General features: G+C 36.5%; 1 protein-coding gene across 1 annotated transcript; it reads right to left on the minus strand.

Moving 5' to 3' along the window:
• Nucleotides 1-11,893: 11,893 nt before the first annotated feature.
• CUNH4orf17 (chromosome unknown C4orf17 homolog) lies at nucleotides 11,894-40,382 on the minus strand. The gene is made up of 8 exons (XM_054591540.1): nucleotides 40,256-40,382; nucleotides 30,412-30,624; nucleotides 27,587-27,651; nucleotides 21,977-22,120; nucleotides 16,094-16,175; nucleotides 14,693-14,891; nucleotides 13,646-13,689; nucleotides 11,894-12,093 (listed from the first exon to the last, which is right to left on the minus strand). Exons 1-8 carry the CDS (start codon nucleotides 40,380-40,382, stop codon nucleotides 11,894-11,896), a joined length of 1,074 nt encoding a protein of 357 aa, XP_054447515.1.
• Between the last annotated feature and the right edge of the window lie 31,707 nt (nucleotides 40,383-72,089).

Below are 72,089 nucleotides of genomic sequence, written 5' to 3' on the forward strand. Positions count from 1 at the left end.
GATTGAGTTGTTGTTTATGTGTATTATTTGTGTGAATGGTCGTCTTCAACACTACTAAGGAATTTGAATTTCAAAAAGTATAAAATCTATAAATATTTGTATAAGGACATTGGTAAGGTAATATGGGGCTAAATGAGATGTTTCAGTTTCTTACCCATAACTGTAGAGCAGTTATGTTTAAAGTATATACTTGTCTTTTGTCACAACAATAGTAAGATTTCAGAAACATTCACTGAGTGGATAAAATGAAGTTTCTTGTTACTCATTGGCATCTTATACACATTTACAAATTACACAAATTATATATTTATACAAACTACATACACATTTAGTAGAAAACTTACTCGCTTTAGTATTGATGTTCTTTATCTCTTTTGCTTTATTCTTGGTAACCTATTATAGTTATCTATTTGTAGTAAGGTTTGTGAGCAAGCTACATAAACAAAAAGCCCCTACAATTCTAGAAGAACAAAGCTTATGTCTTAAGTTGGATTTTTCAAAGGTTCAGATTTTTCTAAGTAAATAAGGTTTAATTATACCTTTCATTTAAATTATTTCATAGGGAATAGGCACAGTTTAATTTTGAAAGGTGGGAGAAAATCATTACAGGCACTATGTAGTTTAATTTTCAATAACTATAAAAGTCTTATATTAGTTTCTTAGAACTACCATAACAAATAACCACAAATTGGGTGGCTTAAAAGCAACAGAAATTTGAAATTTATTCTCTTACAACTCTGGGGGCTAAGAGTCCAAAGTCAAGCTGTAAGGGTCACTGAGATTATATATAAAAATTATAGAATATATGTGTATATATATATATATATATATATATATATATAATGTCAAGAGAATTGTCCATAGAGTGAGAACATGTACAGACAGCAATTGTAGAAAAGAAAAAAGAATGCCAGGGATTACAATTAATGACAGCAGTGGCCTATAGTGCTCATTAAAATGATCTCGGTTAGCATAGAGATGTTTATCTGTTTTCCTGCCATCTTGCCAGACACACAGAGTAGGCACTTAAGAAAGGTGAAGAAAGGAATCAATGATAGAATCAAAAGATAATGCTGTTGGTGGAAAGAGTCGCCCTAAATCTCAGGACTGCCACTTGTTAGTCATGTAACTTTGGGCAACTTATTTAACCTTTGTGTGTCTCGGTGTCCTCATTAGTAAAATGGAAATATTACCCCATTTGTCCTCTCTTTGGATTGAGTAATCGATTAGTTTGAAACCTAGCAGCTAACTTGATAATACTGTCTTATATTGGCATTCCTTCAGTCCTAGCCTGATTTCCCTTGCTACTCTCTCTTCCTTTTTTACAGTGCCAACTGAAAAGTTGTAATATGCTTTGTTTCAGGCTCTGCTTTTTGAGGAACCCAGGCTTAGATAAGGTTTTTAAAATGCAAACTTTCTTAATTACCAGAGTGAATACTCATTAAATAAAATATGGAAATCACAGATCATTTAGTGAAGCATTTTTTAAAGCAATAAAAACAATGCTAATACAAAGCAATAAAATTACTCAGCAATGTTAAAAATACAGAAAGGCATATTGGGATAAAAAAAAGTCACAGTTTTCATGTTGGATAAGGTTCAACACATTACAAACAGAAAAGAAGGGAATTTTGTAATGTTCAAGAAGGCATATAAAAAACTACTAAACAATTTATGGGTTACAAAAAAATGAAAATTAGAAAACTAGTAAATTTAACAAAACTTAAAACTTGTGGAATATAGCTGAAACATTTAGAGGAAATTTTATAGCCTATATTGCTTAAGGTAGGAAAAAAAAGACTAGCATTATTGAGTTGTGCGTTTAACAAGAGCAATATATTCAAAGTTGAAGGAGGGAAATACAATAGCAAAAATTAAAATACAAACATGCAATAAGAGGATGAAGGCAAAAATGGACTCTTTGGAAAAACTAAGATTAACCTCTGGCAAAATTCAACAAGTAAAGAAGGGAGAGAGAGGGGGCACATAATACAGAAATGAATAATGACTATTGAATTGGAAACAAATGGATATTATAAAACACTATATCAATACATTTGAAAGTTACTTGAAATGGCTATTAAAATAAAAATTACCAAAAATAACTCCAAAAAATTTACAACCACAGAGTTTTATAACTCTAAGTAAATTGATTTAGTATTTTAAAATCTAGGACCAAATGTCTTATGGGCATATCTGTAAGACATACCAAAAGCAAAAAAAAAAACAAACAAAAAACAAAAATTTAACACAGACTCTTTCGTGGAGAATTAAAAATGAGGGAATCATTATAGTATGAATCTTGTTAATTGTGCTGTTCAAGTCATGCATATTTCCATTTGTGTTTTTTAAAATTATGGTAAAAACATAACATTAAATTTCTCACCTTAATCGTACTAAGTGTACAGTGCAGTAGTATTAAGTATGTTCACGTTGTACAACGTATCTGAAGAACTTACTCATCACGCAGCACTGAAACTCAATACCCACCAAACGCTAATTCCCCCTTCCCCTTCCATCTTCCACTAGCCTTTGGTAAATACCTTTCTACTTCTGTCTCTCCGTGATTTTGACTACTTTAGGTATTTCATATGGTGGAAGCATGCAGTATTTGTCCTTTTCTGACTAGCTTACTTAGCATATTATCCTCAAGGTTCATCCATGTTATAGCATGTGATGGGATTTCCTTCTATTTTAAGGCTGCACGATATTTCATTGTATGTATGATGCACCACATTTTCCTTATTCATTCATCTGTCTCTGGGCATTTGGAATGCTTCAACATCTTGTCTATATTGCACAATGCTGCAGTGGACACTGGTGTGTAGCTGTCTCTTTGAGATCCTACTTTCAGTTCCTTTGGATATATACTCAGAAGTGGACTGCTGGATCATATAGTAATTCTGTTTTTAAATTTTTTTGAGAAAACACTATACTGTTTTTCTTAATGGCTGAACTATTTTACCTTCCCACCAAAAATGCAGAATTCCAACTGCACATCCTTGCCAACAATTCCTTTCTGTTCTTTTCATAGTGGCCATCCTGATGGGTGTGAAATGATATATCATTGTAGTTTTAATTGCATTTCCCTAGTGACTAGTATGTTGAGCATCTTTTCATGTGCTCCTTGGCTATTTGTATATCTCCTTTGGAGAAGTGTGTGTGTTCAAGTTGTGTGCCTATTTTTTAATTGAGTTTTCTGTCATTGAGTTGTGGAAGTTCCTTAGTTATTTCAGATATTAACCCTTTATAAAATGTATGATTTGCAAACTTTCTACCATTCCATAGTCTGCCCTTTCACTATATTGATTGATTTTGTGTGTGTGTGTGTGTGTGTGTGTCTGTGTGTGTGTGTATGACAGGAACTTTTAAAGTTTAATAGAGTCTCATTTATGTTTTATTTTGTTGCCTTTGTTTTGGTGTCAAAGCTAATCACTGCACAATCCAAAGTCCTAAAGTTTTCTTCCTGTGTTTTCCTCTAGGAATTTAATAGTTTTAGGTTTTACATTTAGGTCTCTAATCAAGTTTGAGTGCATTTTGTGTATAGTGTAAGATAACTTTATTCTTTTGCAAATGGAATCCAGTTTTCCCAATACCATTTGTTGAAAAAGAGGGTTCTTTCCCCATTGTATAGTCATGGTACCCAATGTTGAAAATCATTTGCCCCTTTTTGCAATGGTTTATTTCTGGCATCTCTATTCTGTTCCATTGATTTATAGGTCTATATGCCAGTACCACACTATGTTAATTGCTGTTGCTTTGTAGTATGTTTTGAAATCAGGAAATCTGAAGCTTCCAACATTTTTTTCCTCAAAGGTTTCCTTTTAATTGAAGTTATTGGGGTGACTGGTTAATAAAATTATGTAGGTTTCAGGTGTGCAATTCTACAATACTATATATTGTATTGTGTGTTTACCACTTTAAGTTTTCATCCATCACCATTAATCCCCCCTTTATCTCCCCCTCCCCTTCCTCCTCCTCCCTTCTTTTCTTCCTCCTCCCTCTTCCCTCCTCCTTTCTCCCCTCCCCTCCCCCTCCTTTTCCTTCTTTTTTCTTCTTCCTTCGTCATCCCTAGAGATTCTATATGCATTTTAGTATGGCTTTTCTAGTTCTGCAAGAAATGTCATTGGGATTTTGATAGGGATTGCACTAATCTGTAGATCTCTTTGGGTCGTATGTACACTTTAATATTTTCTTCCCTTTCTTCTCTAAATTGTTTTTGTTCTGTTTTGTTTTTGTGCAATTGCTCTAGCTAGAACCTCTAGAACCTCCAGTACCATGTTGAATAGAAGTGGTGAGAGTGTCTTTGCCTTCTTCCAGATCTTAGAGGACAAGCTTTCAGCCTTTCCCTTGTTGAATACAGTGTAAGCTGTGGGTTTTTCATGTATGGATTTTATTATATTGGTGGTGTTTTATTCCTATTTTATTGAATATTTTTTATCATGAGAGGATGTTGAATTTTGTCACATGCTTTTTCTGCAGTGATTGAGATGATAGTGTGATTTTTATCTTTCATTTTGTTGATATGGTGTGTTACATTGATTTTTATATTTTGACCCATCTTTGCATCCAGGGACAAATAACACCTTAAAAACTTAAGCTATGCCCTGGCCAGGTGGCTCAGCTGATTGGAGCATTGTCCAGTACATCAAAAGTTTGTGGGTTTCATTCCCAGTCAGGGCACATAACTAGGTTGCAAGCTCAATCCCCAGTTGGGGAACATACAGGAGGCAACAGATTGAGAGAGTTTCTCTCTCTCTCTCTCTCTCCCCCTCCCCCCCCCACCCCAGTCCCTCCCCATCTCTCTCTCTGAAATCAATGAACATATATCCTTGGTTGAGGATTTTAAAAAGTTACGTTAATAAATGAGAGTGACTGACTGTAACTATATTAATAATATTCAACTGAAGACATAATCACAATAGTTAATCTAAAGAAATGAAAATAGAATAAAGGAAATAGTGAAATAAAAAATAAGAATATAGAACATAGCACTAAATCTCAGGTCTGTTTTACATGGTGGTAGTAAAATGTAAAAAGCCATTACCCAAATGAATGAAAAAGTTACAAATACATAAAAATGAGGTTACAGTATAAACATAGCAAGGAATATAAGAATTATGGGACAGATCTGTCTCATTTCTGTGAAAATTTGTAAATCTAGATGAAATAACGTTCTAAGAAAATAAATATCTCTGAAATTGATCCTTCAAAATACATAAAATTTAAACAGAAAAAAGCTCCCAGAAAGAACAAGAAATGGAAAAAAGACTCAAAAAGAATGAAGAGGCATTTAGGGAAATGCAGGACAACCTGAAACACAATAATACCCACATAATAGGGATACCAGAAGGAGAAGAGGAGGAGCAAGGGATAGAGAACCTCTTTAAAAAGTAATGATGGAAAATTTCCCCAATTAGAGAAGAGAAAAGGTCTCATGGATCCAGGAAGCACAGAGGGCTCCACTCAAGACGGACCAAAGGAGGTCCACTCCAAGACATATCATTAAAATGGCAACTATCAAAGACAAAGAATACTCAAGGCAGCAAAGGAGAAGGAGAAAGTAACATACAAGGGGGCACCCGATATGCCTAGCAGCTGACTTCTCAACAGAAACACTACAAGACAGAAGGGAATGGCAACAAATATTCCAAGTCATGAAAAGCAAGGGCCTACATCCTAGGCTGCTCTACCCAGCAAGGTTCTCAATTAAAATAGAAGGGGAAATAAGAACTTTCCCAGACAAAAGAAGGCTAAAAGAATACATCTTTACCAAACCAGCACTCCAAGATACGCTAAAGGGACTGGTTTAAGAAGATGAAGGAAAAGAGTGAGAAAGAGAAAAATGCAGGTACAAAGAGAAAAAATGAATAAGTTTCTATCAGTAATAACTCTCAATGTAAATGGACTAAATGCCCTAATCAAAAGACACAAGATAGCTGAATGGATAAGAAAACATGACCCACACAATACTGCCTACAAGAGACCCACCTCAGAACAAAAGACCTACACAGATTGAAAGTAAACGGATGGAATAAAATATTCCAAGCAAATGGGCCAGAGAAGAAAGCAGAAGTTGCAATACTTACATCAGACAAAATAGATTTCAAAACAAAGGCCATAAACAGAGACCCAGAGGGGCACTTTATAATACTTAACGGAAGAATCCTCCAAAAGGCATAAACATTGTAAAGATATATGCACCTAAGATAGGAGGACCCAAGTAAATAAGGAAAATTTTGGATGACTTCAAAAAAGATATAAACAGCAACACACTGATAGTAGGGGATTTCAACACCCCACTGTCAAAAATGGACAGATCTTCCAAACAAAATATCAATAAGGATATTGCAGAGCTGAATGATGCACTGAATCAAATAGACTTAACTGACATATATAAAACCTTACATCCCAAAGAAGAAAAATACACATTCTTTTCAAATGTGCATGGAAGTTTTTTAAAGACAGACCACATGATAGGACACAAAGCAAGCATCAGCAAATTCAGGAAAATTGAAATAATACCAAACTTTTCCTCGGACCACAAGGGCTTGAAACTGGAAATCAACCTCAAAGAGAAACTTCAAAAACTTGCAAACTCATGGAGACTGAACAGTACACTATTAAACAATGAATGGGTCAATAATGAGATAAGAGAAGAAATCAAAAAATTTCTGGAAACAAATGAAAATGAACAGACAACAGTCCAAAACCTATGGGACACAGCAAAGGCAGTCCTGAGAGGGAAGTTCATAGCAATACAGCCTTACCTAAAAGTGATAGAAACATTTCAAATAAAAGACCTAACACTACAACTTCAAGCACTAGAGAAACAACAACAAATAAATCCCAGAGCAAGTAGAAGGAAGGAAATAGTCGAGATTAGAGCAGAACTGAATGACATTGAGACGAAATGAACAAGTCAAAGGATCAACCAATCCAGAAGCTGGTTCTTTGAAAAGATAAACAAAATCGACAAACCTTTAAGCAGACTCATCAAGACAGAAAAGGAGAGGACCCAAATAATATCAGAAATTAAAGAGTAGAAATAACAACTGATATCACAGAAATACAAAGGATTGTCAGAAACTACTATGAACAATTATATGCCAAGAAATTTGAAAATCTTCATGAAATGGACAAAGTTTTAGAAAAGTATAATCTTCCAACACTGAAGGAGGAAAAAACAAAGCTTGAACAGACCGATAACAGCTGGGGAAATTGAAGCAGTAATCAAGAAACTCCCGACACACAAAAGCCCAGAGCCCGGCGGTTTTACAGGAGAATTTTACAAAACATTTAAGGAAGAGCTAACCCCTGTCCTTCTCAGACTATTCCAAAAAATCCAAGAGGAGGGAAGACTCTCAGACTCTTTCTATGAGGCCAGCATCACCCTGATCCGAAAATCAGATAAAGACCCTAAAAAGAAAGAGAACTACAGACCAATTACGCTGAAGAACATAGATGCTAAAATCCTCAACAAAATATTGGCAAGCCTCATCCAGCAATACATTAAAAAGATTATCCACTACGACCAAGTGGGATTCATCCCAGAGATGCAGGGATGGTTCAATATACGCAAGTCAACAAACATAATACATCACATAAATAAAAGAAAAGACAAAAACCACATGATCATCTCGATAGATGCAGAAAAAGCATTCAATAAAGTACAGCACCCATTTATAATCAAAACACTCAGCAAAATGGGAAGAAATGGGGCATTCCTCAACATAATAAAGGCCATACATTAAAAACCTACAGCCAACATCATACTCAACGGGCAAAAACTAAAAGCTTACCCACTAAGATCGGGAAGACGACAAGGATGTCCACTTTCACCACTTCCTTTCAACATGGTATTGGAAGTCCTAGCCATAGCAGTCAGACAAGAAAAAGAAATAAAAGGCACCCAAATAGGAAAGGAGGAAGTAAAACTATCATTGTTTGCAGATGACATGATAGTGTACATAGAGAACCCTGTAGACTCTACCAAAAAACTCAACCTAATAAGTGAATTTGGCAAAACAGAAGACTAGAAAGTCAATATTCAGAAGTCAAAGGTATTTTTGTACACCTGCAATTAAATAGAAGAAGAAGAAATCAGAAAAAAAAAAAATCATTCGATATAGCAACAAGAAAAATAAAGTACCAAGGAATAAATTTAACCAAGGAGGGAAAAGACCTGTATGCAGAAAACTATACAACATTGAAACAAGAAATTAAGGAAGACACAAATAAATGGGAGCATATACCATGCTCATGGATTGGAAGAATTAATATCATCAAAATGTCCATACTACCCAAAGCAATTTATAGATTCAACACAATCCCTATTAAGATACCAATGATGTATTTCACAGAAATAGAACAGATATTTCAAAAATTTATATGGAACCATAAACGACCCCGAATCACCGCAGCAATTTTGAGAAAGAAAAACAAAGTAGGAGGGATCACAATACCAGACCTCAAACTCTACTACAAAGCCACTATACTCAAAACAATCTGGTACTGGCACAAGAACAGACCCATAGACCAGTGGAACAGAATAGAAAGCCCAGAAATAAGCCCAGGTCTCTATGGGCATCTAATATTTGACAAAGGGGGCAGAAGCATAAAATGGAGCAATAATAGCTTCTTCAACAAATGGTGTTGGGAGAGCTGGACGGCTACATGCAAAAAACAAATTGGATCATCAGCTGACACCATACACAAAAATAAACTCAAGATGGATAAAAGACTTAACTATAAGTCGCAACACCATCAAAGTCCTAGAGGAGAACATTGGCAGGAAACTCTCAGATATCCCACGCAGCAATTTTGCCACCGATATGTCTCCTAAAGCAAGGGACATAAAGGAAAGAATAAACAAGTGGGACCTCATCAAAATAAGAAGCTTCGGCACAGCAAAAGAAAACATTAGCATAATGAAAAGGGAGCCAACCCTATGAGAAAATATATTCGCTAATGATACATCAGATAGAGGTTTGATCTCCAAGATATATAAAGAACTCACTCGACTCCACTCCAACAAGACAAACAATCCAATCAAAAAATGGGCAAAGGACTGGGCAGACACTTTTCCAAGGAAGAGATACAGAGGGTCCAGAGACATTTGAAAGGATGCTCAGCATCACTAGCCATCAGAGAAATGCAGATCAAAACTACCATGAGGTACCACCTCACACTGGTCAGAATGGCCATCCTATACAGATCAAGAAACAACAGGTGCTGGCGAGGCTGTGGAGAAAAGGGAACCCTAGTACACTGTTGGGAATGCAGACTGGTGCAGCCACTGTGGAAAGCAGAGTGGAATTTCCTCAAAAAGTTGAAAATGGAACTGCCTTTTGATCCAGTGATTCCCCTGCTGGGACTATACCCTAAGAATCCCAAAATGCCAATTCAAAAGAACCTATGCACCCCAATGTTCATAGCAGCACAATTTACAATAGCCAAGTGTTGGAAGCAACCTAAATGCCCATCAGTAGATGATTGGATCAAAAAACTATGGTACATTTACACAATGGAATACTATGAAGCAGAAAGAAAAAAAGAACTACTAAACTTCGCAACAGCATGGATGGAACTCGAGAGCATTATGCTAAGTGGAATAAACGGGGGCAAAAGACAAATACCATATGATCTCACCTATAAGTGGAACCTAACCAACAATACAAAGATGCAAGGAAAATAAGACCAGCAACACTGAAAGGAAAAGAAACCAACAGAGACAAGATGGAAGGAGGGAGCAGAGGAATAGGAAGGGAAGGGGAAAGTCAAGGAACATATAGCAAGGACTCATGGACAAAACCAAAGGGGAAGAGTTGGGGGAGGGAGGGAAGAGGCAAGGGAAAGTGGGGGGGTAAGCAGAGACAAATATATTTGAAAAAATAAAAAAAAAATAATAAGATAAAATTTAAACATGCCAGTTGTCATAGAAATAAAATTGTCCAAGGCTACGTGATCTGACAGGTGGATATTACCAAGTTTCAAAGGAAAGGGAATCTGCAATGCTATTACAACCTCTCCATAACAGGAAAAATATAGATAGAGAGAGAAAGCTTTGATATTAATTTCATAAGTGGTCCTGATGTGCTTCAGTAGTGTCTAGTGGTTAAGCATATATATCCCAGCCACATTTTGAACCACTCATTAAACGTTTGTGTGGGAGAGAGAACTTTTGGTAAGATTTTACCAAATTCAATTTCCCTTTTCATAGAATATAGTACTGGAATATGATTGCTACTTAAGAATTTTATCAGCCCTTTCAGCTGGACTATTGCTTAATCATAGAATATGATTAGAAGTGATGTGTACCATTTCAAAGCCAAGACTTTAAGCGTATGTGCTCGTGTTGTAGGAGGCAGAATAATGACGCCCCCGCCCCAAGGTTCTAATCCCTGGGGCCTGTGATATTACATAGTAATGGGGGATTAAATTGTTAATCATTTGACTTTAAGATAGCATTATATTGGATAACCTAGATAACATCCAGGCCCAATGTAATTACAGGAAGAGGGTAGCAGAAGAGTCAGTCTCAAAGTAATGTGTTGTAAGAAAGATGCAACCAGCCAATGCTTGCACTAAAAGTAGACAGGAACCATGAGCCATGGAGTATGGGTTACCTCTGGAAGTTGGAAAAATCAAACAAAACATATTCTCCCTTAAAGCTTCCAGAAAGAATGTAGCCCTGACAACCCTTTGATTTTAGCCCATTGAGACCCATTTTGGAACTCTGTCTTCATAATTGTAAGAGATAAAATTTGTGTTTGTTTAAGCTGTTAAGTTTCTGGTAATTTATTACAGCAGCTAGAGTAAATTAATACTTTTCCTTCACTCTCTTTTTCCTCTTTTGACAGCAGGATGCAGTTGACAGTGAAACCCTAGGTGATGGTTGAGCCAAAAGATGGAAGGATCTCAGGCCTCTGAATCAGGCAATAAAGCAAAGTCATCTGCTGACTAAAAACATACACTTTGGACTCTTGGCTGAGATACAAACTTCTGTTGTATTTGAAAAATGACATTTGTTTCAACTGTATATCCCTCCACAATTAGTAGAGCTCTCTGCTTCTCAGTTTTATTTTTAAAAAAACAATAACAATAGTAGCAACCTCAAATATTTACTTTGAAAATTAAATGTTACTATATCTAAAGTGTTGAGTGATTTCTAACACAGTAAGTATGATGTGAATTATTAAAATTGCACCTGCATGTACACACAAACACATAATTTATAGTATCTCTTGAATATCAAGCAAACATTCTAAATAAAAATTGGATAATTGGGAGATAGAATACAGAAGTACACTGAATGGATAGTAACCATGGCCCAAGAATGGTTTATTTTTAAAATACAACATGTTCAATATTAGGAAATTTGTTAATACCATTCACAATAATGAGTGGAAACTAGTTCCTTTCTGGCTCATAAGTTAGGGATAATTTTTATAGCTTTCCTTTGGAGGGAAGTGAGCACTTTTTCATAATATCCCAACAATATTGTGACACCTATATAGATTGTGAAAATAGGCTCATATGTTAACATTCTCAGAGTTATGAGCAGGTGTTGAATTAGAACCTGCTTAATTCTGATATTGATGACTTTTTTCTAGTATCAGGGTCCTATACTTATGTAATAATACTAATAATGCAAGATTAAAAGTGTAGTATATAAATAAACATTTTTTACATATGGTGTTAATATTAGAAATAGAAATCATGTCTCCAATAATATTTGTTTAGTAGCATTATATGCACGTGCTTTGAGATTTACATATGTGGCCAGATAGAGGAGCCATTGATTCCTTGTTACCAAAATATTTAAAAAATATTTGATGCTGTAACAACATGAAGCTGATGTTTGTGAAAGAATTAGCCCAGCCTAGAATTTCTACTTTTGGTAAGTTAAAGGAGAAAATGTTCCTTGGGGAGAGAGATTGTATCCTTGGAGACACCTTGCTGACATTGGTTTTGTTGATGCACTCTGCTGAGTTTTAGGCCTGGGAGGAGACTTTGGTTTGCTGAAATATTCTGCAACAGGTATGGTCATCTTGTTTCTTCTTATAACCAATGGAGGCTTGTGCTCAGCCTCTGAAATAAAAATAAAAATCTAAATAAGACTATAATTTAGACATCAAACATAGCTTTTGCTATGTTTTAGTAGAAAATGATAAAAAATGATACAAAGTTTAGGTGAACCAAATACACCCAAAATTCATAAAATAATCTAATCTTTCCTATTATCTGCTCATCTTTACTGAGTAATTTGTTCTGTAACATGCAGATATGTTCTTTACTCTTAGAATCAAACATTATTTTGGTAGGAATGAATTAGGCTCTGCTCGTATTTAAGGAGTTACTTGTTCTATAACATGTAGATATGTTCTTTACTCTTAAACATTATTTTGGTAGAAATGAATTAGGGTTGGTGATGGACACAATGGGGATCAGTGGGAGAAAGGAGAAGGCTCTATGGTCCTGATAGACAAAAAGAATAAATAAACAAGCAGGTTAAAATGAGTTATTTGTACTCATGAGACCTTCCCAAGGCCTACATGGTCACATCCAAGGAGGGGTAAGGATTTGGGGAGGTGCTAAATATGAAAAACTGGAGACAAAGTGGTATGATTTGGGGATTCTTATACAAAAAGTGTTAAATATCTAGACACGGTAGATAGATTTGGGGCTAAAAGGAAGGCATAAAGTTGAGTAGTAGAAACATCACTGTCGGGATTTTATATAACTAGGGTGAAGAGTTGGGTAGAAGACGATACAATACACAGTCCTTGGAGTGTCAGAATAAGGGGGTATTTTCTAATTTCTAAATTACATTTAGTATTGCCTATTAGCAAATAGAGGCCCTTTGGGGTTAGTTACCTTCAGAGCGCCTGCCGGGGTCTAGAGTGACTTCCAGGAACTCTTAACTGATTACTCTATCATTCCTAGTATAAGGGGAACTTGTAGAAATAATAAGATAGACTTTTATTTGTGGTTGTAGATATACTTCATAGCCATTGCTCTATAGACATTGCTGCTGTGCTTGTTTTAAGGTTAGGAGCTACCAAATCCCACAGGGATATTTTGGTTGGGCTATTCTGGATCAACAGAACTTTTCTACAATTCTTGATTCTTCTTGGCCTAAGTCTTAGGCTCGGGTTCAGGCTTGGTTTCTGGTAGGGACACAAAACTTTGAATTTCAGCTGTCTCATGGGGCATCTGCTGACTGACTGCCATTTTACTGTTTTCTCTGGTTGACTTTGTATCTAGGGAAAATCATTTGGCTCAATGACAGTTAAGCTGTGAAGAACCAAAACTCTGAGATCATTGTCTCTTTGTTAAGCCAATGCAAGACTTCTCCTATCATTAGACTGGCATGACCGAACCTGTACTTCCCTGTGTCCTCTTGTCTTGCTTCTCAAAGAATGCCTGTCCCTGAATGCCTTTACTTTCAATACAAAGTTGAATTTGTATCATATATCTCTGTGAGAGATTCAGCACATGCTTCCCCTTAGACTAGCTGGAAATCTCTATTGTATTTTACTGCATTTAAAACACTGGCTCCTTAATATCTGTGCCCCTAACTAGTTAGATATTCACTGGTTTCCTTATAACAAATCAGTAATTATCACAAACTGTACTTAACCTTTTGGTACTTCCTTATTTTCCTCAGATCCTTGACTTGACACTCTAAATCAATTGAAGAAAGAGAAAATGAAATTCACAGATACAAACAAGTATTTTCTATAGACTGCATTATTATCATATAAGCTAAGTATGTATGTGTCTTAAATATGCTCTTACGATCCTTTGTTTCCCAAAGTAGACAGTATTAAATGTTTTTTCCAATGAAATATTCTTCTGATTTTAACTAAATTAAACAATATATCATACTTACTAAGGTAGAGGGCCTGACACTATCTCCCAGTTTCTAGTTTTATGTAAACTTTAAGGTGGAGACAAGGTGCAATGTTACAAAATTCTCCTCTGTATTAATGCTTATTAAAGTGATCTATTATGTTTTGAATATTATTGTTTCTGAATTTAAGCATTCCTCAACTTTTAATTTTAAAGCAACAAGATTTTCTCTCTTAGTTTAAATAACATCTTACCACATTCTTTCACTTTGATGTTATACATAAATACGCATTTTCTGTCATTGAAATTACAAGGTGGTTATTTTCCTAATGGTTATTTTTCCCTCTGACAACCCCCAGGAGTATGTCAAAGATAATTAACTGAAACAATTTATGTTAATCTTACATTGTTCTGTACAAATAAGTGATACCTCTATGATACACATTTAACAAAGTATACAATAACAATGAAATTTGAATTTCCTTTAGAGCTGTTATTTTTAGGTAAACTAAAAAAAATGCACTATATTTTCTTAGATTTCTTGGTGGCTACTCTTGCCTGGCACTTACTGGGAAGAAAAGTTTCCTCAGAAAGAAAGATTATTGGGTAAGGAAGACATAGCCCCTGCAAAAATGATCTGAAAAAATAGAATTTAGAATGATTCTCAGTACATTTATTAAAATGAAAAAAATAAAAACCAAATACATGTCTCTGTCATTTACTGAATAAAGAGGAACTAAGACTTCAGCATGTTTAGTGTTTTGAAAGATAATGAAAAGAGAATTCAAGTCTTTATGAACCATGTGCCCTCTGGGTGGCCATTGTGTCTAATTACCTGGTCGGCTGATGTCCTTCTCGAGACCTGGTCAGCACTTTTGAGCTCATGGGTGAATCTGAGGGTGCTTTAACTTTGGTTGTCTTCCCAGTCACTGCTGCTGGTCCTGTGGAGATGTTCTTTCTTCGAGGGTGAGGACGAGCCAACAAGTTTATCTCAGCCAGCTCAGCATGAATCAAAGCCGAGACCCACTCTTTTTCTGATTTAATAAAAGGGGTGGAAGGGGCATGAAGGTTGTAATTATCATGGTCTAGAAATACTGATTTAGTTTTTGGTTTTTTTATAATCCAGCACTCCAGTTTAAAAGGCTGGCAACCTGTTCTCTGGGTAGACACTTATGTGTGAGCCAAGGTTTCTGCAAAAAAGTTGCTTCATAACAACCCAGCTTCTATTGACCTGTGATATTGTGGAGTGCCCAGAGTAATTGACTCATTGAGGTACTTGTCTATGAATGGCAGTGGCATAGTTTTCAAATGCTGAGCTCGAAACTCAGCCTTAAAGCCCACTGCCAAATGAAAAAAGAAAAGAAAAAAAGTCAACTTATAAAAAATTACAGCCCTGGACAGGTAGCTCAGTTGGTTAGAGCATTGTCCTGATATGCCAGGGTTGCAGTTTGATCCTTGGTCAGGGCACTTGCAAGAATCCACCAATGAATGCACAGATAAGTGGAACAACAAATTGATCTCTCTGTCTCTCTCTTTTTCTCTCTTCCTCAAAAATCAGTAAAAAAAAAAAAAAATAAGTACAATATAATCTCATTAAATACAGACTGATAGTTAAATAATAGTTACAAGCTTACCAGAAAGGCACACTTTTCACTGAAATGATGTCTTTGTTAATTTTATTTATTATTGTTGTTCTTTTTTATTTTTTTCTGGTTCTTCACCACCCCCCACCATCACAATAAGCACTTATTTCTAGTGTAATTTTTTTGTTATATTCTTAAAAAGGAACAAAAATAAAGAATAACTAAAGACTTTTTACCCCAAAATACTTCTCAATTGCCTGCCAAGTAGTCTTGAATTCCTGGGCTAAGAAACTATTTCCAAAATGCTCTCATTTAAAACATTATTCTGTTCCTGGCACATTGCTGTGTCCTAACTTTAATTAGTGCAATGGTTTTCAAAGAGTTGTCACCAGACCAGCATGATTATCAGCATCACCTGGAAACTTGCTAGAAATGCAAATGCTCAGGCTCCACCCACCTCAGAAGTTTGGCCTCAGTCAATCTGATGACCAGCTAGGTTTGAGGAGAGGATGGCTGCTCTGTGTGTTTTCATGGAACAGGCCAAGAAGCATCTAAAGGAAGCTAGTGATGATTCTGGTGGGGAATTGGAACTTGGGAGGCTGTGCTACTGCCATTCATACCCCAGGCAGAAACACACTTCTCATTAATCTCACCTTTTGAACTTGCATGAAGCAGCCACTGCAGAACTTCTGCCAGAGAATCAGTATGTAAAATGTTACAGAGCTTTGCCAGAATCTGACAGGGAATATTAGAGTCACATAGTGAGCAAATAAATGGGACAAGGCTTATAAAGTTCCCCTTACTTTTTCCACAGTCTTATTTTACCAAATGTCACTCTGTACACAGTGCTCAATTACATCTATTGTGAGTTAAGTTTGGGAGCCAGTGGAATCTTTGAAAAATTTCTCCAGTAAAAGTAGTAATAGTTTAGGTTAGGTGACATAGTTTTCCTTGTTTTGTCCATTCAATACCAACATTATCCAGAAGAATAATTCATTTTTTCTTCTCTTGGGAAATTGATCCTTTCCCTTTTTACCATGGGGTTCTAATGGGGATCTTCCAGTCATAGAACTGTCCCCCATCAGTACTTCTCCTCATTCTAGTGGGTGAATCTAGCTGGATTCATCATTGTTCCTCAGTTCCCTGAACAGTGATTGGCCCAATGGGATAATCTAATTTCCTTTGTCAACCAGGATCCTTTGACAATTTTTATCAGAAGTTAAGGGCTAAAGTGTGAATGATGAGATAAATATATGAATAATTGATTCTAATAAAATGGGACTATAATAAGCATTAAAGTGCAAAGTAGTAAACACATGTAATGATGTTTTCAGTTTGACCCTAAACTCTGTCTGCTGTTGGAGCATAGACATATCTGAAATTCACACCTGTCTCCTGAACTTCAGTCATATGAACCATGAGCCTACCAAGTGTATCCTCTTAGATATTCTACAGTTACTTTGAAGCAAAATATCTAAAACTAAACTTCTGTCTTTCTCTTCCTAAAAACTGCACTACCAGGCTTCCCTGTCTCAATGAATAGTACCAGCATATATTGAATGTATGTTCAATCCAGAACCTGGGATTCATCCTAGGCACTCCCTTGCCCTTTTCTACAATATACTGTCAGACAACAGGTTCAGTAAATACTTCCTTCTAAATATTCCTCAAATTTCTCCATTTCTCTCTATCAGCACAGCTTTGACCCAGCTAAACCGCCATCAATTCTTCTGTGAGCTACTGCAGCATCTTTTTTTCCTCGTCTCTCTGCTTGAAATCTTTTCTTAAAATGCTTTTAATTCAACAAATATTTGTGCCCGTCATTGATCTAAATGCTGAAGATATAGAATTAGAATTAAAGGGCGGAAAAATCCACTGCCTTACATTGAGCTTTGTTATGTCCTCAGTAATGCCAAATCCCGAAGACAGCAAGTTAAATTTGTTCCTAATTTCACAATAAATCAGTGGCCATGGCAAAAATAGAAAAAACTCTTTGGTATCCTCTAGGCCACTCTGCTCTAATGGCTTTTCATCAATATTGTGATTGTACATTACTCCCAGTTTCTTTAACTCATAGATCACTCATTGATCAACTTTGAGAGAATGTAAGTATCCTTTTAGTGAGAGGAAGTAGAATATGTTCTCGTAGAAGGCCTCCTGTTTTCTTTTCTTTGAGTTTTGTTTTAGAAGGTGGTAAATATATTGGCAGGTGAGTTTGATCTGTTGAAACTTAATTTTGGGAGTTGGGAGTGTAGGTCTAGAGTAGCCCCTATTCTAGGGCTAGAGTACCCTACTCTTTTTTTTAAGGTTTGATCTTTCTGGGGTCTCAACTAAATTCCTGGTAGGTTCAACAAGGTCTCTTCGGTCCAGCAGATCAGAAGTCCAGCATCTCTAAGCAATGTGCTGCTTACCATTAGCTTCCTTCTGCCAGGTCTCAGAATCTCATCCTCTGCATGTGCAGCTTATATCAGACCAAAGACTCATGGAACCCTATGCAGATTTTTGGAGCTCATTCTCTTCACAGATCCCTCTGTGTCAGAATCTTAATTTGCCAATTCCAGCCCTGTCAGCATCCCCAAAACCTAGACTTTGTTTTCTCTACCTGGTGAAGCTATTGCTGTCTGGGCTCCACTTTTCTGTGCCATGATTAGGAGTGTGCCCCCGACAGAAATGTGGAAACCATCCTATTTGTTTTCTTTCCTCAGTGGTCAGTGGTCATATATTTTTACTGTCTTTTGCCCAATGCCTGAAATCAGCTTCTTTATATAATTTTTCCAGTTATATGATTGTTTTCAGTAGGTAGCTAAGTCTGGAACTTAATCTACCATTTTGGAAGCAGAGTACCTTGTCTGCAATTTTGCCTCCTCCTCCCAAATTAATTCTGCATATTGATTTAGAGTAATTTTCCTAAAGTACAACTCTGAACAGGTAATTCTTGTACTTACAAAATAATTCAATATCACTTACTGCTTAAAATTAGTCACTGAATTTCCACAGCCTTTGTGATGAAATCTGAACACCTCAATATAACTTATAAAGAACTTTTATTATCTGTTCTCTGCTTAGTCCACAACCCCATCTCTGGCAATGTTCTCCCTGTATTCTCTGCAACAGCCATAATAATTGCTCTTAGTTCATTGAATAAACAGTATTCTCACTTCTTAATCTTTAGGCAGAGGTTCTCTTGGCTGGGAATGACCTGTTCTATACTTCTCTTTATCTTCTAATTATAGCTTAAACATTCTTTAGGTTTCTTTCTTCCAAAGACTCTCTTAGCTCCAGAAATCTCCTCCTATCTGATTTTATAATACCTGTACAATCCCTCTCATAAGCTCTGTGAATGAAGGAACCAAGTTCATTTTTTTCCCCGTAAAATGGCTCTAGTAGTGCTTAGTTGTCTTTAACTTCATTCAAAATAATTTTATTAGATTGTATTGTGACAGCTGTCATATCAGCATGAATTTTTTTAAAACATCAAAATTGGTGACTTTATGCAGCCATGTTAATATTGTAGATGGAAGAAAATAAGCAACATTTTCAGCATATCATGCTTTATCATTTCAAGAAATGTAAAAACGCAACTGAAATGCAAAAAAAATGTGTATTGTATGGAGAAGATGCTGTGACTGATTAAATGTGTCAAAAGTGGTTTGCAAAGTTTTGTGCTGGAGATTTCTTGCTGGATGATGCTCCACAGTTGGGTATACCAGTTGAAGTTGATAACAATCAAATTGAGACATTAACTGAGAATAATCAACATTATACCATGCAGAAGATAGCCAACATATTCAAAATATCCAAATCAAGCATTGAAAAATCATTTGCACGAGCTTTGTTATTTTTTTATGTTTTGGTTCCACAGAAGTTAAGCAAAAACCTTCTTGACTGCATTTCTGCATACGATTCTCTACTTAAACGTAATGGACACATTCTGTTTTTAAAACAAATCATGAGGGGCAATAAAACGTGTATACTTTACAATAATGTGGAATGGAAGAGATCGTGGGGCAATCAAAATGAACCACCACCAACTACACAAAAGGCCAGTCTTCATTCAAAGAAGGCGATGCTGTGTATATGGCAGGGTTGGAAAGGAGTCCTGTATTATGAGCTTTTTCTGGAAAACCAAACAATTCATTCCAATAAAGTACTGCTCTCAATTAGACCAACTGAAAGCAACACTCGACAAAAATTGTCCATAATTACTCAATAGAAAACACATAATCTTCCATCAGTATAACGCAAGACCACATGTTTTTTGATGACCAGGCAAAAACTATTACAGTTTGGCTGGGAAGTTCTGATTCATCCATGATATTCACCAGACATTGCACCTTTGGATTTCCATTTATTTTGGTCTTTATAAAATTCTCTTAATGGAAAAAATTTCAATTCTCTTGAAGACTGCAAAAAGCATGGAACAATGTCTTTTGCTCAAAAAAACATAAAAAGTTTGTGGAAGATGCAATTATGAAGTTGTCTGAAAGATAGCAGGAGGCAATGGAACAAAACTGTGAATATGTGGTTCAATGAAGTTACTGGAGAAAACAGAAAACCGAATAAACTTTTTGGCCAACAAATATTTCTATAAACTAAAGATCTTTAGGAGGAATGCTAAAAACAACATCCTAATAGACACAGAAGTCTGTTTTCATTTATAGTAGTAATTGTGAAACTGCATACTTTTTCATACACACACCAGCACAAACATGTCTTGATTTTGCAACCCATTCAGAGTTATCAGACTGAAGAGGAGGAAACTGCATTATAGTTCAGATGTTTTGTAGAATGCATGGAAGAATGGGATACCACCAAGATGAGCCCTATTTTTAAAATTCTTTTACATAAGCCAAAAAAATATTTAATGACCTGTTTTCATGCTTTACTTCTCCTTTAATTTCTTTAATAAGTAGTCAACAATTATTTGCTAAAATGCCATGTCGTGTGTGTCAGCTAATATTTTTTCAGCAAAGTAGTGAGTGCTGAGGAATCAGTCTGAACCAGGTAGACAAGTTACCCTCCTTCAAAGAGTTCACATTTTAGTGGATTTTGTATCAACTGATGTCCAGTTAAATCAATACTGTACGACATAAGATGCTTCTGAGAGAAAGGCTCTTTAATAGATACTCACAAGGCCATCCTTAATAGATGTGTCCTAGGAAGCAAGACAGCCTTACAAAAAACTGCACTCAGCTTATGATTTAGTTGAGTCGAGGGTTTATGTGATTATCTTATTTTCTACAATTCCACTTTGATCTTGTTAGAACTTTTGAATTTATGCATTTGACACTCAATAAATATTTATTTAATAATTACTAGGTGCCTAGCACTTATCCATGCTGTGAAGATAAAAACAGTAACCAAGATAGACATGTATGAGATTTCATAAGACTTAAATTTTAGTGTGAGTGAGGTGGGAAGGCAGAGACAATATTGGAAAAAATAAATATGAATATATCATATATGACATGATTTATGAAAAAAATAAAGGATAATGGGATGGAGAGTGACTGGGTAGCTACCTTAGATTGAGTGGTCAAAGAAAGTACTTCTGACTAAGTGGTATTTAAACTGAAACCATAATGAGAGGAAGGTGACCACTGAAAGCGTTAAAGAGAATTCCCAGCAGAGGAAAACCCTTCAGGGAGAGAATGAGGTGGACAGTGATTCTGGAGTCTCTGTAATATAAAGCCTTTAGCCAGAATCATTAGGAAATTATGTATAAACACAAGCCATATCTGTAGATATTCTGCCTTCTTGTCCTTCCTTTTTATTCTCTTTCCCAATTTTGTCTTCAACATTAAGTATTATACCCAATGACACTGTTATCCTTTATTTTTAACATAGTTCTTTATCAGGATTATTCAATAACAACTCTTACAATATGCTCTACTATTGCAATTGCTACTACTGATACTTATTTAAAAATTCTATCAGAGTCATCATTACAGTATTTTGACCTTTAATTCATTGTAGTGGGTCTTAAAGTGAGGAAAGGTGAAGGTTATCAAAAGGATCTAAAGAAGGTAAACAAAGAATGGCAGATAACAAATATTAGATGATTGATTTATTCATAATATACCATTCTCAGAAATAACTGAAGCTGGAAACATCCAGTTGTTGGATATGACATATTACTATTAATATAACTCAATTTATAACCCCAACCAGAGAAAGTGCTTCTCAAGCATTAGGAAGATGATAAAGACAGACTTAGGAAAATTAGGGCCAACATTGTTTGGCAAATGTCAAGCTTTTCATTATGTCTAAACCAAACACTGGTTTTATTTTCTCTCTCTCTCTCTCTCTCTCTCTCTCTCATTTGTATTTTTTTTTTTTTAACAGTGACAGGATTCCAGGGAGAAGTAAGACTGCAAATGAAAATAGGATCAGGCCTCAGATTTCAGGCTAAGTGGTTTTAAATTAATTCAGTTGTCAAGGGGAACGACAGAGTTTTAAGGATGCTACGTGATATGATTTTTTTTTTGTCTGTTCATTCTGTGCCCAAATTATGGATTAAATAATTTGCCCCTTACTTTGATTTCCTGGTCCAGATAGTTTGGTATGCATACAGTGTTCTCTTTGACATTAGTCTGGGTACTCATCACCTCTGAAGAACAAGATCCAGCGGTAGAGTATGCCTTTGGAGGTGAGAGTAGATTGTTTACTTTAATTTCTTCCTAAATCAAAGATACAATATAATCAATATGCACGTGCATCCACTTATATTTTGCATAAAAATTAAATGTAAAATGAATGAGACATATTGTAGCTAAATTAGAAGCATACATAAAAGCAAAAAGGTTAGTTTTAATCCCCCCTTAAATATCTAACTTTCAAACATATGCATTTAGAGACAGAACAAATAGAATCATTATTTACTTTTTGTGAAACCACTTTAAACCATTGGCTGAACAGCATAATAATTTTTAAATGTTTACTGTATAATGTTTATTTATAGTGCTGCTTCTTATAACAACCAACTCATGACACATAATAAAATTTTCTGTTGAGTTGGGAAGATTTCTCTTTCATGATTGGAAAAGACCGTGGAGAGGTTTTATGGTGTTTCTGTAGAGAACGAACTGCTGCCTCCTTGCTCTGCTAAATGTCAGCTGAAAGGTAAACTTAATTATTTCCCTTGATTCTTTGGAAAAGAAAATAGAAAGTCTATTTTCTTGTTTTGGGAGATAAAATATACTGTTTGAAATTTTTTAAAAGTTTGTAGGAGCTTTAAGCCCAAGAAGAGTTATAGATCTGCATACTTATTCCAAGAAAGGTTTAACCTTCAGAAGTGAGGGATATATAAAGACACATAGAAACTGGTGACTGAATATGTCAGCAGCTGGGATCTATGATGACTAGACTTGATTGAACAATGTTTAACTGTTGACATTTACTGAAAATAAAGTTGCAGTGTACTTAGATGAATTCTTTTGTTAAAGTTTATTGTGTAGGCTTCTAGTTATGGGGAATAGCAATATACATATTTGGTTTAAACCCCCCCCCCCAACTGAACACAGCTAAAAAGGCAGATTAAAATGTAAAAAAACAATGTTGATGAATGATTAAATAGGAATTAATAGGTTAAAAGTGAAAGGGAAGTAAGAAGGTTGAAGTGTAACTAGTGCAATAGCCATTTTTTTTTTAGGCCATTAATCCTGGAGAATGAGAACTTTCCTTTTGGCTTAAAAGTCCTGAAAGAGAGGACCCAAATTTCAAGACCTGGACAAGAGCCACCCAAGGGCTATACTCTCAAGGTGAAAGTGATCTAGAAATGTAACAGTCTTTGAAGAAATAAGGGCTGAGATCAAGGTTTGAACTGTGTTTAAATTAATCTAGTCTTATAGAGCCTCTGGGTTCCTATAAAAAAAAACACAAATTCTCTCTGGAACAAAATTCAGTTATCATGCATGGGCTTCATATTCCCACAAACAATTTTTCATATATAATATCCAGCAATTGAGCTGTGATTCAAAAGGAAATTATAATGCTAATTAGAAAAAAATTAACTTAATACTACTGAAAATGTTACATGGCCATAATTATGAAAGCAGCTAAAGCAATTCTCAGAATGGAATTTATAGCTTTAAAATATATATACTAGAAAGATAAAAGAAGCTAGACAAAGAACAATAAAATAAATATGTGAGTGGAAAGAGAAAAGATAATAGAAATCAATAAAATAGAAGAAATATTCAACATAGAAGATAAAAAACAGAAAAATTAGTTCTTTGGTATGCTAATAAAATTGATAAACTTCTGTTGAAGCTGATCAAGAAAAAGACACACATTAATAAAACATATGTAAAAGAGTACATATAACAGATAGGCAGATATTTTTAAAAGAATATGAGGATATTATATAACATTGCTGATAGATTTGAATGTTTATATGAAATTAATAATTTTTAGAAAAATACTATGTTACCAAAATCAATTCAAGAAGAAACAGAAAATCTGAACAATGCTATAACAAAATAAATTTCAAACCAAGGAATGTTATTGGAATGGAGGATATTAATTTTATAATGATTAAAGGGTCATTTCATGAAGAGGACATAACAAACCTAAATAGTTACACTCCTAATAAAAATGTTTTAAATGACATGATTAAAAACTGATAGAAATGAAAAAATTCACAATTATAGTCAGAGATTTGAACACCTCTCTCTCAATTACTGATAGGAAAATGTAGACAGCAGCCCTGGATGGTGTGGCTCAGTGCATTGAGTGCTGACCTACAAGCCAAAAGGTCACAGGTTCAATTCCTAGTCAGGGCGCATGCCTGGTTTTGGTGCAGGTTCCCCAGTTTGGAGTGTGTGAGAGGCAACCAATTGCTGTATCTCTCACACATTGATGTTCCTCTTCTTCTTATTATCCCTCCCTTCCCTGCTTTCTAAAAAGTAAATAAATCAAATTAAAAGAAAGAGAAAAAGTAGACAGCAAATCAGTAAGGCCACAGAAGACTTGAATGAGAGATTCAACCAATTAGGCCTAATTTTCTTTTTTTTTTTTTGCTTCCATAAGAAAACTTTCTTTTTAAATTTTAAAACATTTATATTTATTTTTTCTTTTTCTTTTCTTTTCTTTTGTCCATCAACATTCATTCCCCCATAGCCTCTTCTACCTCCGCCCACCCACAGCTCCACCCATCCTCCTTCCCCCTACAATCACCACACTGTTCTGTTACATTCTACCCAAGAACAGCAGAGTGAACATTCTTTTTCATGGGTAAATGGAAAATTTATCAAGGTCAACCACGTCCTGGGCCTTATAACAAATCTCAATAAATTTCTTAAAGTTTCAGAGTATTCTGGGTAAGCAGCTGTTAGCTGGTGTAGATATCCATGTCCCTATGAAGGTGGTGGTCGCATGTCCCATATTTATGCCAGTTCTTCTCTAAAGTCCTAATGGCCTATTACCAGAAACACATGAGTAAGTTTTATAAGAAGGAGATCAAGGGCATCTTCACACAGTATAGCTAAACCCTGCTGTTAGCTGATCCCCATGACTGTGAATTTATAAAGCTTGGAGGCCCTGGTGCTCACTACCAGAAATCCTACTGATAAACCCATCATGAGGATCTGGCTTCATCTTTATAATAAACAATGGTTGTGGGATTTAAGGTTTCAAGAAAAGTGTATTTTCTGACCACAGTGGAATTAGAAACCACGCACATAAAGATATCTTTAAAATCCCCAAATATTTGGAAATTAAATAACAATTTTAAGTAATTCATGGGTAAAAGAAATTAAAAAGTAAATCAGAAAATATCTTGAACAGAATGAAAATGAAAATTCAACATCATAAATTTTGGGGATATAGCCAAAGCAGTAAAAAAAAAAAGTCTCAAATCAATGATTTAAGCTTTCTTCTAATATAGATACAAGCCAAAATCAATGAAATAGAAACACAAAAACAGAGCAATAGAGATCACCGATGAAATGAAAAGCTGATTTTTTAAGGAAGAGCAATAAAAACTCATAAACCTCTATCTACATACATCAGGAAGAAAAGATCATGTAATCATTAAAAGGTTATTGCATGAATGTCTTTATAAAACATAGATGAAATGAACAAATTTCTTGAAAAACATAATCTACCAAAGCTCACTAAAGAAGAATTAGCTAACCTGAATAGCCTATATTTATAAAAACATGAAATTGAATTTGTAGTTAAAAATCTTTGCCCAAAGAAAACTCCAGCCCTGATGGCTTCATTGACAAATTCTACTAAACTTTTAAGGAAGAAATAATACTAATTCTACATAAAATTCTCCAGAATATTAAAGAGTAGTTCTCCAGTTATTCTATGAAGCCAGTATTATGCTGATGTCAAAACAAGGAAAGACGTTATAGGTAAACTTCAAATATTCTTCATGAACACAGACATAAGAATGCTAAAAAATATCTTATGAAATTATATAAAAAGGATAACATATCATGACCAAGTTAGGTTTTTCCCAGGAATGCAAGGGTAGTTCAACTTGGATATTATGTAGTTTAACATTTGAAAGTCAACCAATGTAATTCACACTATTAACAGACTAAAAAAGGAAAAATCATAGGATCATCTCAAAAAAATGCAGAAAAAGCATTTGGCAAAATTCATCTCCCATTTCTGATTTAAAAGAAAAACTCTCAGAACACTAGGAATGGAAAGGGATCTCCTCAACCATATAAAGGATATTTATGAATAAAGTAAATTAACACTGTACTTAAAGGTGAAAGTCTGAATGCTTTCCCCCAGTGATTTAGGTAGGTCAAGGATGTCTGCTGTTACCAGTTCCATTCAACATAGCACTAGAGTTTCTAGCCATTGCAACAAGACACAATATAGTCACTTTCTCTAATTACAGAGACTATATGGGTGCAATAGAGAGATAAATAGCACATGCATTTAAAACTATATTAGAAGGATTTAAAATTTGGGCTTTATCAAAATTATAAATTCTGCTTCTTCAAAGATACAGTTACAAAAAAGATAGCCTCAGACTAGAAGAAGATATTCGCAAGAAATAGATATGACAAAAGATTTGTAATTAGAGTATATAGAGAATTTTTACAACTTCATAATAAAAAGACAAACAACCCAATTTAAAATGTGGGCAAAAGATTTGAATATACACTTTCCATAAAAAAATACATGGATGGCAGAAAAAAATAACATGAAAACATGTCAGCCTCATTAGTAATTAGGGAAATGTGCATTAAAACCACAATGAGATACCACCACACACCCACTAGAATGGATAAAATAAAAATACTGACCATACTAAGGATAGGGAGGAAAGGAAAATCTTATACACCACTGGCAGGAATATAAAATGGTACAACCACTTTGGAAAAACAGTTTGGCAGTTTCTTAAAAAATTTAACATACACCTACTATAAGATCTAGTCATTTCATTCCTAAGCATTTACCCAAAAGAAAAGAAAATGTATTTCTATACAAAGACTGTACACAAATGTTCATATCAACTCTGTCAAAAATTGGAGATAAGCTAAATGTCTATCAGAAAGTAAATGGATAAACAAATTGTGGGACTATTCCTCAGCAATAAAAATAAATGAACTATCCTTTTTATTGGCATATAACAACATGAGTGAATCAAAATTAATTATGCTAAGTTAAAGAAACCAGATTTTTTAAAGAGAGAGAACTCACTATATGATTTCACGTACATAAAATCCTAAAAATTGCATGCTAAGTCTTTAGTGACAGCAGATAAACGTTTGTCCATGGGGGATCCAGGGTCACGAGAAAACTTTTGAAAGTAATGGATGTGTTTATCCTCCTGATTTCATTGGAGGCTTCCCTGGTGTGAATATATATTTGTCAAAACTCATCAAATTATTCACTTTACATACAGAGTGAGGCAAAAGTAGTCTTACAGTTGTGGGTACATGAAACACAGAGTTTATTATTATTATTTATTATTGTATTATTTTCCATACAAACAATTGTAAACCTACTTTGCCCCACTCTGTATATGCATTTTATATCACATTAATTATACTTAAATAAAGTTGTAAAAAATATTGTAAACATGGCATTTTTTTAAAAAGTATGTGAAGAAGAAAGAGGAGATGGAATGATAAAAGTCAAACTAAATAGGTAGCTGTAAATAGTTGTTTCTTTACCTTTTTAATTACTAAGGGATTCTCACTGGAAGTGTTGAAGCACTCTTTGATTTTTCTACAGGGCTCTGAAATGATATTGAGAAAAAGTATACTTAGATCAAACTGAAAAAAATTTTTCTATCACATGCCATATATATCAGTTGCTGAAATAGATAGGTGTAGATCAGAATTTTAATTAAGATCAACCCAGGGATCTGTTTATAAATATTAGAACACTTGAAGGTAGAATTGTACTATAATAACATAATAAAAGTATACTTATAAAACTAATTCTATTACCACAAAATTATATAAAGAAACACTGCAAGAGATCTCTTGATCCAGATAAACTTTTTTAAAGCACACATTTCAGTGTAAGACATGTTTTCCTCTGGTTGCTGTCCATGTAACTGTCACTTTCTCTAATTACAGAGACTATATGGGTGCTGTTTGCCCTATAGACAGAAAGTGAAGAAATATACTAAGTTATAATTACATTCTTTATTTTATTCCTTGGTTCATCAGTCTCTCAACCCTACCTACTTCATATTCATCTATCTAAATCCCCATAAATTACCCTAAAACCACTTAAATGTTTGCTCAATTTTCCTTTGCATTAGTTTAAAGATATATTCTGATTAAGTGATGCTATCTTTTATACTGAAGGCATAATTAACACAGCAATTCTTTTGAAGATGAAAAAATTTTGTGTACATACCCAATAGTTAACTGAATTTATTCCTTAGAGTAGGAAGAACAGAGTTATGGGTGTGAGTCTATTAAGAGAACTGTGTGGGCAACAGAAACCACTCTAGCTATTCTGAGCAAAAACAATACAGAGAACTGCTGGTCTGTAATATGGAAGCATTGGAACAGTGAAGTCTGGTTTTGACCCTTCACAAATCATTTCAAGAACACTTTGCAGCTGGCCTACCAAGGGGGACACGTCCATCACAATCAGCAAGAAGGGGAGTCAGGAGTCATGGCGCCTTCAACTGCTGTTGCCAAATCCAAGAGGCTAAAGATTATGGCTGGATCTCTACTGTAATCAGAAAGCCAGCATATTTGCTGACTTTGCCTTTTTGACACCTATAAATCCAGAGTCTGAACACTGAGCTATTGCAGCAAAAAACAACCACAAAACAAACATGTCTCCAGTCATGTTTGATAGCAGACATCAACCAAAAAGATCACCTTAGACCCACATCTGTGATATAAATTTTACCAGATGGCAACACCTGATTTCCATCAAAGGACTTCTGCAAATGTAATTTTTAAGTTCCTATGTTTTAAATTATAAGAAGGAACACTAGGAGGAAAGTGGAATATATGGGCTTTGATTTTCTTCATTGCTAGTAGAAAGGCAGAATTAGGAACTTTTGTATAAAAGATGAAATGAGGAAACAAGCGAGAACTTAATATGGAATCACATAGTAAGTACTCTATTGAGGATCCCTCTTATTATCTTTTGAAAGATACATAGTTTACCATATTATACCAAAATAGTTTTCATGTTGTCTTGAAGCTTTTAGTAATAGCATGTTACTATATAGGGTGGGTGTAGGGTAGATGGAGGCGGTCTGGCTCCCTCACCAGATTCATGGGTCACCAGAGGGAGCAACTCCTCGCAACCTTGAAGGAGTCTGATAAAGCAGTGTTCCCACAGCTTTGAGCACAGGGCTCACAGCTTTGAGCCCAGGTGTGATAAATTGCCCTGTAGCCTTGTGTAGGCTCACATGCGCAGCTCATGATAGTTACTTCCCTTTCTGGCCTGTAGCCTGCTTTGTTTGGGGCTAGTATTTAAGGGATAGGAGGTTTAGACAGGGTGGGGAGTCAGGCACTGACTTGGACACGGGCTCATGGCCTGTGTGTGGCACAAACACAAGCTTTGTGGCCTGTGTGATTTCCCTGGATCAGGCTTGTGCCTGCGTGACTCTCCTGAATAAAGACACGTCAAGCATCCCCAAGGCTCCAGGCATCTTCTTCTGTCTACCCGAGCCCCCAGAGGATGTGTCCAGCCTAGAAAGGCTGCAACACAGTGGGAGAAAGAGAACAGGGTATAATTTTTACCACTCAGAATCCCTTATATTTTACCTTGACCTTTAGATTTGGCCTTACTTTGCTTTTTTGTGTTAATTTAAGATGTACAATATAATGGTCTGATATATGTATATATTGCAAAATGATTATCACAATACATTTAGTTAATATCCATGACCTTACATAGTTACAATTATTTTCTTATGATGAGAAATTTTAAGATCCAAAACTCCTAACTTTCAAATATACAATACAGTATTTTTAACTATAATCATTATGTTGTACTTTTGATTAATCTTGCTTCATTTCAATTCAGCAAAAATTAACTAATTTATTGAATCATTTATGAAAGACCAGGCACTGTGCTGGAAGCTGGGGAGATAGCCAGAATAGCAAAAACATGGAGCCTTAACCTCAAGGACTTTATCATCCAGTGGGGAAGATGTAAGCATGAAATTCCACATCTGTTTCATTTCCCCAACTCACTTTTTGTCAATGTTGGCTAAAGATTCATTTTTGGCATCTCCTAGCTACTTTTGTAGGAATTAGAAATTAGAGCCACACCAAATATGTATTGGACATAACTAATCATAATTATAATATTTATTAACATTTTTGAACTACTAAGTTGAGATTAGATGGTTGAAAATTTTCTATAATGAATACTTATTTCACTCTGTGAAAATTTCATGACTATTTAAAAATCACTGCAGCTATTTTGTCAAGCATATAGATTCTACCCCATCCATCCCCAATTAGTTTGTAGGAGGCCTCAGGAAATACTTCATAGTTTCAGAGAGACTCACCAGAATGAGGCCGTGGGAGGTGCACTTTGATACTGTTTGGGGCTGGTGAGACTCCTCTGACTGGGCTCTCTATGGGTGCAGTACTGGGTGGGTGACTACATTTGGCAGATGGTGTTTCATGCTTCTCTAAGTGGTTGAACTGGCCAGCACCCCACGATGTTCCCAATGAGTTCTCACCATCATTCACAGTACAGATAGGAACATTATTCAAACCTAGGTAGTAAGGACGAAAAGACCAAATCACTAGATTAAGTGGTTTTCTTTGAGCAGTCAGCAATGTCCCACCCAACCAGATGTTAAATGTGCATAAGATGTCAGAATTCAAATTGTATGGACCAGTGGTAGTCTTTGAAAGTCAGTGTAGCAAATTATATATGGAATACACACTCACTGCCTTATAATATTATGCCATCTTACTAGCCTGAGAACCAGGCCCACATCTTTAATCTTGGTCTCAGTGTTAAATGGGGTAGATATGCCTCTATTCTAGACAGAACTCTTATTTCCCAAGTTTTGATAATGGCTTAAGAGGGATTATATTAGTCCTCTTCATAAATACCAGATTGAGATTTTTTGGAAAGCATCCAGAATGTCTCAGTGTAGAAAGGCATCTTAACAGACATACATTCGCTCTACTTTTGTACTGGCAGGAGGTGAAAAGCTTTCGGAGCTAGGCCTGGGAGGCAGGGTACTGTAGATTGTGCTGGAGGGAAGGAAGGAAAATTTTCTACAAAAGAACCTCTTTCTTCATGTAAGAGTTCTGGGTTCATTCCCTTTTCTATAACAGCTATATTTGCTTTTGGCCCAAATATTGATTTATAGACAGATTGTCTTTTCAGTACAATGCTATGTCATCTTAAATTGGATGGCTTAGGAAATGCAGATGTGCAGGCCATTGCTATATGTTAATCAGTGAATCATGGAGGTAGTAATAGATGGCTGCTTTGTTTCACAGAAAGCATTGTGATAGTGTTTTTCATATTTGCCATTCTTCCAAATCTCCCTCTGGTACAATCAATCCACACCCTTGTTATCTATCTGCTCAAATGACATCCCAAAGGTCTTTGCTGACAACCCTGTCTGAAATACAACCCAATCATGCTTTCTCTCCTTATGCTCTTTTATTTTTCCCATACCATTTGCAACCTGTCATATCTGTTTGCACATTGCTAGGCTGAGCTGCCCTAGAATATAAAACTTCATGAAGCATGGATTCTTTTCTGATTCATTTTCCACTCTATTCCCAGCATCTAAAATAGTGCCCAGCACAAAGTAAGTGCTCTGTGATTGTTTGTTAAATGAAGGGATAGTTTACCAAATACAAAATTTTAATTTAATCTAATATTCTGAACTTTACTGATAGTAACTGCTTCCAAATAGAAATGAGAATAACATTTTTGAATACAGCATCGCATCTTACCAATTTATCTTAAACACCTGGGTTAGCGATTGGCCCAAGTACATAGTAAAAAATTGCTTATCAAATGAAATATGTAACACATTAACACAGAGACAACTAATGGAAAAAATTTCTTGCTGCCTACTTTAATTATAAAAGATGTATGTGTGCATGGTTGTGTTTTGGAGGGCCTTTTTTCCCTCCATCTCTACTTTTTTTTCAGCTTTGTTTTTCTTGTTCCTCTGTACATTTCCATATATGTGTATGCATATGTATATTCCAAAATAATAACTGCAAATAATCTTTGTGTATATACATACACATATACATATACATATGTACATACACACATATATATGTAAAACAAACTATTCAGATCCTACCAATCCAAGAGTTACAAAAAAAACTGTATAAAAGTCTTTGAAGGGTTGAATGGGATTAAAGTGGCTTCGGAGTCAAATAGGACCATATTAAATGATTTAAATCTAGTCATGGAAATGTAAAATTCAATCCAGCAGTGAAGGAGATTAGCAACAATCTTGGTGGGAGTTTCACTAGCTTCTCTGAGTATGCAAGAGAATTAGGAAGTGGAGTATTGGGCCCAAGAATGACCAGTTCCCACTTTAGGAAGTCAAGTTTCTGTACCATAGTGATCATAAAAAAGGGCACATTTTGTGGGAGAGTGCCAAGTAAGGATTTAAATCTCACATCCCTGCCTAATTCTGATTGACATGCCACCTCAATTTGTTGAGAAAGTAACTCTAATTTTTTGGTCTAAGATCATTATTTTCCTTCTTGATGAGAGTCCTTTACCATTGGGAAGGTTTTAAATTAAAGATGAAAATGATAAAATAAGAAAAATACATACTGTTCATATTCATGGGTTAAGTTTAGTAAAACCATTGCATATGTATATTTAAAATATATATAATATTGAGCTAACTTGACATATTATACCAACAAATTATTTAGAATTACATATTAAAATCTACATAAGATAGTTACTTTATATTTTAACTAGAAATGTATTAAAATATTAAGTTGACAAATAGTAAAGAAATGTTTTTAAGAAATGTTATAATATATTTGTTTATGTTTATAAATTTGATTTATTTAAATGACACACATTATTTATAGCTTGGTTAGAATTTGTTTGTTAAAGATATAAGAGATTAAAAAAGAAATCAAATATATTTGATGAGTAATTGACATTTAAAGTTTTTAAAGGTATCTATTACTTTAAATGGGACTAAATATTAATCATAGGCTTCCTTGAATTGATGGCTCAAATTTACTAGACTTATAAGTAAAATATAAGTTATAAGTGAAACTTTAAAAGGTTATACAAAAAGGTTTGGAATTGTTCCTTTAAATTTTAATTTAAAGGAGAATCAAGATGGTGGAGGAGTAAGTGGAAGTCACACTGACTTCCTCCCAGGACCAATCTAGAATTACAATTAAATTGTGGAGAAACCACCTGGAACAGACGATTGAACAATAGTGATAGAGGAGCCTTATTACCTCGGACAGACAGGAGAATCAACTTTAGCACAGCCTAACTGGTAAAGAGCGTGGCAGAGACTTGAGAAGGTGGGCATGGCACCCCTGGGTGGTAGCACCAGAAGGATATTGAAATAGCCAGTTGGATCCCCTTGAGAAGAGCAGGGTCTAAACCATAAGTGGGAATCTCTAGCCTACAGCACCAGAGCCCAAAAAGTACACAGATAACAACCAGCTGTGAAAAGCAGCAAAGTTGCTCTCACCAAAGACAGGTGGCTGGAGATGCAAAGAGCCATTTAAAGGGCCAATGAATAAATTTTTATTTGCAGCCACTTACTCTGGTCTCCAGCAAAGGTGGGGGCATAGTATACTGGGGATGCCTGAGGAGAGACTGGGGAAAGAAGCTATGGGGAGGGAATGGACAGAGTAGCTGATGGGATCCAGTGCTGACTCCTCCCCCAGAAGGCAGCAACCATCTGGCTCAGGCAGACCACTCCCCTGAGTGGCAGCAATGTGAGATGACCCAGGAGAAACCCTGCCCCCAGGAGGGTCTCTGCCCCACCTTGAGCAGTCTAAGCCTGACTGCTGCATGCAAAGTGGCTAGATTAACAACTGAAGGAGACAGCCACAGAGAGTAGATTCCTGGAAGTCTCAAAGAGACTCCTAAGGTCAGACAGGGACAACATCTGACATCATCAGAGGCAGATCCAGAAAGGAAAAACAGTGGTCTCCTACCATAGATGTTCATATCACAAAGTCAGGAAATCAAGACAGATCAATTTAAGAAGGAGAAGCTAAAAAGAGGAGTCTCACAAAAAATAGGAAGACAAAGAAACATCTCCCAATTGATGGGAAAGGAGGAATCCCCAGAAAGAGAACTAAATGAAAAAGAGGCAAGTAAACTATCAGATACTGAGCTCCAAACAACGGTTCTAAGGAAGCTCAATGAGCTCAATGAGCACAGAGAGAATTACAAAAACTACAAGGAAACTATGAGGAACTTATTGCAAACTATATCAGCCTCAAAAAGGACACAGAAACCATTAATAAGAGACAAGAGGAAATGAAGAATACAATTTCTGAATTAAAGAACACAGTAGAAGGAATCCAAAGCAGGCTAGATGAAGCAGAGGATCGAATCAGCAAGCTGGAGGATAAGGTAGAAAAAAGCTCCCAGAAAGAGCAAGAAAGGGAAAAAAGACTCAAAAAGAATGAAGAGGCATTGAGGGAAATTCAGGACAACCTGAAACATAATAATAATAGGGATACCAGAAGGAGAAGAAGAGGAGCAAGGGATAGAGAAGCTGTTTGAAAAAGTAGTGATGGAAAACTTCTCTAATTGGAGGAGAGAAAAAGTCACACAAGTCCAGGAAGCACAGAGGGTCCCATGCAAGAGGAACCTAATGAGGCCCACTCCAAGACACATCATCATTAAAATGGCAAATATCAAAGACAGAGAATCCTAAAGGAAGCAATGGAGAAAGAGGTAGTAGTATATAAGGGGGCCCCAATACCACTAGCAGCTGACTGCCCAACAGAAACACTACAAGCCAGAAGGGAATGGCAAGAAATATTCCAAATCATGAAAAGCAAAGAGGCCTGCAACCAAGACTGCGCTACTCAGCAATGCTCAGTTAAAATGCAAGGCGAAATAAGGAGTTTCCCAGACAAAAGAAGGCTAAAAGAACACACCTCCACCAAACCAACATTGCAAAATATGCTAAAGGGACTGCTTTAAGAAGATGAAGAAAAAGAACATATGAATACCCTGTTCCTTTTACAGTCACCAGTACTTGATATTACCAATATTTTTAATACTTATTAATCTGATTGTGACAGTGATGTGTTATTTTGTTACTTTATTATTTGTTGAAACTAAACCTGTTTTTGAACATTTCTTGCTTATTTCTATTATTTTTAAAAAGCTTTAAATTTTCTTTATCTATTTTTTGATTAAAGGTTTGGAGAATTTTTTCCCTATTGAAAAACAAAGTATTAATCCTTTTATAGATCTGTTTCAAATACTTTCCTATTCTATTGTCCTTTGACTTTTTTAATATGTATATTTCTATATAGCCTTAAATGTTTAATTTAGTCATATTGTCAATATTTTACTTTATAGCTTCTGGGTTTGAATATTTTACTTCAGGATAAGAAAATATTATTTTGTGTTTTCTCTTAATATTCCTTAGATTTTACATATTGATTTTTAACTCACCTGAATATATTTTTATAATGTGTGAAATATGGCTCTATATTAGTTTTATTTCAAGTAATAGTGGATCATGCATCTTGTTTGTTGAATAAGCTTTATTTTCCTCATTTATTTGAAATATCAATTTAATCATATGTTACATTTTTAGACAGACATGTATGTTTGTTTTTAGAATGCTCATTTCATTGATCTACATGATTATTTCTGTGCTGGTGTCATGTTGTTTTAATTACTGAGACTTTATAATGGATTTAAATCTTTTAATATTTTATAATGGATTTTGGAATTAAAAAAGAATAAGGTCAACTTGCATTTAAAAAATAAACCAAGAAAGAAGGTACTCCTACCTTTTGCAAAAACATGGATGGAACTTGAGAATATTATGCTAAGTGAAATAAGCCAGTCGGTGAAAGACAAATACCGTATGATCTCAACTATAAGTGGAATCTATTCAACAAAATAAACTAATGAACAAAATAAACCACAGGCAAGGAAACATGGAGCAGACTGAAAGTGACCAGAGGGTATGGGGAAGAGGAAAATGGAAAGAAGGGGAAGGGACTGGACAAAGAACATGTATGAATGACCCATGGACATGGACAGCAGAGTGGGAATTGACTGTGGGAGCAGGGGTGGGGGTGGGATGCATGAAGGAGGCTAAAGGGGGAAAAATGAGACAATTGTAATAGAAAAAAAATGATTAAAAATTAAAAAAGTTAAAAGGTAAAAAAATAATTTAATTTAAAAATAATAAGTAACTGCAAATAATCTTTGTGCACAAAACTGTTCATCAAGAATGTCAAATATTTAATATGAGCATTGTTAGTGCTATAAAAGTATTAGATGCATGGGGGAACCTAGAATTTAGCTCTTTGAAATTTAACTCAACCTTTCTTGAGAAGTGTGATCCTCCAACTAGTCTACCCAAACTAGTAAATGGTACTAAAAATTTGGGGCCCTTAACTAATGCCTCCTTCTCCTTTCTTTCCCCTTCAGTACTGCATTGGATCTTGTCACTTGTTTCCTATTTTATTAAGTAAGCCACTTCTCTCGATGACCACTGTTACAGCTCCTTTCTAGGGAGCTGTTTCCTACTCTACTATGTCTACAATTTATAGTCTCCTAACTGCTCTTTCTTGCCCTCATCCAATCCATTCTCCATAGACAACCAGAAATATGTTAAAATATAAACTAAACTTAAAAATATCCTACCTAAAACCCTTCAGATACTTCCCACGTACTTAGGATAACATTGTGCAGGTTAAGATAGGCTAAAATATTCCCAATGATATGACCTCTGCTTCTTATGACTCATTTCATGTCAATACCCTCCTACCTTTCATTATACATATTACACACTGGATATCTCTAAGTTCCTGGAACATATACGTAGGGTAAGTAGAGTTAATCTGGCTTCCTCACCCAGGTGTCTGGGTAATTAAGAAAAGCAGTTTCTCACAACCTCGAAGGGGTCTGATAAAACTGTGTTCTCACAGCCTTGAGACTGGGTCTCACAGCCTTGAGTCTGAGTCTGAGTCTGATAAACAGTTCCTGTAACATGAAGTTGGCTCACATGCACAGCTCCTCCTATGTTACTTAACTTTTGGGCCTGAGGCTGGCTTTGTTCCTTCTAGTATTTAAGAAGGTAGGGGCTTCTGAGTGGGGATGTAGACATAGACTCGGGCTTGTGGCCTTTGTGGCTCCCTTGAATAAAGGCATGTCAGACATCCCAATGGCTCCATGAATATTCTTCTGTATGCATTAATCCATGAACCTGTCCAGCCCTGATCAGTCACAGCACACCATAACAAGACCTTTCCTACCTTTGAATTTTCACTCATACTCTTCCCTCTAGAAAACTCCCCCACTATTTGCTGTTTCTCATTTTTTAAGTGTTGGTGTAAGTGTCACTTAAAAGAGATATTACAGGTTTCATATTCTCAATCTAAATTAGATTTCCTTGTGGTTTATTCCCATACAGCCTATATTTTCTTCCAGAGCAACTGTTCTTTGATCATATTCTCTGGAAATAGAAGCTGGGATGGAGATTGTGTGGAGGAAATTTATTGGGAAGTGTTCTGGTATTTATAAGGAGGCCAAGGAAGCAGGATTAGGTAAAAGTTGAAGTGCGATGCAGATACAGTAGATGTCTCAGTCAAGTTCCACAAGGAGTAGTGGATGGCTCTGGAGAGGTCTCAACTCAAGGCTAGGAGTCAAGCCTTTCTAACCCCCATCAACCACTCATTGGTCAAACTCCCACTGTGCATGAGAGCTCCTTTCAGTCAACAGCAATTTCCAGAGAAGGACTCAGTATAAGCTATCAGTAGCTGACACACCGGGCAGGTGGGAAGATGAGTACTTTGGTTCTGAAGGCATGATCTTGATAGGTGATAGGTGCACCACAACATTCACTAGAGTAATTATTGCAGCTTATGACTAAATATTTATTTTTATTGATTAGTATAAAATATCTTCCACTAAACTGTGAGCTCCTTGAAAGTAGGAGGTGTGTTTGCTTTGCTCACCACTATTTCAATTTCCCAAGGAATGGCTGCTACATGGAGGTGCTAAATTCTTGTGGAAGGAAAAGAGGGAGTTTAAATAACACCCAGATAAAATTGTAGAGCCATTCACAGATTTCAAACAGAATAACCTTAGCCACCCAGTAGTCATGTGTGCCCTTGAGCAAGTGATTGTATTAAAAAATCATTTCTAGCTGTACTGCACAAAGTAGAAGTGGAGTAGGCCTCACTTGAGGTTGGGAGATCAGTTAAAAGATGGACTCAATCATTGAAATGAGAAGGTACAAGGGGGATGGGCCAGAGAAGAGAGGAGAGCAGAGAAAATGAAGACTGAATTTTGGTATACAGCAAGAGGAAAGTCCAGATGAGAATAGTCAGAGAGTTGTGAGATGGTCAGCAAATTCAAGGAGAATGGCTGTCTGACTGACCCGCAGAGACAAATTCCTAAAGGAGATTAGGAAAATGAAGGCCAAGGAGAAGCAAAGAGATGTTAAAATAAAGATGAATAGCACGTGATCTCACATACAAATGGAACCTAATCAACAAAAAAAATAAGCAAGAAAAATATAACCAGCAACATTGAAAGGAAAAACAAACTGACAGTAATGAGAGGGAAGGAGGGAGGGGGATAACAGGGAAAAGAAGGGGAAGGTTCAAGTCAAGGAACATGTATAAAGGACCCATGGACAAAGCCAAAGTAGGGAAGGATTGAGGGTGAAAGGCGGGGGTGGGTGGGGCAGGGGAGAGTAGTGGTGGGAAAATGGAGACAAATGTATTTGAAATACATTCAAATACATGAAAAGGGGAAAGAAAAAAAGAAAAGGAAGGAAGGAAGAGGAAGGAAGGAAGGAAGAGAAAGTCATAAATGCCCTAAGAATCTATTGTCTTGGCAAAATCTGAGGGCAGGGTGTTTCAAAACCCGTATGAAAAAAACATTTTATTTTTTTAAATTTTTTATTGTTATTCTATTATAGTTGTTCCAATTTTTCCTCTTTTGCCCTCCTCTGCCCGCTATTTATAATACCCAAGTGTTGGAAACATTGCATTTTAATTGCAACTTTTTTTTCTATGAAGACAAATACTACTAAGTATTCAACTATTTTTTTTTTCTGATTTCAAATGCTTGAAAGTACTCGATATATCCCTTTTCTATATGTTACTTCACATTCTTCCTTGAATTATATCTATGATGAAATAATAAAACTGCTGGCAAGGGACTGACATGTCCTCAGTCTCCTACAATGCCTGTACCACAAGGCCTTGCTTAGAGTAATATATGTTCACAGAAATATATGTTCAAATGAATAGAAAATTTTCTTCGGAAATCTTTTGAGGATATGCCTGCTAATTCCGGAAATCATAATAGCTGGAACTGAAAAGAAAAAGAGAAGAGCAGCAAGTTCACTTTCAAAGAGCAAAACTCAAGGTGCTCATGCAGCATCCAGTGCTTTGCACATAGGTCAAATAGACAGTTGGATGTAGATATCTAAAGTTGAGAAAAGGAGTCTGAGTCTACAACACACCTATGAAACTTATTTGTCCTTTGGAGGGTACCTGAAACTTGTGAATGGGTAAATTTGACTAGGGTCACAGTAGACTAAAGAGAGAAAATGGCTGAGGCCTGAGCTGTCAGAGACTAACATTTACTGCAGAATCGGCAAAAATAAAAGCTGGGAATGAGAAACCACAAAGGTAGGAGAAAAAAACAGGAATAAGTGGTGTTACAGAAACTAAATTTTAAAATGCAAAAGGAAGAGAAGGAGAGAATGAAAGATGGGAGAAGAAAGGGATGAAGGAAGAGAGAGAGTTAAGAAGGGAGAGAGGCAGGAAGAGAGAAGAGGGGTAAAATATATGCTTCTCTAGGGCCAGTATTTAGCATGTAGATGCTAGCATGGCTGTGCAGGTTGCTAAAATATAGAAATACATTCATACCATTCGGTCATTGCTGCCCTGAACCCCTTGAGTTGCCCCTTTGGCACCTCTCCAGTCCCTTTCCTAACAAGCGAGCATTCCAAGTATGAGTGCCCGGCACACAGGGTGCCTGCCTACTGGCCTCTGCTTTGGCTCCAGTGCTGGCATCTGGTCTCAGCAGTCAATACCTGTGCCTCAGCAGTGGTTAAACAGTGAATAGCACCCCCGGGTTTACCCACCAGAATCACCCCAGGTGTAGAAAAGAGAGACATATCCTAGGACCTTGAGTTACCTTACCTTTAATGTGACAGACCCTTCTGGGATGAGGGGTGTGCCTGACTAGAAAACAACTTTCCATTCTAGCCATGCTATGGATGCTTTTGCTCTCAAACTGAGGAGCAGACATCGGGGATTTGAGGCTCATGTTCATGGAGTGTTGGTTTCCCTCTCGCCACTGTAGTTGCCACAAAATGCCTTTGGGTCTACCTTGTTAACCTTGCATCCACCTCCAGAAGTGCTCATACCCTGAAATCACAGAATGACAATCGTTCTGACAAGGGGTTCTCAACATTTTCTTACATAGCATACATTTTTTCCATCTTTGCACTGAATTATTCCTGGTGTCAAAGCAATGTGAGGCTTATTTACTTTCAGACCAAATTTTTATAAATGTTGAAATTAATCTCTGCATGATGAAACAGAAAAATTTTCCCTTGGAAAAATCAAAACATTTGTGAGAAACTTAAAGTATATTCTGTATTTAATTGCACTGAAGTTCACTTTGTTGGCTTTCCAACATAAAAATATATAACATGGTTATTATCAATTTTGACATAGTAAATTAAAATGATAGCTTTAAAAATACAATACCCAGAGGAAAATGGCGGAGGAATGAATGGGAGTCACACTGAGCTCCTCCCAAAACCAAACTGGAATTTCAACTAAATAATGGAGTAATCACCTGGAAAGCAGTGGAACGATAGTGGGAGAGGAGCCTTGGTGCCACAGACAGTGGATTCTACTCTCACACATCCCAACGGGTGAGAAGTGCTGTGGAGGCTCGAGAGGGTGGGCTTGGTGCCCACGGGCACTGGCACCAGAGGGACATTGAAATGGCCAGTTAGCGTCCCCCGAGAAGAACGGGGTCTGAATCATAAACAGGAACCCCTAAACTAGAGCAGCTAAAGCCAAGAAAATACAGAAAAAACGCAACCCCAAAAAAGGTTAGGGGCACTCTCTGACAGAGACAGGTGGCTGGGGATGCAGAGAGACATTTAAAGGGCAAACGCAAAAGTTGCAGTGGCAGCCACCCTCCTTGATCTCTGGGTAGAGGCGGCAGCAGGGTGGGCTGGTGCCTGGGAAAAGACTGGTGAGGAAAACTTTGTGAAGAGAACTGACACGGCGGCTGGTGGAGCCCGGGTGATAACGCACCTCCCACTCTGCAGCTACCATCTCGCTCAGGCATAAGGGAATCAATTAACCTGCCTTTTGTGCGCTCCGCACACAGCTTGTACGTGTGTGAGCTGCAGGGCTGAGTGCAGACTGGCTGGGAGAGCCTAGAGGAGAGACTGGAGACAGGCATTGGGGAAAGAATGGGAAGAGGAACCAGGAAGTCCCGACTCCCTCCCCGTTCTGTAGTCTCCACTGTGGGCTGGAAAGGCGCGTCCCCAAGAGGCAGAAGCGGGGCGCGCATGAACCAGACTGCCTGCGATTGAAACACAGTCCGCACAGGGGGTGGATCCTTGGCTGAAGGGGTCAGGGAACTGCCCGGAGGCCCCTGAGGAAAGTCTGGAAATGGAGGCATTGGGGAAAGAACGGGAGGAGGAACCGGGGAGTCCCGACTCCTTCTCCTTGCTGTAGTCTCCATTGCGCGGGAAGAAGCCACACCCCCAAAGAGCGAAAAGCCAAAAAGCACACATAGACACCCCCAAAACACCCAGTGCAGGCGCGCACACTTGCGCTGAGTGACCGGCGAGGGTTGGCAAGCGTGTGTGTGACCCCCGCGGGCTGGTGAATGCTTGCACTGGCCGGCAAGGCCTCCCACAGATTGGCACCAATACGGCCTGCAAGGGAGTGCACAGAGCTTCAAGGGCAGGCTTAAATTGACCCACCCGCCCGTGATTGCGAAGCGGCCCACAAAATTAGTAGAGCTGCCCAGAGTCCATGGAGGAGAGACCAGAGACAGGATTAACCGGGGAGTCCTGGAGCTGACTTCCATTTCCGTAGTCCCCATTTGGCGAGGGCAAGAAATGCACCCAAAGAGCCAAAAGTGAGGAAAATACACAATAGAAGACCCTAAACTAACCAGTGCCGTGGAGCTCACTGGCCAGGGGGGCCAGATGAGTACGTGAGGTCGCGAATAAGCCCCCTGGTCTGGGCAAGCACATGCAAGCCTAGGCAGGCGGGGGATCCTTGCCGCACTGGGAGCGTGCTCAAGGACCCCGCGTGAGAGCGCAGAGAGATCCCAAAAAATAGCCCAGCCCTGACCGAAGGGGTCACAGAGCTGCTCCAAGCAGGAGTCAGACACAGGCATTAGACTCCTGGAAGGCTCAAACAAAAACCCAAGGTCCTATAGGGTCGACAACTGACATCATCAGAGACAGGCCCAGAAAGAAAAGTAAAGGACAAAAATACTTAACAGACTCTCACAAAAATGGGAAGAAAAAGAAGTTCCCCCCAAATGAGTGGAAAAGGGGGCTCCCCACAGAGAGAGCTAAATGAAATAGAGGCAAGGGAACTATCAGATACTGAATTCAAAACAATGGTTCTAAGGAAGCTCAATGAGCTCAGCCAGCTCACAGAGAACTATGAGAAACTGCAGAGAAACTATCAGGATTTTACAGCAAACTATATCAGCCTGGAAAAGGACATAGAAACTATCAAGAAGACACAAGAGGATATGAAGAATACCATTTCTGAATTGAAGAACACAATAGAAGGGATCCAAAGCAGGCTGGATGAAGCCGAGGATCGAATCAGTGAGGTGGAGGACAAGGTAGAAAGAAGCTCCCAGAAAGAACAAGAAATGGAAAACCGGCTGAAAAAGAATGAAGAGGCATTTAGGGAAATGCAGGACAACCTGAAACGCAATAATATCCGTATAATAGGGATCCCAGAAGGAGAAGAAGAGGAGCAAGGGATAGAGAACCTCCTCGAAAAAGTAATGATGGAAAATTTCCCTAATTTGAGGAGAGAAAGGCTCTCATGGATCCAGGAGGCACAGAGGACCCCACTCAAGAGGGACTCAAAGAGGTCCACTCCAAGACACATCATCATTAAAATGGCAAATGTCAAAGACAAAGAGAGACTCCTCAAGGCAGCAAGGGAGAAGGAGAAAGTAACATACAAGGGGGCCCCGATACACCTAGGAGCTGACTCCTCAACAGAAACACTACAAGCCAGAAGGGAATGGCAACAAATATACCAAGCCATGAAAAAAAAGGGCCTACAGCCAAGGCTGCTCTACCCAGCTAGGCTCTCCATTAAAATACAAGGGGAAATACAGACTTTCCCAGACAAGACAAGACAAGACAAGACTATTATTTATTGGCAAGCCGCAAATAAATCCCAGAGCAAGTAGAGGAAGGAAATAGTCAAGATTAGAGCAGAACTGAATGACATAGAGACAAAAAGAATACATCTCTACCAAACCAGCACTCCAAGATATGCTAAGGGGACTGGTTTAAGCAGATGAAGGAAAAGAATGAGACAGAGAGGAACACAGGTACAAAGAGAAAAGATGAGTAAGTTTCTATCAGTAATATCTCTCAATGTGAATGGACTAAATGCCCTAATCAAAAGACATAGGATAGCTGAATGGATAGGAAAACATGACCCACACATATGCTGCCTACAAGAGACCCACCTCAGAGCAAGAGACCTACACAGATTGAAAGTAAACGGATGGAAAAAAATATTCCAAGCAAATGGGCATGAGAAAAAGGCTGGCGTTCCCATACTTGTATCAGACAAAGCAGATTTCAAAACAAAGGCCATAAAGAGAGACCCAGAGGGGCACTTTATCATACTTAAAGGAAGAATCTATCAAGAAGACATCAACATTATAAACTTATATGCTCCCAATATAGGAGCCCCCAAGTTTATAAGGAAATTGTTGGATGACTTCAAAAAAGATATAGACAGCAACACACTGATAGTAGGGGATTTCAACACCCCACTGTCAAATATGGACAGATCTTCCAAACAAAACATTAATAAATATATTGTGGTGCTGAATGACACACTGAGTCAAAGAGACTTAACTGACATATATAGAACCTTACATCCCAAAGAAGAAAAATACACATTCTTTTCAAATGCTCATGGAAATTTTTCAAAGATAGTCCACATGATAGGACACAAAGCAAGCCTCAGCAAATTCAGGAAAATTGAAAGAATACCAAACTTTTTCTCGGACCACAAGGTCTTGAAACTCGAAATCAACTTCAAAGAGAAACTTCAAAAACTTGCAAACTCATGGAGACTGAACAGTACACTATTAAACAATGAATGGGTCAATAATGAGATAAGAGAAGAAATCAAAAAATTTCTGGAAACAAATAAAAATGAACAGACAACAGTCCAAAACCTATGGGACACAGCAAAGGCGGTCCTGAGAGGGAAGTTCATAGCAATACTGGCTTACCTAAAAAAGACAGAAACATTTCAAATAAAAGACCTAACACTACAACTTCAAGAATTGGAGAAACAACAACAAATAATTCCCAGAGCAAGTAGAAGGAAGGAAATAGTCAAGATTAGAGCAGAACTGAATGACATAGAGACAAAAAGAACAATTCAAAGGATCAACCAATCCAGAAGCTGGTTCTTTGAAAAGATAAATAAAAGTGACAAGCCTTTAAGCAGACTCATCAAGACAAAAAGGGAGAGGACCCAAATTAATAATATCAGAAATGAAAGAGGAGAAATAACAACTGATACCACAGAAATACAAAGGATTGTCAGAAACTACTATGAACAATTATATGCCAAGAAATTTGAAAATCTTCATGAAATGGACAAAGTTTTAGAAAAGTATAATCTCCCAACACTGAAGGAGGAAAAAACAAAGCTTGAACAGACCGATAACAGCTGGGGAAATTGAAGCAGTAATCAAGAAACACCTGACACACAAAAGCCCAGGGCTGGACGGTTTCCCAGGAGAATTTTACAAAACATTTAAGGAAGAGCTAACCCCTGTCCTTCTCAGACTATTCCAAAAAATCCAAGAGGAGGGAAGACTCCCAGACTCTTTCTATTAGGCCAGCATCACCCTGATCCCAAAACCAGATAAAGACCCTACAAAGAAAGAAAACTACAGGCCAATTTCGCTGATGAACATAGATGCTAAAATCCTCAACAAAATGTTGGCAAGCCGCATCCAGCAATACATTAAAAAGATTATTCACCACGATCAAGTGGGATTCATCCCAGGCATGCAGGGATGGTTCAATATACGCAAATCAGTAAACGTGATACATCACATAAATAAAAGAAAAGACAAAAACCACATGATCATCTCGATAGATGCAGAAAAAGCATTCGACAAGGTACAGCACCCATTTATGATCAAAACACTCAGCAAAATGGGAATAAATGGGGCATTCCTCAACATAATAAAGGCCATATATGAAAAACCTACAACCAATATCATACTCAACGGGCAAACACTGAAAGCTTTCCCACTAAGATCAGGAAGACGACAAGGATGTCCGCTATCACCGCTTCTTTTCAACATGGTATTGGAAGTCCTAGCCACAGCGGTCAGACAAGAGAAAGAGATAAAAGGCATCCAAATAGGAAAGGAGGAAGTAAAGCTATCATTGTTTGCAGATGACATGATAGTGTATATAGAGAACCCTGTAGACTCTACCAAAAAAGTCCTCAACCTAATAAGTGAATTTGGCAAAACAGCAGGATACAAAGTCAACATTCAGAAATCAAAGACATATGTGTACACCAGCAATGCAATAGAAGAAGAAGAAATCAGAGAAAAAATAGCATTCGATATAGCAAGAAGAAAAATAAAGTACCAAGGAATAAATTTAACCAAAGACGTAATAGACCTGTACGCAGAAAACTATACAACATTGAAAAAAGAAATTAAAGAAGACACAAATAAATGGGAGCATATACCATGCTCATGGACTGGAAGAATTAATATCATCAAAATGTCCATACTACCGAAAGCAATTTATAGATTCAACACAATCCCTATTAAGATACCTATGACTTATTTCACAGAAATACAACAGACATTTCAAAAATTTATATGGAACCATAAACGACCCCGAATCACCGCAGCAATTTTGAGAAAGAAAAACAAAGTAGGAGGGATCACAATACCAGACCTCAAACTCTACTACAAAGCCACTATACTCAAAACAATCTGGTACTGGCACAAGAACAGACCCATAGACCAGTGGAACAGAATAGAAAGCCCAGAAATAAGCCCAGGTCTCTATGGACATCTAATATTTGACAAAGGGGGCAGAAGCATAAAATGGAGCAATAATAGCCTCTTCAACAAATGGTTTTGGGAGAGCTGGATGGCTACATGCAAAAAATTGAAATTGGATCATCGGCTGACACCATACACAAAAATAAACTCAAGAGGGGATAAAAGACTTAAATATACGTTGCAACACCATCAAAGTCCTAGAGGAGAACATTGGCAGGAAACTCAGATATCCCACGCAGCATTTTTTTCACTGATATGTCTCCTAAAGCAAGGGACATAAAGGAAAGAATAAACAAGTGGGACCTCATCAAAATAAGAAGGTTCTGCACAGCAAAAGAAAACATCAGCAAAATGAAAAGGGAGCCAACCCTATGGGAAAATATATTCGCTAATGATACATCAGATAGAGGTTTGATCTCCAAGATATATAAAGAACTCACTCAACTCCACTCCAAGAAGACAAACGATCCAATCAAAAAATGGGCAAAGCACCTGGGCAGATGCTTTTCTAAGGAGGAGATATAGAGACCCCAGAGGCTTTTGAAAGGAAGCTCAGCATCACTAGCCATCAGAGAAATGCGGATCAAAACCACCATGAGGTACCACCTCACACCAGTCAGAATGGCCATCCTAAACAGATCAACAAACAACAGGTGCTGGCAAAGCTGTGGAGAAAAGGGAACCCTAGTCCACTGTTGGTGGGAATGCAGACTGGTGCAGCGACTGTGGAAAGCAGAGTGGAATTTCCTCAAAAAGCTGAAAATGGAACTGCCTTTTGATCCAGCGATTCCCCTGTTGGGACTATACCCTAAGAACACCAAAACGCCAATACAAAAGAACCTATGCACCCCAATGTTCATAGCAGCACAATTGACAATAGCCAAGTGTTGGAAGCAACCTAAATGCCCATCAATAGATGACTGGATCAAAAAACAATGGTACATATACACAATGTAATACTACGCAGCAGAAAGAAAAAAAGAACTACTAACCTTTGCAACAGCATGGATGGAACTGGAGAGCATTATGCTAAGCGAAATAAGCCACGGGGCGAAAGACAAATACCATGTGATCTCACCTATAAGTGGAACCTAACCAACAATACAAAGATGCAAGGAAAATATGACCAGAAACACTGAAAGGAAAGGAAATCAACAGAGACAAGAGGGAAGGAGGGAAGGGCGGGCAGGGAAAAGGAAGGGAAGGGGAAAGTCAAGGAACATATAGCAAGGACTCATGGACAAAACCAAATGGGAAGAGCTGAGGGAGGGAAGGAGGGAGGGGACAAGGGTAAGTGGAATGGGGGAGGCAGAGACAAATGTATTTACAAAAATAAATAAATTAATTAAATTAAAAATAAAAATAAAAATTCAATACCCATGAACATGCTTTACATTAAATTAACTTTAAATAAGGACTTTTCTTATGTACTTTAATAAAAATCAGCATCTTAAATTTGTGTCATCTGCTGAGATCATGGTAAAATCTGAAGAAGAAAAAAATCTAATAGCAAAAAAGTGATATTACAGATGATAAATGAGAACTTCTGGCATGTTGTGATTTTCAGTACTCAGTAATATTTCATATTTCCTCAGTCAGTCAGCAATCATTATTAAACACCTACAGTGTCATAGTCCTAAGGGATAAAAGATAATGGTATGGCTTGGGGAATTCATAATCATTTGGGAAAGGAAATTTCTGGATTAGGAATATAGGCTTTATTTACTTTCTTGAAGATGGTACACTGGTCTTGAAATTTAAGAAGCATGGTTTTCTAGTGTTATGCATATTTCCTATCTTACATAGAAATCTTATTTATTACAGCAATATTAGGAAATATGCATTTTATTTCTAACCATGGCAGGTAGTTTTTCTGATCAAAATAATTAGCAGTGTCAAAATATTTCCATATTCTAGAAATTGATTTATTGATTTCAAGAATTTGTTGGAGCAGATATTTTTAGTTCATTGACTATCTTTTTAGGTTAGAGAAATCTGTATATTCTTTTCATGATATATATTCAGAATGTATGGTATAGTAATTACCATCTCAGTTACCATAAAACATTTGATTTACATAAATTCTAAAATTATTCTAGGCTGGATAAAATATATTTCAATATTTTAAATTCATAAAATGTTATAATAAGAATGTATTTTCTTATTTGTTGCTTATGAGTAATTAAAACATAGTTCTAACCTCTTTTTGAAAATCAGACCTGAGACTTATTCCTTGTTCTTATTCTGAGAACTGTGCAATCAAGTCAGTAAATTCATATTTTATATTATTGGGAAAATATGGTACAGTAAGCAGTTTGGAGAGTGAAAAGGATGCTGAACTGGAATTGAAAAGTGGAATTTATGGTCCCAGCTTTCCTATTAATGAGCAAAGTGACCATGGATGAATTGCTGTATTTCCTAGATTTTGCCTTGTTCATATGAAACCTATAAATCATTACATGTCTGCTAGATTATTTTGCTATTCTACTATGTGTTGTCTTTCCCACATCAATTCTCTTAGGTTAATTTGAGGGATAGTGATATACTTTAAATTCTTATATAAAGATCAACAAACAATGCAGAGAATTATTCTTCCTTCCTTTGTGAAAATTGCAATGCAGTCTGAAATTCATCTTGCTCTTATATTTCTAAGGTATATAGTGCTTACTCTTGGATTATAGTCTGATGTTATGGTTTTACGGCTTCTGTTAAAAGTTTCAAAATAATGTTAAAGGAGTAAAGGTATTATATAAATATTTTATCCTCATATATTATTTAAAACTCTACAAAATCCAAAATATACATTATGTACTATTGAAAGTCTTACTTAAACTTAAATTTTCACAAGTGAACTAAGTGAATAACTCAGGACAAAGTTGTATTTTGATTTGTTCTAGCAAGTGATCTAATGATAATACAATTAAACTACCTCAAACCTGAGGAAAAGCAAAGTTATGTTTTGCCCTGTGAAAGATATGAAAATTAAGCCCCAGACTGGGATAAAATATTTGCAAAGCACATCTGATAAAGGACTTGTATTCAAAATATACAAAGAACACTTAAAACTCAACACTAAGAGAACAAATAGCCCAATTAAAATCTGGGCCAAAGATCTGAATAAACACTTCATCAAAGAAGATTTACAAATAGCAAACATGCATATGAAAATATATTCAACATCATATGTCTTTAGGGAATAAAAAATTTTTGTAACATTCCACAAAATAACTTGTCTGTGTAGTCATAAAAAATAACAATATCATAGGGACAAAGAAAGGCTGGAGGACATTCCAGATAAACAGTGACTAAAACAAACAAAGAGCAAAACAACAACAAACAAAACAAAACCCAACAATTAACAATGCATAATACTGAGTTGGGCCCTTTCAAAATTGCTATAAAGAACATTATTGGCTCAATGGTCTTTATATGTTTTTTTGTATTCTTTATAGCAATGTGGACTCATATTAGGTAATAGTTTTATGTCAATTTTAAACTTCCTGACTTTGATAATTATGCTGGGGTTACACAGAAGAAAGTCTGAATTGAGGAATGCTATATCTGCAATTCACTCTCCAGTGGTTCAGAAGAAAGATAAGTACATAGACAAACAGACAGACATAAAATGTAACATAAAAATCTCTGGGACAGCAATCACAGAGACAAAGAGTTCATCACTTTTGAAAGAGAGCACTTTGAACTTCAATAAGAAAAAGAGAACTTGCAGGCCATATTTCATTCAGTCTATAAGCTATAACAGGCTCTATATTGTCTATCTAACTCTATATATTTCTATATACCTAATTCCCTATATCTATCTATCATCTATCTATCATCTATCATCTATTTATCATCATCTATCTATCCATCCATCCATCTATTCATCTCTCTATCCATCCACCTTTACATTCATCCCCCTGCTTCATTGAAAAATGGGATCTCTAGAGCAAGATGGAATTTTGGTTATAAAATATATAGGAAGTTATATTTAGGGTCACAGCTACAAATTTGGCCCACCAATACACCAAACAGAAGCAAGCTTTTTAAAAGGTCCAGCCAGGAGACATATTTATCTCATGGCCACTGGGCACTGAGATTTTTGTTTTCCATCTCCAGCACAGTATCTTTCGCTAATCTAGTGATCTGTTTTGAATTGACTACAACCAAAGGTCTAAGTTTCCAAAATTTAAATAACAGCTAAATTGGGCTTCAGTTTGACCATGAAGATATTTGAGAATGCCTCTGGCTGAAAGTATCTCCATAATTGCATGGATCCCACATTTATATTAGCTGTATTTCTCTTAGCTCTATTTTTTTTTATTTTTTAAATTTATTTTTAAATTTTTTTATTGTTCAAACACATTTGTTTCAATTTTCCTGCCACCACGTTCCCCTGTCCTACCCACCCCCACCTCCTACCTCACACCCTCAACCCTTCCCCACTTCAGCTTTATCCATGGGTCCTCTTTATACATGTGCCTTTATTTGACCCTTTCCCCTCTTCCCCCCACTCTTGTTACCCCATCTCTCCTCCCCTCTGATTACTGTCAGTTTGTTTTTTCTTACAATGTTGCTGGTTATATTTTTCTTGCTCATTTGTTTTCTTGATTAGGTTCCACTTATAGGTGAGATCATATGGTATTTGTCTCTCACCCCCTGGCTTATTTCACTTAGCATAATGCTCTCCAGCTCCATACATGCTATCATGAAGGATAGTAGTTCCTTCTTTCTTTCTGCTGTGTAGTATTCCATTGTGTAAATGCACCATACTTTTTTGACCCACTCATTTATTGATTGACACTTAGGTTGCTTCCAGCACTTGGCTATTATAAATTGTGCTGCTATGAACATTGGGGTGTATATGTTCTTTTGAATTAATGTTTTTGATTCATAGGATATAATCCTAGCAGTGCAAGTGGAAAAGGCAGTTCCATTTTTAGCTTTTTGAGGAAATTCCAAACTGTTTTCCACAGTGGCTACACCAGTCTGCATTCCCACCAAGTGTTCTAGGGTTCCATTTCCTCCATGTCTTTGTCAGCACTTGCTGTTTGTTGATTTGTTTATGATGGCCATTCTGACAAGGGTGAAGTGGTATCTCATTGTGGTTTTAACTGCATTTCTCTGATGGCTGGTGATGCTAAGAATCCTTTCATATGTCTCTGGGCCCTGTGTATGTCCTCCTTGGAGAAGTGTCTGTCCAGGTCTTTTGCCCATTTTTTTTTAAATTGGATTGTTTGCCTTCCTGGAGTGGAATTGTGTGAGTTTTTTATATATTTTGGAGATCAAACCCCTGTCTGAGGTATCATTGGCAAATATATTTTCCCATGTGGTTCATTCCTTTTTCATTTTACTGATGTTTTCTTTAGCTGTGCAGAAGCTTCTTATTTTGATGAAGTTCCATTTGTTTATTCTTTCCTTTATGTCCCTTGCTCTAGGGACATATCAGTGAAATATTGCTGCATGGAATATCTGAGAGTTTTCCTGCCTACATTCTCCTCTAGGGCTTTTATGGTGTTGCAACTTATATTTAGGGAATAAGAACTTAAAGCAATAATGAGATACCATTATACACCTATCAGAATAGTTAAAATCCAAATCACTGACAACACCAAATGCTGACAAGGATGTGGAACATCAGACACTCTGTCATTCATTGTTAGGGAGAATGCAAAATGATATAGCCACTTTGGGAGACATATTAGCAGTGTTTTTACAAAGCAGCTGAACATAATTTAGCCATATGATCCAGTGACTGTGCTCCTCGATGTCTACTCAAAGGAGTTGAAAACTTACATCCACACAGAAACCAGCATATGAATGTTTGTTCATAACTGCTAAAATTGAAAGCAACCAAGGTGTCCTTCAATAATGAGTTGATAAATAAACAGTGGTACATCCATACAATGGAATACTGTTAAGTGCTAGAAATAAATCAGTTATCAAGCAATGAAAAGATGAAGAAACCTTAAATACATATTGCTAAATGAAAGAATCCCATTTGAAAAGGCCACATACTGTATGATTTCAACTATGTGACATTCTGGAAAAAGCAATACAATGGAGAAAATTTAAAAAGATCAGTGGCTGCCAGGAGTTCCAAAGGGAAATGGGAAAGTAATGAATAGGTGGAGCACAGGAGATTTTTATGGCCATGATGCTAACCTATACTATACTGTAATATAGTGGACCTTACTGTAATAATGGATACAGGGCATTATGCTTCTGTTGAAATAATAGGAAAAAGTAGAGTGAACTCTAATGTAAACTATAAACTTTATTTAACAATGTAAATATTTGTTCAGCAATTGTACCAAATGTACAACACTAATGAAAATGTTCTCATGGACAAAACCAAAGGGAAGGTTTGGGGGAGGGGGGGAAGGGGAATGTGGTGGGGGAAAGGCAGAGACAAATGTATTTTAAAAAAATCAATAAACTCTATTAAAAACAAAAACAAAAACAAAAAAAAGAAAATGTTAATAATAGGTAAAGCCCTTGCTGGTGTGGCTCAGTTGGTTGGGTCTCATCCCACAAAGCAAAAAGTTGCTGGTTCAGTCCCCAGTAAAGGCACATGCCTGGGTTGCAGGCTTGCTCCCCAGTTGGGGTGCATGCAAGAGGACACTGATCAATGTTTCTCTCTCACATCAGGGTTTTTTTCCCTCTCTTTCTCCCTATCTTCCCCTTCTTCTAAATAAATAAGTAAAATCTTTAAAATAATAATAGGAGAAACTGGGCAGGGGTATATATATGATACTCCCTGTACTATCTGATCAATTTTTCTGTAAACTTAAAGCCTAAAACAATTATCCTATTTACTTTTAAAATGTACCTTCACAGCCTGAATAAAAGCAAAACTATTTTGGTCACAATAAATAACAACTACATCTTTGTCTCTCACCTGTTGTCTGTACTGATTTCAACACTAGTAGACTGATTATTGTCCAGTGATTTTTACGGATATCTTTACAAAGTTTATGGTTTGCTTTGGAATGATATTTCTCAATTAAGATTTATCTTTATAACAAGCATTAATTTTAAACTAAATTTTTTATTTTAATTTTTATTTTTTTATTGTTGTTCTATTACAGTTGTCCCATTACAGTTGTCCCAATTTTTCCCCAGTTGCTCTCCCATACTCTGTTCTCACAGTCAATCTCTACACTGTTGTCCATGTCCATGGGTCCTTAATACATGTTCTTGACTAGACTCTTCCCCTTCTATCTGCTGTTATCCCCTCATACCTCCCCTCTGGTCACTGTGAGTTCTTTCCATGTCTCTGGTTCTATTTTGCTTGCTTGTTTGTTTTGTTCATTAGGCTCCACTTATAGGTGATATCATATGGTATTTGTCTTTCACCACCTGGCTTATTTCACTTAGCATAACACTCTCCAGTTCCATCTATGCTGTCATGAAGGGTAGGAGAGACATAAGCCCAGAAGAAAAAAATGAATTACTGGGAATCAAGATGGCAGAGGAGTGAGTGGAAGTCACATTGACCTCCTCCCAGGACCAATCTGGAATTACAACAAAATTGTGGAGAAATCACCTGGAATAAACAAGTGAACAACAGTGAGAAAGGAGACTTATAACCTTGAACAGACAGAAGAATCAGCTTTAGCACAACCTAACTGCCACTTGCCCTGGTGTCCAGAAAAGGCAGGGGCAGACAGGGCTAGAGATGCCTGAGGAGAGACTGGGGAAGGAGAGTTTGGGGAGAGAACTGAGAGAATAGCCAGCAGGATCCTGGTGCTGACTCATCCCTCATACAGCAGCAGCCGTCTTCTGAGCCAGACCACTCTTGTGAGTGGCAACAGTGTGAGAGGACACCATAGCTCCACCCCCAAGAAGGGACTTGGTCCTGGCCCAGTAGTGCTAAAGTCTGACTGCTGAATACAGAGTGGAAGCCACAGATAGTAGATCCCTGGCTAAAGGGGGTGCAGAGAGGTCTAGAGGCACTTGAGGAGAGACTGGAGATGAAGGCTTTGTGAAGAGAACAGAGAGAGTAGCTGGCGCAACCCAGTGCTGACTCATCCCCCATATGGCAGCAGCCATCAGGCTCAGGCAGACCACTCCTCCAAGCGGCAGCATTGTGAGATGACCTAATAACCCCAACCCCAGGAGGGACTCTGACCTGCTCTGTGGTGTCTAATCCAGATTGCTGAATGCAGAGTGACTAGATTAAAAGCTGAAGGAGACAACTACAAAAAGTAGATTCCTGGAATGCTTCAATAGACTGCCTAAGGTCAGACAGGGACAACATCTGACATCATCAGAGGCAGATCCAGAAAGAAAAATCAGTGGTCTCCTACCATAGATGCTCACACCACAAAGTCAGGAAATCAAGACAGATCAAGGTAAGAAGCAGAAGCTAAAAAGAAGAGTCTCACAAACAATGGGAAGACAAAGAAACACCCCCAGTCAAAGGGAAAGGAGGAATCCCCAGAAAGAGAAGTAAATGATATAGAGACAAATAAATGTTCAGATATTGAGCTCAAAGCAATGGTTCTAAGGAAGCCCAGTGAGCACCAAGAGAATTACAAAAAAATGACAGGAAAACTATGAGGAACTTATTGCAAACTATATCAGCATGAAAAAGGACATAGAAATTATCAATAAGAGACAAGAGGAAATGAAGAATACAGTTTCCGAATTGAAGAAACAGTAGAAGGAATCCAAAGCAGGCTAGATGAAGTAGAGGATCAAATCAGCTCACTGATTCGATAAAGACACATCATTATTAAAATGGCAAATATCAAAGACGAACAGAGAATCCTAAAGGCAGCGATGGAGAAAGAGATAGTAGTATATAAGGGAGCCCCAATACCACTAGCAGCTGACTTCCCAAAAGAAACACTACAAGCCAGAAGGGAATGGCAAGAAATATTCCAAGTCATGAAAAACAATGGCCTGCAACCAAGACTGCTCTCCCCAGCAAGGCTCTCAGTTAAAATGCAAGGCAAAATAAGGAGTTTCCCAGACAAAAGAAGGCTGAAAGAACACAACTCCACCAAACCAACATTGCAAAATATGCTAAAGGGACTGCTTTAAGAAGATGAAGAAAAAGAGCATATGAATACCCTGTTCCTTTCACAGTCACCAGTACTTGATATTACCAATATTTTTAATACTTATTAATCTGATTGTGACAATGTGTTATTTTAATTGTTACTTTATTATTTGTTGAAACTAAACCTGTTTTTGGACACTTCTTGCTTATTTCTATTATTTTTAAAAAGCTTTAAATGACTTTTTGGTATTCTTTATCCATTTTTTGATTAAAGATTTGGAGAATTTTTTCCCTATTAAAGAAACAAAGTATTAATCCTTTTATAGATGTGTTTCAAATAGTTTCCTATTCTATTACTTGTCTTTTAGCTTTTTTATATGTATATTTCTATATAGCCTTAAATGTTTAATTTGGTCATATTGTCAATATTTTATTTTATAGCTTCTGGGTTTGAATATTTTACTTCGGGATAAGAAAATATTATTTTGTATTTTATCCTAATACTCCTTAGATTTTACATATTGATTTTTAACTCACCTGAATGTTTTTTGTATAATGTGTGAACTAGGTCTCTATATTTGTCTTATTTCAAGTCATAGTGGTCCATGAACTTTATTTGTTGAATAAGCCTTATTTTCCCCATTGATTTGAAATATCAATATAATCGTATGTTACATTGTTAGACATATATGTTTGTTTTTAGAATGCTCATTTTATTTCATTGATCTACTTGATTATTTCTGTGCTGGTGTCATGTTTTAATTGCTGAGACTTTATAACAGATTTAAATTTTTTAATATTTTACAATGGATTTTAACATTTAAAAAATAAATAAATAATATCAATCTGCATTTTAACAAAAAGAAGAAAGAAAAAAAGAAGGAACTCCTACCTTTTGCAACAATATGGATAGAACTTGAGAATATTATGCTAAGTGAAATAAGCCAGTCGGTGAAAGACAAATACATATGAAAGACATATGATCTCACCTATAAATGGAATCTATTCAACAAAATAAACTAATGAACAAAATAAACCACAGGCATGGAAACATGGAGCAGCCTGAAAGTGACCAGAGGGTATGAGGAAGGAGGACAATGGTGGAAAGAAGGAGAAGGGACTAAATGAAAAGCATGTATGAATGACCCATGGACATGGACAACAGAGTAGGAATTGACTGTGGGAGAGGGGAGCAGGCTGGGGTGGGTGGAGGAGGGCAAAGGGGGAAAAACTGAGGCAGCCGTAATAGAAGAAACATGATTTAAAATAAAAAAATTTTTAAAAGATAAAAATAATAATGACAGAAAACTTCTTTACCCTGTATAAGGAAATAGACATACAAGTCCAGGAAGCCCAGAGAGTCCCAAAGAAGATGAACCCAAAGAGTTCCATACCAAGACACAGTATAAATAAAATGCAAAAGTTTAAAAAGAAAAGGAGCATCTTAAAAGCACCAAAAGTAGTTTAGTTACCTACAGAGGAGTTCCCATAAGACTGCCAGCTGATTTTTCAACAGAAACTTTGTAGACAAGAAGTGACTGGCAAGAAATATTTGAAGTGATGAAAAGGGAGGACCTATGGTCAAGATTACTCTACCCATAAAAGCTATCATTTAGAATCAAAAGACAGACAAATTCCCAGACAAGAAAACCTGAAGGAGCTCAACACAACCAAACCAGTCTTATAAGAAATGTTAAAGCATCTTCTTTAAGATAGAGGAAGGTTGGGGGGATAGATAAAAAAGGTGAAGAGATTAAGAAGTACAAATTAGTAGTTATAGAATAGTCATGGGGGTGTAAAGAACAGCACAGAAATATAGTCAGTAATTTTAAAATAACTGCCTATGGTGTCAAATGGGTATTAGATTTTTTGGGGTGATAATTTAATGTTATGTAATGTCTTATCATTGAGTTGTACACCTGAAACTAATATAATATTGTATGTCAAATGTAATTGAAAAATAAAAATTTATTTAAAGTCAAAAAAAGAAAACCACAGTTAATTTCCACAATGCAAATAATATTGCTGATAAAATACAGTAGGAACAATATATAAGCTGATGGATTAAACAACTCAGGTTAAAGAGTAAATCAAAATTAAAAAACAAAAATATGTATAAATGAATTACAATGAAAACAAATATAAAAATATGTGAGAAATTAATTGCATTAATCATTGAGCAGAACAATTTGAAATATAACTCAAAGACAGAATACCTAAATGAACTCAAAATATTACAAGAAAAATCTGATAACAGTAGAAGAGAGAAGTAAAGAAAGTAAAAGCAAAATATATTAAATGAGAGAAAAGTAAGATCGATGAATAAAATCAAATGTTGATTCTTGAAAATACCAATAAAATTAAAAAAATTAAATATTGAATAATACACACATGTTCCTAGATGTAAAGTTTCAATAACTTAAAATTATTTTCCCTAAATTAATCTATACATTTAAAACCAGATCAATCAAAACAATATTTTAATAAGATATAACAATTCAAAAACTTATCTAGAGGAGGCAGAGACAAATGTATTTAAAAAAATAAATAAAAGGAAAATTGAAAAATAAAAAAAATAAAAAAACAAAAAAAACCCAAAAAATTATCTAGAAAAGATAATAAAAAGAAGAAAATAATGAGTTACTTATTTTCACACAAAAGGGTAGATTTTTTTTTCCAAAAGACAAGAGAAATATGAAAAGGACACATTATTAAAATAAAGAATTAATAGAAATGGATACCAAGAAATAAATTATTTATTGATTGATAAATGTTATGTTTGTTGGCAAATGTTATTTAAGTGGCAAAGTAAATCTTATTTACTTTGTAATGAAGTGACTAAAATTTTCCTAAACCAATATTAGAGAAATCCATCAATGCAAAACTGGTCAATGTATATCATGAATGGATTCTGTAGACTAAATTAGTTACAGTTATTTCTACAAATGTGCCATGGATTATTTATGATGGCCCAAATACAGTTTCATGATAAATATTAGGTATATTTTAAAAAATGCACAAAAGGAAAACAAAAAACACGCACTTGTTTCCAGTATTTTGGCTTAAGTGGTATTTGCTACATAATATGGAGCAATAGTTCTCAGCCTACTTTTCCTACTATGATAAACATAACAGATGATGGTCACATGAAAGATAGATTCTCATGACATGTTCATATTTTAAAGAATGCATCCCAAAATTGTGGGGAATCAAATACTAAAAAACAAAAATCAATCACCACAACTATGGTGTGTCAGTACCTGTTGCTCAAAAGAGCTGCATAAACATGTTGTAACTCCAATCTTTCCAATCAGGTAAGTACATGGCATTGCAACTAATGCAAGAGATACTGTTAGAGAATTACCCTTCTTTGTGTTAATAATTCCTTTCAAAAACTTAGCAGTTTGTGGACATGAATATTTTTGTTATTCTTAATAAATATCTAGACTCTCAGCTCACTACCTGTGTGTTGCAAAACCTAGGCTGAGACCTCCTGAATTTGAAGATATGCCCAAAAGATTTGCTGAGTGAAAGCAGCTGAGTTTCATTCATAATTCTATTTTAGTGATGATGCTGACACTGCTTTCACTCTGAAGAGGAAAAGAAAAACATGTGTAGAGGTAACTGTGGGAAGATCTAATTAAAATTACCATTCACCATTCAGAGAATTGTTTAAATACTTGTGGGAGCAATATTTTCTTTCCAATAGCCTCTTGAACGTACCTATTTACTGTATTTATTAGTAAATTATTGAATTTCATTTAGACTTCAAAATCCTCAAAATAGGTGGTTTTCAAAGCCGTATTAATCCTTTTAGTCCTAACTCTGGCCATTATTATCTAAACATACCACACAAGTCTGCATTAAATATTAATATTATAGATTAAAAATAGCATGTATAAAAAACTTATGCTTATAAAAGGAGAATACTATATCAGATCAACAAAGAGCTGAAAGTTACTATGAATCCCTAGAGATGTAAAAATCATTACTTAGGTGATTAAGGTTGAGCCATTTTGCATTTATTTGCAGGTTCCCTAGCTGAGAATGCATGCAATGAGATCTTCCCATGGCTTGCCTCTGCACTTCAGTCATTGCTTGGTCTAAATGAGACTTTCTCCACAAGGCTTCCATACTCTTCTCAAAAGTGATTCCCACCATCATCCCAGCCTCAATCACTCTCTATTCTGACCCTCCGTAAGCTGTCTTTATTTTGTGTCAATCCCTGACAGTTTTTTACATTTCTTTATTTTCTGCTTCTCTCAGTAGGATGAACAAGCAAGCCGTGGTCTACTCCAATTTTCCGCCTCTGTATTACCAGTACCTATCAATAGTATATGCTCAATAAGTACTTATTAAATTAAGTTAAATGTTTTCCACAGGTTAAATGTCTTTATCCCACAAGCTTAGCATATTTTATTTGTATAATCTCAAAAATAGATGGTTTACTTTAAAAGACAGTACCTCATTTCCTCAAAGCAGACTTATTTGGCTTTTACATAGTCTTGAAAAGAAAATGAACTTGAGGTCCATTAACTAAATCATACCTAAAATTTTTGAAGATTATTTTTAAATGGTGAATTTAAAATTATACCTGAGGACAGTTTTGAAAGAAGGTGAACTGGTCAACAGGAACTCAAGGCTGTTGATACCCTCCAAGCCTCATAATGTGTCTATGATGAGCTGTCCTTAATTTCCTTAAAATGTTTATACTTGAGCTGGGAGATTCTTAAATGGAAGAGAAAACCTAATGTCTAAGGTTTGCAAAATAATATAGCTATATCCTAGTTGCTCCCACTCTTGCTCCAAGGAGCTATGTGGCTCCCTGGTTGTTAAGCTACACTGCATAGCTTAGCAACATGGTAACATTCTTTAGAGAAATCTGAGTTCCAGAACTTCTGCATTTGCCATTCTTCTCAGAGCTCCATTTACTCAGGGCTTGACAAAACCATAAGGCAGCAATGACTTTGGTTTTAGATGTGTAACACAGTAGAATCGAAAGCAAGAGAAAGAGAAAGAAGAGGGGGGAAAAAGCAATTTTAAGCATATTTGATAATTGTCCCCACAATTCTGCTTAAAAAACACATACCATGCAGATTTAATCAAACTTAGCTCATCAAAAACCTATGGCAAGAAAGTGAATGTTTTTAAAAATATCCCAGTCACCCTGCTCTAGTAGTCAGGACATCCATGCTAATGACTTGTTCAACAGGCTTGAAAAAATTTGAAATGTTAATTAAAAGTCATAAACAATTAAAGTCATAACACTGCTGTGAAAAGTAAAGATGGAATCATACCCAGTAATACTTCCCTACACACACACACACACACACACACACACATTGCTGTCAGCTATCAGGATTTTATAGCTTTCTTTACAGACCACATGTGATTTTTAATTTCTGAGTTACAGTCTCTGAAAGCAACGTAATAAGAGACTTATTTCTCCCTCACATGAAAGGATTCAACAGTCCAGGGCTGGTGTGGAAGCTCTGTGGTATCCTTATGGACCTAGGCTTGTTCCACCTTTTAGTTCCATCCTCCTTAAGATGTGGCTTCCCTTCTTGAAGTTATCTCTTGCCCAAGATGGTTCTTGAAGTTCTAGTCATCCAATGACTGCTATATTTTCAGGCATCAAATCCATAGTCCAGGCAGAAAACAAAAGGAAAGTGAGGGTAAGGCAGACAAGGGCACATGCTATCTATGTGCTTCCTATGTAAAACCATTTCCATGAGTCCCAGATAATAATCTAGATACATTGATCACTTCTAGTAGCAAGGGAGGATAGAAAATGTAGCTTCTCACAGGGGTGGGTGGAGGGGTGTGTGGCATTGTTACTAATCAAAGAGGGAGAAAACGTGTATTGGGTTATAAACAGCAATCTCTACCACAGACCCTCATGGTCATACTTAACCCCTGTGTAAGAGGCATCTACACTCTATGTGGTTGTAACTTTCCCTAGAAAGAGCTGAAGCCATTACAGGGAAACACCCCTGACTATGTAACTATGGCTTTGTTATATTTACTGTATGAAGAACTATGGGGACTTACCTCATTACTAGGGAAAAAAAAGATAAAACTGGTTTGTTTGGTTGGAGTTTGCAGTAATTCTGTCAGAACCAAGGTACAGAGGTTGCTCTGCTGTTCTGCTCAGGGCAGCATGCATAACCTTGTTGCCTTGGTAACAAACTGACTACCAGCCCAAGAAACTGTTGTTTTCAGCAAAGACAGAATATAGATTGAGAGATTTCTTAGAATATGTGAATAAGTTTATGAGTAGTGCTCGTGATTTTTAAAACACTGTGGTAATTATAAGTAGGACACTCCATAGGTTGTTCATCATCCACAGACACTTTGAGTATTGTTTGGACTGAATTGTGTCCTTCAAAATTCATATGTTGAAGCATGAACCCCCAGTGTGACTGTACTTGGAGACAGGAACTCTAAGGAGGTAATCGAGGTTACAAGAGGTCTTAAGAATGAATCCTAGTCTCATAGAACTGGCGCCATGAAAAGAGAAAGAGATACCAGAGCTCATTCTCTCTCTCTCCCCCTCTCTCCTTCTCTATGCACAAACAAAAGAAAGCCCTGTGAACCTAGAGGTTATTATGCTAAGTGAAACTTCAGTCAGAAAAAGACAAAAATATCACATGACCTCACTTATATGTGGAATCTAAAGAACAATAAGTGAACAAACGAAAGAGACAGAGACTCATAGATACAAAGAACAGACTTACAGTTGCCAGAAAGGAGGGTGTTGGGGGACTGAATGGGAAAAGTGAAGGGACTGAGAAGTACAAATTGGAATTTATAAAATAGTCATGGGAGTGTACAGTACAGCATAGGAAATATAGTCATCAATATTGTAATAACTATGTATGGTTACCCATTGGGTACTGGAAATATCTGGGGGAATGCTTTGTAAAGTATAGGATTGGCTAACCAATATGCTGTACACCTGAAATTAATACAAAATAATATTGAATATAGACTGTAATTTTTTGTTAAATTTAATTAAAAAATAAAAAGAAGAAGAAGAAAGGCCCCAGGAGGATGCAGCAAAAAGGCATTCACTACTAGCCAAGAACCAACCTTACCGGCAGCCTGATCTTGGACTTCCAGATTCCAGAATTGTGAAAAAAATTTTGTTTTTCAAGCTATCCACCCAGTCTGTGGCATTCTGTTATGGTAGCCTGAGCAGATTAATATAAGTGTAAATATTCAGGACACTAATTAGTTGTATTTTTGCCTTGTATAAGTAGTGTGGCCAGATCTTAGAGCTGTGAACTTATTATGTCTATTCATTATCATCTTCATTCTGTATTTACTGTAAAAATGCAAGTGGTGTCTAATTAACATAAGAAGACAAAGTAAATAATTTATGGAAGAGGTGCCCCTTGCAGTTACATTTTGGCCAAGCAGGACATGGAGGGTGGTATCTTGGCCTTACATGTTTTTCTTCTTTTTGTCATTGTGTTGAATCTGAGTTATTCAGCTCAGCATTATGTCTATAAAATTCATCCATGTTGTTGGGAGTAATTGTAGTTGAATTTCATTTCTGTATGGTATCCTATTTTACAATATGACATAATTTATTTTTATGCTAATGGATATTTGGGTTGTATATACATTTGGCTGTTTTGAATAATGCTTCTATAAACATTTTTGTGCATGAATTTCTTTTGGACACATATCTATAAATGGATTACTGAGTCATAGGCTGTATATCTTCAATTTAGTAGATAAGGCCAAAAGTTTCTCAATGTCATAGTTTCCATTTATGTTCCCATCAGTGACGTAGAAGAATTCTGGCTTCTCTGTATCTGACAAACATTTGGTATTATGTCTTTTTAAATGTTAGAGAGTTTGGTTGGTGATTAGTGGTATCTAACTGTGAATTTAAATTTTTATTTATCTGAGGTAGAATTTGTACACAATAAAATTAATCTTTTTAAAGGAATACTGTTCAATGAGTTTTGACAAGTGTGTACATGTACAGTCATATAGCCAACACCAAAATCAAGATAATGGAATATGTCTAACACTACAAAAGTTTTCTCACAGTTCTTTGCTAAAAGTCTCCTTCCCCCATCTCAATAGCCTTGCAAACACTAACGTATTTCCTGTTTCTATAATTTTACATTTTCGAGAATGTTATACAAAGCATATGTGGCTTTTGGATCTGGCTTCTTTTACTTAGTACAATATTTTGGAGATTCATGTATGTTGCTATTTGTATTGTAGTTCTCTCTCTTTTATTGGTGAGTAGTAGCTTATTGTTAGGATGTACCATAATTTGTTTATCCATTTACTAGCTGATGACTGTTTTCAGTTTTTATCATTATGAAGAAAACTGCTATGAACATTTGTGTATCAGTCTTTGTGTGGAAGTATGTTTTCATTTCTCTGGGTAGATACCTTGTAGTAAAATTGCCATGATCAACTTACATTTTATCTGCCCTTTGGAATATAAATGACAAAAGAAGTGTATCTGGACACTTAACTATTTCCCGAGTACTTAACTATTGCCAGTAACTGACCTAAGTACTTAATGTACATCCATTGTTTAATATACTAACAATATACAAGACCTCTGTGACCCAGGAAGACTTAGGGAGCTATACAAGGTGACACAGACTGTGTCAGGGTTGGCATTCTATCTCAGGCTTATTGAACTAACACCCATATTCACAGACTTTTGTCCATGTAAGGAGTAAATGTTGTTCAGATTCCTAAAGATCAGTTCAGATCATGAGCCAAAAAGCAATGATGGACGTGAAAGTGCTGTGCAAATGGTAAAGCAATATGCAAAGTTAGGTGTTAATATGATATGCTGAATTTGATTAAAGGCTGCAGATGATACAATTCAACACACTTGGCTACAGCCTGGAATTAGAGCAGTTTTAGAAACACATTTAGTGGTTAAGAGCATGGATTTTGTAATCAAACTTGAATTTGAATCCTGGATCCAACTAGTACCGAGAGATTTGGCCTTATAAAATTGTATAAAACCTAGTGGATAAAATTTTTATAAGGTCTGAATGAAATGGTGTTAAAAATAATATTCCTAAATTTGCATGGAATCACAAAAGACCCCAAATAGCCAAAGCAATCCCAAAGAAAAGGAACAAAGCCAGAGGTATCATACTACCTGATTTCAAACAATACTAGAAAACTATAGTAATAAAACAGTATGGCAGTGGCATAAAAATAGACACATGGACGAATAGAACAGAATAGATATCCCAGAATTAAAACTCCATCTATATGGTCAACTAATATTCAACAAAGGATCCAAGGATACTCAAGGGGGGAAGATAGTCTTTTCAACAAATAATGTGGTGGAAACTGGATAAACATGCAGAACCATGAATTTGAACCCCCATCCTACACCACTCACAAAAATTAACTTGAAATGGATAAAAACCCTAAATATAAGACCCAATACCATAAAATTCAAAGATGAAAATGTAGGGAAGTGAGGCAGTGTGGGGCTCTGGATCTGAGGGTCCCTGTTTGGATGCCAGCTGAGGTAGAAGCCGGGCTCTGGTCCCGCAGAGCCCGTCCTGGGGTCGTCATGGATGGGGAAATAAAATAAGTCATCCCAGACACTTTTCTCATGGTCTTCCATGGAAAGGAGTGGCACTTCCCACTAGTGGAGAATGCCCAGAGCCCTTCTCTTGAAGTGGCTTTTATTGAGGACTATATACGCAGGGGTATACAGCATGGATGCAAAGCTCATCAATCTATGTCAAAAAGATAACAATTGAAGGAATACAAGAGATTTGTCTCAGGTCACAGTGGTACCCATTCAGCCCTGAAACCTGGGAAACTGATCACATTCTATGCTTAACCTCAAACATCAGTACTCATTAACTCAAGGCCATTTTTAGCAAAGTAAATTTCATAGGATCTAATGCATTCCTTTTCTAGGTGTAATTGTTCCTGGAAACCACCCAATCCAGTTTACGGCTGTACCTGCCTTTAGCATTGTTTCAAGCCTGAGCCAGGTGGGCAGGGCAAAGCTGCCAAGAGATAAGGAGACTTCTTTCAATAGAATGAGGACTCTGGCCATATCAAAGCCAAGGAGTGAACGTCTTTGGCCCCTTCTTCATGTCTCCCAAGTCCTTCCCTGATGGTCCCCATGTGACTGTGTCTGTCTCAGGTTGCCACTGCCATTGATGGGTTCTACCCATCATTGATTAACCAGCCACCCTCCGGAGCCAAGCAGGATGATGTGAGGGAGGCAGGGACTGCATCCCTGCCAGGGGGACAGCTTTTGTCTCCTCAGTGGCCTATTTTCCCAAGGCCCCTTGCTCAACTCCAGCCTTGGGGCCTTCTCACCTGTCGGTGAGGCTACAGTCCCTGGAACCAGGTGGGACAGTTCCCTACAGGGAAGACACTCCTCAACATTGGTCTTGGCAATGATTTTTCCAGATATGACACCAAAAGCATGAACACCAAAAGCAAAAATCAACAAATGGTACTACATCAAATGTAAACTATCTGCACAAAAAAGAAACAATGAGCAAAATGAAAAGGCAACCCATAGATTAAGATAAAATTTAGGGAAACCATACATCAGGTAAAGGGGCCAACACCCCAAATGTATAAAGAACTTATACAATTCAATAACAAAAAAGTCAGCTTAAAAAATGGACAGAGAAACTGAATAGACATTTTTCCAAAGAAGAAATCCAGATGGCCAATAGTGATTGATTAGTGATGTTGAAAAGATATTCAATGAGACCAATCATTAAGGAAAAGCTACTTAAAACCACAATGAGATATCATCTTATACCTGTTAGAATGGCTATCAGAAGACAAGAAAGGTGGAGAAAGGGGTAACCATTGTATGCTGTTGGTGGGAATGTAAATCAGTTCAATCACTATGGAAAATAATAATGGAGGGTCCTCAAAAAATTAAAAATAGTTCTATCATATGATACAATTCCACTTCGGGGTATTTTTCTGAAGGAAACAAAAACACTAACTTGAAAAGATATATGCACCCCCATTTTTACTGCACTGTTATTTAAAATAGCCAAGACATGGAAGCAACTTAAGTGTCTATTAATGAATGAATAAAGAAAATGTGATATTGTAACTGAAACACAGGTCCAGCTGCCTGCCACTATGAAAGCCAATACTCAAGAGGCAGGTGTTGATACAAAGGAAAGTGGTTTATTTTCGGATATTGGCCACCTGGAAGATGTGGGATTCTTGGCTGAAAGCCCATCTCTACCTATCAGTGCAAGCAGAGGGTTTTATAAGGAGGGATAGGGGAACAAAACAAAGAGATCAGGGAGAGGGTTGAAAAGTTCTCTACCCAGAGGACTACAGTCTATTCTGATATGGCAACTGATGGTTTTGTGTGCATCATCCTGGTTTAGTCATTCTGGCTTCATGTCATCCTGGCTTCAAGTCACCTTGGCTCCATGGTTGAAAGTCAGCAAATCTTCTGGATCTGGGATGCTTAAAGGTAGGAGTCTGTTTCTTTTGAAGTCAGTTCCTACAATTTTTACACGAACATGCTGTTTATAAGTTACATATTAGCCAGAGTCAGCACTTACAGAAACAATGATGTAAGAATGGTGGTGTGGGTTACAATTTCCAATAATTCCTATGTGTGTGTGCGTGTGCGTGTGTGTGTGTGTGTGTAAAATGGAATATTACTCAGTAATAAGAGGAGGAAATTCTGCCATTTGTGACAACATAGACTGATGTAGAGGGTATTGTGCTAAGTGAAATAAGTCAGAGAAATACAAATACCATACAATCTCCCTTATACGTGAATTTAAAAACAACAACACCAACAAAATTCGCAGAAACAGAGAGCTGATTGGTGGTTGCCAGAAGTAGGGAATGTGGTGTGGGGAAAATGGGTAAAGGTGGTCAAGGGTACAAACTTCTAGTCATAAAATAAATACAACTTAGGGATGTAATATACAGCATGGTGACTATGGTTAATAATACTCTATTGTATCTTTGAAAGTTGCTAAAAGAGTAAATCTTAATAGTTCTCATCACAAGAAACAGTTTGTTAACTATGTATTAGTGATGGATGTTAACTAGATTTATCTAGTGGTGATCATTTTGCAACATACACATATATCGAATCATTATGTTGTATGCCTGAAACTAATATGTCAGTTATATCTTAATATTAAAAAATACTTGGTGGAGCTTGGCTTTTAGGAGCCTCTCATTTGGGAGGGAGCCTCTCATTTGGGAGGGAGCCTCTCATTTGGGAGGGAGCCTCTCATTTGGGAGAGAGCCTCTAAGATGATCTAACCAGCCTCTATGGAGAGCAGGGATCTTCTGCTTGCTGTTGCTACATTAATGCTTTCATGAGCAGAAATGTCACATAAGACAAGGCAGCACATCGCCCTTTCAGATAAGGGCGTAATAACTGTTCATTTCCTCTCTTTAGGCACCTCTCTCAATCTTACAGGTGTCAACAATCACAAGCACGTGTTCTTTCAGTATCCCTGAATATATTTACTAGCATTAACACCTGCCACTTGCTATCTTACCATCTTTTTGGTCTATATTAAAATTGAACCCCTTTTTTTAATTTTTAAAATTTTTCCCCCTTTGCCCTCCTCCACCCATCCCACCCCAGCCCCCAATCCCACAGTCAATTCCCACTCTACTGTCCTTGTCTGTGGGTCATTCATACAGATTCTTTGTTTAGTTCCTTCTCCTTCTTTCCACCATTGTCCTCCTTCTCCATCCCCTCTGGTCACTTTCAGTCTGTTCCATGTTTCTATGCCTGCAGTTTATTTTGTTCATTAGTTTATTTTGTTGAATAGATTCCACTTACAGGTGAGATCATACGGTATTTATCTTTCACTGACTGGCTTATTTCACTTAGCATAATATTCTCTAGTTCCAGCCATGTTGTTGAAAATGGTAGGAGTTCCTTCTTTCTTTTTTTAATAAAGATTGTATTTATTTATTTAATGTTAAAATCCATTATAAAATATTAAAAAATTTAAATCCATTTTAAAGTCTCAGCAATTAAAACAACATGACACCAGCACAGAAATAATCAAGTAGATCAAGGAAATAAAATGAGCATTCTAGAAACAAATGTATATATCTAACAATGTAATATATGATTAAATTGATATTTCAAATAAATGGGGATAATAAGGCTTATTTGACAAATAAGGTGCATGGATCGCCATTACTTGAAATAAAACAAATACAGACTCTATTTCACACATTATACAACAAATATTCAGGTGAGTTAAAAATCAATATGTAAAGTCTAAGGAGTTTTAGGAGAAAATACAAACTAATATTTTTCTTACACTGAAGTAAAATATTCAAACCCAGAAGCTATAAAGTACAATATTGAGAATGTGACCATATTAAACATTTAATACTATACAGGATACATATAAAAAAAGATGAGGACAAGTAATAGAATAGGAAAATATTTGCAACACATCTAAAAATGGGTTAATAGGTTTTTTTTTTTCAGGGTAAAAATTCTACAGATATTTAGTTAATAAATGGATAAAGAATACCAAAAAGTCATTTAAAGCTTTTTAAAAATAATAGAAAAGACAAGAAATATTCAAAAATAGGCTTAGTTTCAACAAATAATAAAGTAACAATTAAAATAACACATCACTGTCACAGATTAAACAGGATTAAAAATATTAGTGATATCAAGTATTGGTGACTGTGAAAAGAACTGGGTATTTATAGGCTCTTTTGCTTCATCTTCTTAAAGCAGTCCCTTAAGCATATCTTGTAGTGCTGGTTTGGTGGAGATCTATTCTTTTAGTCTTCCTTGGTCTGGGAAACTCCTCATTTCACCATCCATTTTAATTGAGAGCCCAGCTAGGAAGAGCAGTCTTGCTTGCAGGCCTTTGCTTTTCATGACTTGGAATGTTTCGTGCCATTCCCTTCTGCCTGTACTGTTTCTGTTGAGAAGGCAGCTGCTAGCTTTATCAGGGCTCCCTTGTATGTTACCACCTCTTTCTCCCTTGCAGCCTTTAGGATTCTCTGTTTTTCTTTGATATTTGCCATTTTAGTGATGATGTGTCTTGGAGGGGACCTCATTGGATTCCTCTTGAATGGGAACCTCTGTGCTTCCTTGACTTGTGTGGCTTTTTCTCTCCTCCAATTAGGGAAGTTTTCCATCATTACGTTTTCAAACAGCTTCTCTATCCCTTTGTCTTCTTCTTCTTCTGGTATCCCTATTATACGGATATGATTAGGTTTCAGGTGGTCCTGCGTTACCCTAAATGCCTCTTCATTCTCTCTGAGTCCTTTTTCATTTTCTTCGTCTTTCTGGGAGCTTTTTTCTACCTTGTCCTCCAGCTCGCTGATTCGATCCCCTGCTTCATCTAGCCTGCTCTTGATTCCTTCTACTTTGTTCTTCAGTTCAAAAATTGTATTCTTCATTTCCTCTTGTCTCTTTTTGATAGTTTCTATGTCCATTTTCATGTTGAGATAGTTTTCAGTAAGTTCCACACAGTTTTCCTGTAGTTTTTCATAATTCTCCCTGAGCTCACTGAGCTCAATGATTTCCTTAGAACTGTTATCTTAACTCAATATCTGATAGTTTACTTGTCTCTATTTCATTTAGTTCTCTTTGTGAGGATTCTTCCTTTCCATTTGACCGGGGAGTGGTTCTTTGTCTCCCCATTATTTGTGAGACTCTTCTTTTTAGCTTCTGCTTCTTAAGTTGATCTGTCTTGATTCCCTGACTTTGTGGTGTGAACGTCTATGGTAGCGGACTGCTGTTTTCTCTTTTCTCAGCTCCTTCTTACCAATGTTATCTAGCCATTGTTGACTTACCAGGGTTTTCCTTATTGAAACAGTGTAAAAAAAATTAGAATTGAGTAATTCTACTTTCTGTATCTGCTCTTTTCCTTCCTTTGGTTTGAGACAAAGCATCAAAATATTAAAGGCCTTCTTATTTGTCCTTAGCTTTTTTAAAAAAAAAATTTATATAAGCCTCAAGTTATTATTCTCCCCTTCAGCTTTGAGTCACACAGTTCTTATAGGTCCCAAGACTCACAGTTGGCCTCACCTCATTTGTTTTTCTGTTCTCTGATCAGGCTGTTTACAGCCAGTCGTGGTGGGAATGCAGACTGGCGCAACCACTGTGGAAAGCAGTATGGAGATACGTCAGAAAATTAAGAATGGATCTGTTTTATGACCCAGCAATTCCACTTCTGGGAGTTTAGCCAAAGAAATCTGAAATAGTAAATTGAGAGAAAATAAGCATATCTATGTTCATTACGGCATTATTGAAAATAGCCAAGATTTGGAAGCAGCCCAAGTGTCCATCAGTAGATGAGTGGATAAAACAGCTATGGTATATTTACACAATGGTATGCCGCTTGGCCATAAAAAAGAAGAAAGTTTTACCCTTTTTGACAGCATGGATGGACCTGGAGAACATTATGCTAAGTGAAATAAGCCAGTCAGAGAAAGATAAATATCATATGATTTTACTCATATGTGGAATTTAACGAACGAACTGAACTAACAAGTGAAACAGAGACAGAATCATAGACAGAGAGCAGGTTGAGAGCTCTGGGAAGGTGTGAGGGGTAGAGAGGTTGAGCAGAAAAGGAAAAGGGCTCGTGGACACAGACAACAGTGTGGTGACTGCTGTGGGGAGGGAGGTGGGTGGAGGTGGAAGAGGGTAAAGGGGGGATAAATGGTAACGGAAAAATACAATTCTTTTTTTTTAGAAAAGGATCCAGTAGGTCCACTTTGCATCTTATTCTTCCTCACAGAGCTCATTGTGAACTTCACTGTCATAATTTTATGTTCATAACTTTCCTCCCCTCTTAAACATTTCTTCTGGCACGCGTAGCTATTGACTCTGTCGTATTATTTTGATCTAAAGGAGAATCCACCCTTCTAAAGCTTAATGTAAGTGTGACTGTGCTATGGTTCCTCTGGACCCCTCAGTCTTTCCCATTACCGTGTCACCAAATACCATATTTTGCCATGTATAATGCACATTTTTTGCCCAAACTTTTGAGGGAAAAAGTTATACATGGGTAGTACTAATATGTCACAGGTACATAAAATTTCTTGTACCATACTATGTTCAAAAATAAATGCTAAACTTCCTTTATAGTACAAAAAATAAGTATCTAAATAGAAATTAACAAAAAATTGAATTAAACAATTAAAATGAAAGATTTTTTTCCTGAAAGTTTGGGCCAAAAACGTGGGTCTGCATTATACATGGCAAAATACGGTGCCTTGTTTTCTTTAGCCAGAGTTAAGTCAAAAGAAATAATTCTCTTCATTGCTCTGCAAAAGAGGTGGAAAATATAACTGTTAGCAAAGTAACAGCAGAAAGAGACCTTTCAGTCTGTATCCGGGGAAACCTAGTTTTCAGTGCCGCCCTTCATAATGTGAATCTTACCTCTACGGTTTCTTTTGCTCTTTGGTTCTTTGTCCAAGTGGTTTTCTCCGCCCTTGAGTCCAATCACTGAAGTTTTTAGAGGCATAGAACATTTATTGTATTTGTAAAGAATTTCTGATGCAAAGGGATCATATGAATGGAGGAACTCTAATGAAAAGAGATCATTTTCATTGGGGGTGGGGCTTGCCAGAGCTGGCTAAGAAGGAGCAAATCTGATCCCTATCTAAAGCTGTTTTTATGGAAAAGCATC

This window comes from Pteronotus mesoamericanus, unplaced genomic scaffold (genome assembly GCF_021234165.1).
Source record: "Pteronotus mesoamericanus isolate MK-2021 breed Mesoamerican mustached bat unplaced genomic scaffold, CSHL_Meso_final scaffold_232, whole genome shotgun sequence".
NCBI lineage: Eukaryota > Metazoa > Chordata > Mammalia > Chiroptera > Mormoopidae > Pteronotus > Pteronotus mesoamericanus.

Coding starts and splice junctions, on each gene's coding strand:
- CUNH4orf17 (XM_054591540.1), bottom strand. CDS start 40,382: ATGAGCCTCAAATCCCCGATGTCTGCTCCTCAGTTTGAGAGCAAAAGC. Junction 27,652..30,411: donor CCTCCCACGGCCTCATTCTG/GTGAGTCTCTCT, acceptor ATATCATTTCAG/AGCCCTGTAGAAAAATCAAA. Junction 12,094..13,645: donor AAATAAGGAAGTACCAAAAG/GTTAAGTACAGT, acceptor TTTTTATTTCAG/AGGCTGAGCACAAGCCTCCA.